General features: G+C 41.5%; 1 protein-coding gene across 2 annotated transcripts; it reads right to left on the bottom strand.

The window, feature by feature from the left end:
* Window positions 1–28,931: 28,931 nt before the first annotated feature.
* Window positions 28,932–67,203, bottom strand: GALC (galactosylceramidase). Of its 2 annotated transcripts, none has more exons than XM_036429726.2 (17): window positions 66,846–67,203; window positions 60,663–60,731; window positions 60,331–60,394; window positions 59,018–59,131; window positions 57,060–57,199; window positions 54,643–54,681; window positions 53,084–53,214; window positions 50,404–50,559; window positions 47,213–47,337; window positions 46,456–46,583; window positions 44,655–44,744; window positions 43,017–43,103; window positions 40,460–40,610; window positions 38,017–38,197; window positions 34,757–34,920; window positions 33,253–33,329; window positions 28,932–29,660 (listed from the first exon to the last, which is right to left on the bottom strand). In XM_036429726.2, the coding sequence occupies exons 1-17, from the start codon at window positions 67,038–67,040 to the stop codon at window positions 29,514–29,516; spliced, it is 2,058 nt and encodes a 685-aa protein (XP_036285619.1). In that variant the 5' UTR covers window positions 67,041–67,203; the 3' UTR covers window positions 28,932–29,513. The 2 variants fall into 2 exon arrangements, with proteins under 2 accessions (XP_036285619.1, XP_036285639.1); XM_036429746.1 differs by lacking the exon at window positions 66,846–67,203 and adding an exon at window positions 59,393–59,553 and having other exon boundaries at window positions 60,663–60,732.
* Between the last annotated feature and the right edge of the window lie 4,886 nt (window positions 67,204–72,089).

Raw genomic sequence — 72,089 nt, 5'->3', positions numbered from 1 at the left:
CCCCCTCAACTTTGAAGTCAATAAAAAATATTAACTTTTTTTTAAAAAGACCATGCAAGGTAATATTTAGCTCTTCCAGCCACTGCTTCCAGCTCTGGGTCATGAGAGTGACAATTTAGGATAGCTCTGCTCCCTTACATGGTGGTGGCCTACACCCCACAGCCAGCCTGTGGGCATGACAGGAAACTGCTTCAGTGTGTGGGGGTGGGGCTTTATTCCTCTCCCCCACCCCCCGCAGAAACACTACCACCTCATCTGAGCTGGTCAGAACTTGCACTTTTTCACCTCCTTCTGCAAGTCTTGCTTGTGGTTTTGCATCTCATCTTGGACTGTAGCCTCTACTAACCTAATGCACAGCTGAAATCAGGGAGGGCAGACCTGCCTTTTGATGCATCTTCACAATAAAGTAGTAACAATGGTGACAGCAGCAGCCAATACGGACCACTGACTGAGATGTGCCGGGCATTGCGCTGAGTGCTTTGTGGGGGTCCTCTTATTGACTCCACAGCACAACCCTGTGAGGAACCTGCAGTGCTCCACTTATCTGGCAAATGAAGAAACTGAGGCTCAGAGAGGGTCTGTGGCGTGGCTGGGATCACGGAGTTCATAGGAGCAATGCTGGGAGTAAAAGGCATGTGGGACAAAAAAGCAGGTCGGTCTGGCCCTGGCTGGTGTGGCTCAATTGGTTGGGTGTTGTCCCATGCACCGAAAGGTTGCCAGTTGGATTCCTGGTAAGGGCATATGCCTGAGTTAGAGACTCAAGCCCTGACAGGGGGCATGCCAAAAGCAACCCATCACCAATATGTCACTCTCTCATCTCCCTCTCCCTCTCCCTCTCCCTCTCCCTCTCCCTCTCCCTCTCCCTCTCCCTCTCCCTCTCCCTCTCCCTCTCCCTCTCCCTCTCCCTCTCCCTCTCCCTCTCCCTCTCCCTCTCCCTCTCTCTCTCTCTCTCTCTCTTCCCCTCTGCCTTTCTCTAAAAACCAATAAAAAATATTGTTAAAAAGCAGGTCAGTCTGATTCAGAGGCCAGTGCTGCCACCTCTGTTCCCACTCTAGAATGCCATGCAACCATCACATCAGTCATTTATTTTACTGTCTGTGAGAAAGCCTTTTGTAAAACTCTCAAGTATTCTTCAATTATTTATAGTGTTATTGTAGTTGTAAAAAACAATAACTTTTATTATTTCATTCTATTGGTATGGCTTTAGGCTGCTTCCATAAGATACATTAAACACTCCAGAAAGATTTAAGCTGAGGCTGGGGATTGGGAGGTGATAGAGTGTTGCAGTGGCCATTAAAATGTCTTAAACATTAAGGTACCTAAAAATGGAATATTTAACTGTGTTAAGATGGCCAAATTAAATTGGCTGTTTTCCCAAGCATGGTCCCTGGTAATTGCCATTCGATTGAATAGCGAACCAAAGGGACTGAAATGCAGGCATTAGAAATGATGGTCAAGCCCCCTCCCCCACGCCACCCCCCCCCCCCGCCCCCCGCCCCCTGTTAGGTCCATGTAGCTTTACCGATCGCTCAGAAAACAGAATACCAGGGAGCTTTGTTTTGGATTTCTACAAACATCAGAAACATTTGCAAAGGTTTCCCCGCTATTTAAAAAGAGTTCAAAGAAACCCTTTTCATTAAAACATGATGGATGAAAAAGGATAATAATATTAGTAGCTAGCAGGTGCCGAATGAGCTGCCGATCTGGGCCAGGCATGGGCCAGAGCGCTTCACCAGGACCCCTTCCTTCAACCATCTCAACACATCTCTGAAATAAAAACATGGTTAGAGCATCAGCCCACACACCAAGGGTCTCAGGTTTGATTCTTGGTCAAGGGCAAGTACCTAGATTGTAGGTTTGATCCCCCCATCCTGGTCAGAGCATGTGTAGGAGGAAACTGAACAACATGTCTCTCTCATATCAATGTCTCTCTCTCTCTCTCTCTCTCTCTCTCTCTCTCTCTCTCTCTCTCTCTCTCTCTCTCTTTCTCTCTCTCCCTCCTACTCTTTCTAAAAAAATCAACAAGAAAAAAGTATCCTAAGGTGAGGATTAACAACAACAACAAAACCTACACAAGAATTCTCAAGATAGATCAAAGGCTTAGGAGAGTCACTGTGGTAGGCAGAATACCCCTCCCCGGCAAAGATGTCCAGATCCTAATCCCTGGAGCCTGTGAGTATGTTACTTCACATGGCCACAAGACTTTGCAGATGGGATGGAGTTCAGGATCTTGACGTGGGGAAATGATACTAAATTATCCAGGTGAAAATCCCAATGATCCTTAAAACCACAAAGGAACCAACAGGGCACTTGAAAAATGGGAGAGGGAGGCAGAAGTTCAAAGTCAAATTCAAAGTGAGATTTGAAGATATTCCATTGCTGGCTTTGAAAACGAAAGAGGGAGCCACCAGCAGAGGAATGCAGGCAGTGTCAGTGCTGGAAAAGGGGACAAACATGCTCTCCAGGAACCTACCCCCCCCCCCCCCCACCGGATCACAGTCCTGCTGACACCTTGATCTCAGCCCTGGAGGGCCCATTTTGAACTCTGGACCTCTAGAACTACCTAGAAAACAGTAAATTTGTATTGTTTTAATCCATTAGCTGCAATAGGAAGCTAATACAGCCACCTCTCATTTGTAAATGGCGGAGGCTGGATTTGAACTCTGGTGTGCCTGACTCCAAATTTTATCCCCATGCTTTCTCACTGTCACTGGATGAGTTGTGCCCCCTTACCCCCAAAAAATATAATGTTGAAGTCATCATCCCCGGTGTCTGTAAATGTGACCTTCATTGGAAATAAGGGCTTTGCAGATGATCGAGTTAAGATGAAGTCATTGGGGTGGGCTCTAATCCAATGTGATTGGTGTCCTTATAAAAGGGAGAAATTCAGACCCAGACATGTGCAGACAGGAGATGGTGTGAAGAGACACAGGGAGAAGACAGCCATCCACACGCCAAGGAAGCCGTGAGGCTACCAGGAGTGAGGAGAGATGCCTGGAGCAGATCCCCGGGGCCAGACATGGTCTGGCCAATGACTTGATTTTGGACTTCTGGCCTACAGAACTGTGAGGCAGTAAAACTGGGCTGTGCTGAGCCTCCCCGTTCATGGCGCTTGGTTTGGAAACCCCAGGAAACTAGTACACGGAAGGCATCCATATTATATAAAAACTGCTGTTTGAAATTTTAACCCTGCTATTTGGCTTCTGTAAATGCTTGCTTGCTTGATTGCTTGCTTGCTTAAATGATAAGGAAAATAAGACAACTCCCATTTCATAGAGACCATTAAACCTTCCCTAGACGAAGTTATCAGTGCTGGCACCAGGCCAAGCTTTTGGTTGCGATCTCAAGGCCCCAGCACATAGGTGCTCTTTAAGAACTTGCTAAGGGGGCCGAAAACACCCCATATTTGGGAGACTAAGAAGGTAAAAACATATAAATATGGAAAATAACTGCATGTTGGGACCCAGAATTTGAGAGACATTTTTCTCTGGACCCTCGCGTAATAACTAACTCCATCTCTCTAAGTATTGCTTGGTTCTTCTCCGGTTTTCTGTAACACACCCACAATGAGAGGCAGCGCATGGCACTGGAGTCTGCAGTCTTAGGTAGACCCGTTCCCCACATCTAACATTAAGAGAGCTATTAATAACATCATTACCTTACACACACATGTGAGCTTTTATTTTATAGGCCATTTTCACCATGAGTAAATATTAACTTATTTCAGCACCATGATCATGTAAGCTGAGCGAGGATTGGGTCTCCAAGTAGGCTCCACAGTAGGAGTGTAGACACAGAGCATGGATGCACAGCGTGGACACAGTGGTTTCTGACACCAGCCTTAGCCTGACTATGGCCAAATCCCACCCCTGCTACTGACTCAGGAAAGTTACCAAACGTCTGTGTGCCTCGGGTTCCTCATCTGCCTATCAGGTATAATAATAATAGTTCCTGCCTCATACAGTTCTTAAGATGGTTAAATGAGGTAATCCATGTGAAGTTCTTCACCCAGCCCATTGTAAGCCCCAAGAAAAGCCTGCTGCAGAGAGGAAAACTGAAGCTCAGGGAGCTAGTGGCTTCCCCAAGCACATATGCTCCCAAGACACAAAACCAGGACTAGAATCCAAGTCTCCTAAGTACGAAAGCAGAACAATGTTCACCATCATATCCTGCCTTTCTGTTGCCTTTCGTTTTCATTATTCTTTGGGTTTAAATCAACCTGAACCTTTTTGTCCTTTAAACAGTTAAATGCCTCATCCCATGTCCACCCCACTCAGTCAATAAAGATCACAGTTTCGATGAAACACAAAGTCTTCTTATCTAAATTCTTTGAGGAGACCCTCTCACCCAAGAAGTTAAGTCATCTGGCTGCCCAAAAGCAAAGGAGTTCTCTCAAGACAATGCCGTCACCAGGAAAATCACCCAAGACATAAAGAGAAGGAAGACACAGCCGCTCCCAGCATGCCACCCAACTGCTGGCCCCTGAGCCTGCCATGGTTTCCTCCTGGGTGCCCTTTGCTTAGTCATGTGGACCCTGGTACCTTATGAGTTCTCCCGGGGTTTGCCAATAAACTCAGGGCCCTTCAGGTTAAAGACCTGCCTTGGGAACCTCACTTCTTTCTCACTGTATTTTCTGCATTTATCTACCCAGTTCAGAAAGTGGTTCCCCTTCAGATTAGGGGATGCAGAATGAAAAGCCCATCAGGATTTAACGACCCTATTTCAGCATCTTACTGCTTAGAGGAACTTGGCTTTTTCAGCACGTTTGCAATTGTGCAAACTGGGAGCAGATCAAAAAGGTAGGGCGAGAGGTGTGTTTTGTTTTTTTAACTGCCACAAACCACACATCAGAGTTAAACTATTGGTAGGAGAAGGGAGAAAGGATCAGGAGCCAGAAGTGAGCAGGACTGGAGAATATTAAAAAAAAAAAAAAAAAAAAAAAAAAAAGACAATCTCTCAGTCCTAGAAAACACAATTAACTGAATTTCACCAGGCCTTCCATAAAAAAAAAAAAAATGCACACAGACTCAATATTAGGCATAAAACCCAAAAGTGGGTTGTGATTCCTAAACCAGAGAAAACGTTTCATTAGGCTGAAGGAGTTTACGTTCCCGGTGGGAAAATTGCTTCTTCCTCACACCACTCCGTGGTTTCGAGCAGAAACTCAATGGGAAAGTCAATCATCAAAATCACTTAGCAAATGTCAAAAGGTGCCGCCACTTTCTAAATATATTGGTTTCTTTATGAAAAATCCAACGTCCTGGAAACCCTGGCACCTTCCCTTGGTCCTAATGTGCGTCCTGCCTTCTTTTTGCTGTTCTCACTTTTTGTCGTTTTGTTTCCCTGTCCACCTGCTTGTTTGTATTGTTGCTGGAAACAGAAAGCCCCTTAAGGAGGCTATGGGCAACAGCTTTTCCCGGGACATTGCAATATTGTCTACCAGCCACTGCACAGGCAGGACCTCCCTGGCCCAGACTCCGACTCAGCGTTGCTCTCAAGTGCCACTCACCACTGCTGGGCAGGCCTTTTCCAGGCTCATCCATCACATGAGGTGTCAACTTTTCACATGGAATCTCTGAAAAGGGATGCTTACTTTAATTTCTTAAACTATATTTTTCTGGATTTCAGAGAGGAATGGGGAGAGAGAGAGAAATAGAAACATCAATGATGACAGAGAATCATTGATCGCCTGCCTCCTGCATGCCCCCTACTGGAGACCAAGCCCACACCCGGGGGTATATACCCTTGACCGGAATCGAACAGGGGACCCTTCAGTCCGCAGGCCAATGCTCTATCCACTGAGCCAAGCCAGTGAGGGCCTATTGCTTACTTCATACTCTGCCCAGTAACCCAGCTGGTTCAGTGCATGGTCCTGTCCACCACACACTGACAAAGCATGCTCTCCCCGTCCATCACTTACTAAACCTAGGTGGGGCAGAGGCTCACAGATACAGAAGGACCGCAGGAGCAGAATTTGAAGGTCAGACACACACACACACACACACACACACACACACACACAGTCGAAGCAGTTGCTTGTAGAATCATCAGAAACCTCAAGTCATAAATTATTGACCTGGGCTTCTAGTATCAGGGCTTCTAGTAAACAGCAGACATGGTAAAACAGCAAGTGACCCTGTACCTCTGATGTCGAGTTAACATGTTTTGTCGTCCTACTTCTGAATTCTCTTGTCGCTAGCTGGCTACCGCATTTTCGGGCATGGGGTTGTTAAATACACATATGAAATATTTTAATGCACCTTCTCAACTATGAGACGCTTTAAAAAGGAAAGGATTGTTTTGCCTAGCACAATGACATTCGATTCCTTGACCAGTCTCTGTGTGTGTTCATTTATTCAGCTAACTGAACCAACCAGGCTGTCTGCCTACTTCTAGCTGACTTTGTGTTGGCCATGTGGGTGTATGTGTCCTACAGGTGACAGATGGTGACAACAGCAGACAGCTGCAGCATGGCCCCGCTCCCCAAAGAACACGTCTGGCATGGCGCTGCTCCTAATAATCCTTCCATTTGGAAAGTCACCTCTGATACCTTCCTGATGGCGCAGCTACTTCCAAAAGAACTTTTCATCATCCACAGAATAAATATCTAAGCCTTAAAAGGACCTGTGAGCAAGAATTCACTTTGTGCTAAGGTGTGTGCTTTACGCATGTGTCCTGGTACAGTCCATGAGCCTGGGATCCTCCAGGACAGTCTTGTCCTGCGTTGCCAACAGCTCACACACAGCCTGGCAGGCAGGATGGACGTAATGATTTAACATATTGCATCAAGATATATCAAGAATCAGTTGCAGGCCATATTAAATCATGGTAGAAAAAGGAGCAGCCCTAGCCAGTTTGACTCAGTGGATAGAGTGTTGGCCTGTAGACTCAAGGGCCCTGGTTTGATTCCATCAAAGGCATATGCCTGGTTTGCAGGCTCGATCCCCGGGGTGTGTGTGTATGTGTGTGAGGGGGGGAGAGGGGGGGGCGGGGATTGAGGTAATTCAGGAGGCAGCCAATCAATGATTCTCTTTTATTATTGATGTTTCTATCTCCCTTTCCCTTCCTCTCTGAAATCAATAAAAATATTTTTTTAAAGAAAAAGGAGAAAATGACTACATCATACAACTGAGTGAAAATACAACGGGCAATTAGCAGGATCGCAGCTGTGTGGCGAATGCTGCAGACTAGAACCATTTCATAAATAAACACCCCTGCCCTGTGAAGAATGTGGTTTTAGCCAGGCAAAGCGGAAATTAGCCAGGAAAGGTGGTGATTTCCAGCCAAGGACTTGTAGCCATAACATTAAACCTGATTAACTCACACGTGGTACAGGATAAGTAATGATGGTAAGAATTAGAGTAAGAATGCTGCTGTGATAGTTTACATAATGATAGTAGGAATTATATATTATCTATATATGTTCTATGATTTAGAATGCTTTAACAGCATATTCATATCCATAAAACCTTTTGAGTTCCAACTCGGTTCAGTGTTTTAAAAAAATCCTGTTTTGTGCCAAACCAACCAAAATGATACTTTTACCGTGATCATGCTGCCATCTAGCGGATATCCGTGGGAACTGAAGTTCTGCCTCCTGGAAATTGCCAAGAAAGGATTAGAATTCTAAGGATCGCATCAGACATGTATTATTCTTTCTTAGGAGAGTAATTTTTGGAATTCCTCTATGGGCTTTTCTGTGGGTAAAATGGAGTATTTTTACTGTCCCTTTCCCCTGCCTTAGTAGAAAAATACTTTCACACGTGTCAGTCACGCAGTGAGCCAGAATAAAAAATCTCTATCTCTTTGTCTAAAAGTGAGAAAATTCGCACAAGAGAAAGTGTGTCCCTCTGGAGAGGAGCCATCAGACTGGCAACTTCCTGTCTTCGTTCAGCTCCGTGGTGTGTCTCTGAGAAACTAGACCTCAGACAAACAATGACAGGTGCTTGTATTGCTGTTGCTGTCCTGACAGCCATTAACCCTGTTGTGTGACACACGGGCGATAGGGAAGGGGACAAGCCCTCTGACATGCGTCACTGCAGAACTGAGGTCGCACCAAGGAAGAGAAAGGAAGTGAGTAATGGGGTGGAGTTGGGCTACTTTCTCCGCTCAGGGGCCTGAATGAGCCTGTTTCTCCCCCTCTAGTGAGCAGTGGCATGAGATGATGTTTAGAAACCTCCTCCCTTGCGAGCACATTCAGGTATATCTATGTTGTGAGTCTAACCACCCCATAAGCCAGGCCAGGACCAGGTCAAGATTACAGACATCAAGCAATCACAGGATTTTCCTGTCTCAACCCTCCTCGGGGACCTCCTGCCCTCACTGTGATCTGGAACGACTGTGGAGAGAAGATTTGCTTCTCTCCGCTCAGTGGATAGAATTGACACGAGGGATTCACAATTGTAACTGAGCCCTCATTCCCTACAGTGCATGGGTCTCAATGGAGGGTGCATGTTGGAACATCTGGGGAGCCTTCGCCCAGGTTTAATTGGTACAAGGTGCGTCTAGGCCCCGAGGTGCTCTTAAAGCTCTCCAGTGGACTTTCATTTGTGAACCACTGCTCTAGAGGAAATAAAACCTGGAGAGAAAATGAGTCTTTCTGGGAAAGGGCAGGAGGCCAAGGCTCCCATACCAGTCACCTGGCCCCTCCTGCTCTCTCACCTTGAGAACCATGGCCACTCTGGCTTCAGGATGACCCAAACCCCACTGCTGGGGTCCTGCATGCATACTCATGCCCCTCAGTAACTCATTCTCTGCCAAAGGAGGCTCAGTCAAAGCTGAGGGACTATTAAGTCCTCCTGGCTCCAGGCTTTTCGAGTACTATAGGTTTTTTAAAGAGAAAGGGGTAGGGGGAGACCAGCTATTCCAATTCCTTGATTTGACAGGCAAAGATGCAGACGAAGACAGATCCAGTGCTGAAGACAGGTTATCAGCCCTCAGCCCAGGCCAGACTCCTGGCTCCCACATTTAAGTACATGATTCCACAATTCCTCATACTGCCCATCATGGTCATCACTTTATACCTACGTTGAGATTTCAGGCGATTGTAGGTACATTGGACCTGGACTTGACCCTGGCTCAGCCAGTTCCTGCACCATGGAAAGTCCTCTAGTTCAGGGTTGGTCAAGTCACACCTCAAGCCACTCAGTCCTCCTTCCATGATGCCTTAGCTGCCCTCTGGATTATTATTGGACCAATCTGGATTATTTTTTTTTTTATAAAGCAACTCATTTGCCAGTTCTTCTTAGAAACCTACTTTAGAGAACCCTTCATTTTTGTCACCCCCGAATTCCTAAAGCATCTTATGTCCCAAGCCAAAATGAAATACATAGTCTGACAGCAGAGCAGATTTTGGAAAGTTGGGATAAATTGGGGAGATGCAGAAGCTTTGGTTTTCTCAAGTGGCTTCACATGCATGATGGTTTATATGTGTCTTTGTCATGTTCATTGAAAAAAATGTGTAAACTTCAAAGTACAAAGAAGAAAATAAAAACCCTCTTCTGACCTCCCAAAAAGAATTACCATTTTTATTTTTATATTTTTCCTTCCTTTATTTTCAGCTGCTTTTATGAGTGCTTTTTTATTTTCTTTGCAAACCTGGAACATAATATAAATACTATTTTATATGTTGCCTTTTAAAAACTTATATAAGTACTTTTCCCTGTCACTAATACTCCTGCAAGCATGGTTTGGTTTTTTTAAGGTTTTGATTCCACTGTACAGGTATGTGTAGTTTCTTTATCTATTCTACTATCATTGATCACTTAAATAATTTATAATCTTTCACTGTTATAAAGAGCCATGTAATAAACATCCTCACATACATATTTGCACCTATAGCTATATTTTTAAACATTATATAAAGATTATATAAGTATATAAGTATATATAATCTTTATAAATATATTACATAATATATTGTTTTACATATTACGTATTATACATGAAATAACATCTACACTAATAAAAGAGTAAGATTCAAATTGACTATACCTTTGTGACACCCACAGCCAATCAGGAGTGAGTATGAAAATTAACCTAACAAAGATGTTGGGTTAATTTGCATATGCAGGTGTTCCACATTGCCCCAGCTGCTCCAGGCCTCTGGGCAGCATGGGAAGGTGGAAAGGTAGCTCTAGACTGGAGCAAAAAGGCGGCTCTGGCCAGAGCAAAGGCCTGGGGAAGGAAGGCTCATTCTTGCATGAATCTTCATGCATAAGGCCTCTAGTAATATATAAAAATATACATACAGTAATATTATACTGCAATATATGCATATTTGCCAACATGGTAAGTCAAAAAGTGCTTTTTTTGTTATTTATTTTTTATAGTTTATTTCAGAGAGGAAGGAAGAGGGATAGATAGAAACATCAATAATGAGAGATTATCATTGATCAACTGCTTCCTGCATGCCCCCTAATGGGGATGGAACCCAAAACAGGCATCAAACTGTGACCTCCTGGTTCATAGGTTGACGCTCAAACACTGAGCCACACCCGCTGGGCCTGTTTATTATTTTAATTAATCTATACATTTTCACAGTATTGCATGTGAGCTGGGTGATGCAAGTCCCTGACAGTAATCATGAAAACAGTGGTGGGCCTGGCCACTGCTTGGGAATGCACCTGGGACAGCTGCCCTTACCAGGAAGTGCTGACAAGTCTGTCCTCCATGGATCTGCAGGGTGTCAGAAAACAGCTTTACCTGCACCAGGCACTGCTGTGTTCTTAGGTGACACACTCAAAGGGGTGCTGCAAGGACACAGTCACTGTAGCTGAGCCATTGGCAGCCCCCTCACAGCCTGTCCCATGGTGTTCCAATTATTCAGCAGCAAGGCAAGCTGCTGCCCTAACTGTTATGCAGAACCTGCCAAAGGCTGTTAGCAGGACCCCCAGAGGCACCCAGGTGGGCGCCTTTTAGGGTTCCGCTGCTCTCGGGTCAGGGACCTGGGCCACTTACGCCAGCTCTCTATGCCTCGGTTTTGCCATCTGTTTATCTGGGCCTTACAGACTTTATACGGTAAATAGTACTTTACAGGATTAAATGAGTTCACAGTTAGAAAGCAGCAGACGCACAGGCTGACTCTGAAATGCTGACTCCCCATCTCCCCGCAGAAAGGGATTTCTCTGCCATCTCCAGTCCTTCCCTTCCCTGTTGAATGGAGCAGGCCAATCAGAAGGCAGCCTCGAGGTCCCCTGCTTTTCTCCAAGCCTGAGGCAGCCTTTGGTGTGTCCTCTCTTTTGAGATGCTCCAGCCTTACCCCCATGCTGCTGGTTGCATGTGGAGCCCTGCCCCTCCATGCTCAAATGCTTCAACTATAAAACCCCCTGCCAGCCCTGGGCAGAATGACCCATCTCTTCCAGCTCTCAAACTCTAGAATCCCTTGACTCCTTCTACAAAAGATATTTATCTCTGCAATGAATGAGAAGCAAGAGGAGGAGGAGGAGGAGGAGGAGGAGGAGGAGGAGGAAGAGGAGGAGGAAGAAGAGGAGGAAGAGGAGAGGAGGAGGAGGAGGAGGAGGAGGAGGAAGAGGAGGAGAAGGAAGAGGAGGAGAGGAGAGGAAGAGGAGGAGAAGGAAGAGGAGAAGGAGGAGGAGGAAGAGGAGGAGGAGGAGGAAGAAGAGGAGGAGGAAGAAGAGGAGGAAGAGGAGGAGGAGGAGGAGGAGGAGGAGGAGGAGGAAGAGGAGGAGAGGAAGAGGAGGAGGAGGAGGAGGAAGAGAAGGAGAAGGAGGAGGAGGAGGAGGAAGAGGAGGAGGAGGAGGAAGAGGAGGAGGAGGAAGAGAAGAAGAAGAAGAAGAAGAAGAAGAAGAAGAAGAAGAAGAAGAAGAAGAAGAAGAAGAAGAAGAAGAAGAAGAAGAAGAAGAAGAAGAAGAAGAAGAAGAAGAAGAAATCAACATGACTAAAAACAGAAACTTAAATCCACAGCCTCAATTGAATGGTACATCGCTGCTAAAATGACAATCCTGGAAACCAGGTAAAAATATCTACAGTTCATTTTGGGATGACGTAGACTACAGTGCAATGCTATAAACCCGACTGCAGGATGTCAGATGGCGCCTGCACCTGGGCAAGGGAATCCATAGAGACGGAAGCCATCCTTTTGTGGGATATAAAGATGATGAATAAACAATTTTTAAATTTTAAAAACTTCCTTTTCATTGTGATAATGTGTACTTACCACAAATAAAATTTAGCCTAACTGGCAGGAGGAGCAGAACTTATTTTAAATTTCCATCTCAAATGGCTGAGATAAATAGAACGTATGACTCTAAAAGTAATAATGTTGCATTAAGTGCTACAGGCATGTTGCAATAACAGCAATCATTTATGTAGTACTCAGCACCTTCCAGGCTGGAGCTGAGTACTTCTGCCTGCACTAGCTCATTTAACCTGAGTGACAGCACTCACACGGGCTTAACTAACCTAGGTTTATAGGTAAGGAGCCAGCAGCCCAAAGAAGGGAAGGGAAGTGGTGTGCCCAAGTTCAGAGAGCAAGGGCAGAGATCTATTTGGTCCTCAGAACCCAAAGTGTGAGTTTTTCCCTTAGGTTTTAAAACTCATTTCTAACACAGCTAAGCACTGAGGAGCATTAGTAACATAAAAGTTTGGTAAAGTTTTCTGCCTCGTTCTGCAGTGCAAGCATGCCCAAATACTTCATTTGGGTAATTTATATGAGTAGAAAGTGCTTAAAAGCAGATTACGCTTTTCACTTGTCCTATCTCTAAAATGCATTTAATGGGCTACAGGTAAACTAGGCGATATTTATTAAAACGGACTTTTATAGCATCCTAAAAAGCTGTGATGGCTTCGCTGTGAATTTTAAATCTGCACTGCCTTTACTTTCCCTCTGAAGATACAATTTATGGGACTCCTTGCTAATATATTTCTCTGATTAGCATTTGATGACCGGAGTTCAGAGCGGCTGAGACATCGGAACAGTGCTGTATGCTATCACAGAATAGGGAAGGGGAGGGCGGATCCCTCCAGAGGGGACAGGTGAGTTTGCACATGAATCCTGCAGAGCCATTCAAGACTTTGGAGGGACACCGCACTCACGTTTTATCATCTGGATATGAAGTAGCCTGCACGAAAATCAAATTCATCTTATACATCTGGGGCCCTAAAGTTCCAGGTAAACCAAGTTGCTTTTAGGGAATTATCCTTTTAAGGCCCCCAGTAGAAGTTGACAGGGCCTTACATCCCAAGCCAATAGTGTCATCTTCTACAATTAGGTTTAAAGTGCTTTCTATGGAAGAGTAAATGGGAAATTGTCGAAAGATGACAACTAGAGAGGGATAGAAAGCTAGAGGAACAATCCAGAATATTGACTTGGTTGGGAATAGAGGGTAGTTATGGTCGGATTGTAAGTTAACCTCAGGAGTTATTTTACCAACAGTCAATGAAACCCCACAGCACTCTAAGAACGAACATATCACGAGCATCATCACACCCCTATAATCTAGACAAAATCAACTGCAGCTCGCATTTCATGTCAACCACCCACAGGATTTCTGAGAAACTATGCCTTTCTGCCACCTCTCATTCAGAGACCTGCTTCTGTTGAATTTGCTTAATTTCTAGATTCTCCCCTCAACCAATCCCTGCTCTGCACCGTGGCAGCCCTTGTGGGGAATGTCAGTTCCTCCCACCTGCACAAACCACTCTGTCTCTCACATACACGTTTACCTACGTGATCCACATATACACACACATCCAGGCATGTGCACACACACAAGCACACCACTTAGAAGAGGCGTACATTTGTGTGCTCAACACACTTGAGTAAAGATTTCGGCAATCTGGGAGAGTTGGCATGATTACTTGACCAACTCTCAGACACTTATACTGAGCCCTTGTCACCTCAGGGCATAAAATTCCTTTGAGCTCCTTAGCAACAGGGGCACTGTGATGCTTGCTTCCGTGAGTCAACCTGACCGGGTCATAGGTGCCCAGACATCAAGTTAAACATTATTTTGAGGTGTATCTGTGAGTGGATTTTCCAAAGAGGTCAGTATTTGAATTGGTGGACTCAGTAAAGCAGGCAGCATCACCCAGTCTGAGGGCCTGAATTGAAATAAAAGGGGAGGAAGGTTGAATTCACTCAACCTGGCAGTTTGAGCTGAGACAGTGACCTTTTGTTTGCTGCTCCTGGCCCTCAGGCCTTCAGGTCTGGACTGGAATACCCATCCTGCAGACAGCAGATCATGAGATTTCTCTGCTTCCATAATTATGGGAGCCAACTCTTTATAATAAATCTCTTTCCACGTGTACATGTGTATATATATATATATATATATATATATATATATATATATATATATACACACACACACACACACACACACTAGAGGCCCAGTGCACAACATTCATGCACTGTGGGGGGGAAAGGGATGTCTCACAGTCCGGGACCCCTCAGGAAATGTCCACCTGCTGGCTTAGGCCCAATCCTCAGGGAGAAGTCAGAAATCCCTCTCCTAATCCTGGGCTCTTGCAGTTCAGGACCCATCACTCCTTATCACCCACTTGAAGCGGAGGCGAGAGGGGCTCAGCCATGAGGCTTCTGTATGAGTGGCACTCCCTCTATGGGAGTGTACTGACCACCAGGGGACAGCTCCTACATTGAGTGTCTGCCCCCTGGTGGTCAGTGCACATTATAGCGACTGTTCTGCTGTTTGGTCGATTTGCATATTAGAGTCTTATTATATAGGATGTCCAGATTTTATTGATTCTGCTTCCCTGGAGCCCCAATTAGAGAATCAAGGCACACTGCACCCTGGGCCAGCTTCTGGCACCCTCCCCAGGCCCTTCTACTCTTCTCCTTCCCCCCAAGTCATAAGTTCTGAACACAGTACTTTTGAAATTCTTTGAGTTGTCTTGACTCCCTAAATGACTCATCAAGGTACTTTCCTCAAATAGCTCCCTTTCTGGGATATTTCTGGTAGCAGGTGTTAAAATAACATGCTTTCTACCACCGACTTGTTTTGTGACCTGCTGCCTGGTACCCAGCACATTACATAAATATGACATTACAGATTTGGGAAAGTCCCAGAACAAAAAGAATCATTACATAAGTCTAGAACCGTTCCATCGTCTGGGTACACCATTAATCTAAAGGACATATCTGGCCTGACCTTTTTTGGCTTGGGACCCAAACTGTCCAGAGGTCCCCTCAGTTCCCTGGCCCTCAGTTCATTCAGAGACAGCTGGTCATCCATCAATCATAAGATTTGGAGCCTAGAATACAGATATTCAATAATCCAAGAAGAATATTGGGGGGAAGAGCCAAGCGCATGATACTGTGTCAAAACAGTAGCTTGACCAAGACTCTGCTCAGTGGGAACTAAAGAGAGCCATGCCAAGCAGGAGGGAATTTGGGATACTTCAGTAGAGTGGGCATGGAGGAGATAGCTGGAGTGTCACTTCTAAACCTCAGATATCCAAATTGAACCCAGTCGGGGGAAAACAGCACAAAGGCATGAACAGATGTGAGCTCAGAGTGCCAGGTGTCATCTTTGCTGTGACGGAAAAAGGGAAGAGGAAGGAGGGGACCGATTTCCTGGATCCATGGCCTTAAACATGGGGCCAAATCTGGGTCAAAAACACTCAAAAGGATACAACAAAAGCCTGCCGCCTCCATGAGCACCATTTCTGCATTGGTCTTTCTCCTTCTGACAGACTTCTCACACCCTCTCCTTCTGCCAGACTTCTCGCACCCTCTGCCCCTTCTCTCACCTCTCTGTCCACCCTCCTCCTCACCCCAAATTTGCCCTGTACACACACCCTCACCCATTCATGAAAGATCATTCCTTTTGCCTCTGTGTGAAAGCCAGAAGGCTTCCCATTCCTCTCAGGGGGAGCTGCATTTTCACCCTGTGAGAAAAAACCTGTCTTGGCCAGGAAAGTTCATCCTGCCCCAGGGAACAGGGAGAAGGGGGTGGGGTGGTGGATGATGTGACTGTATTTTTGTCGGAAATCTTTCCTCTTCGTTCCCAGAAATCATTTTCTGACTCTGCTGGCTTCCTTTATTTCAGTACAAAGGGAGCCATTTAGCCACGGATTACGAGCAATTTGGGAGGTACAATTTCACCACCAAGTCACAAAGAAAATACAGCTTGTCTGGTGATAACAGGATCAGAAAAGAGTGATGGCTTGGCAGCTCACTGAAAGCTGCAGTGGGGATCACGGAGGGAATGAAACGTGGGGTCCAGAGGAAAGGCAAAGTACTCTCCTGTGGAGCTCCAGCAACCAATCACAGGACAGTCTCAGCCCGCATCCCAGTGGCACCATCCCACTGGGCATTGGGCTTGTCCATGCCCCTCTTCACCCCGAGTCACTTTCCCTTACCTCTCTCCTAAACACTGCCACTCATTCTGTTTCTTCAGCTGAATTCTCTTCTCCCTGGTCTCTGCTCCTTATCTACAAACACCAGAACACTCCAGGGCTCCATTCGTGGGCCTCTCTTCTACATCAATTCTCACTCGCAAGCTGATCTCATCCCCACTGCAAGGACCACATGACGGTGACTCTCAAATTTGTAAAACCAGGTACCTCCCCTCAACTTCAGACTCATACCCAAATGTCTGTTCGATAACTTTACCTGGATGTCTGGTGAACAGCTCGACCTAACGTGTCCCAACAGAACACTTGGACTTTTGTCCCAAACCTGTTCCTCTTCTCTTATTCATCTTAGTAGATGGGAAAGCCATTCTTCCAACCTCTCTAACTATTGTAAAATCTTAGAGTCATCCTTGAACTTTTATATAGACCCTCACCAAAGCCTACTGGTTAGACCTTCCAAATCTACTTAGAATGCAACCACTTCTTACCTCATCATTGCCATCCTAATACTAGTCACCATTCTTGACGTCTGGACCATTGCAATACCCTCCCAAACAGTCTTCAAGTTTCCATCCAGTGTGCTCTTCTGGAACTGGGAGTCAGACCAGACTATTTCCCTATTCATACTGTCCAAGGATTTCCAATCTCACTCATCATAAGTTCCTACATGACTGGTCCCCTGCTGTGCCTCCTGTCTTGTTTTGATTCTTAGCACTTAGTCATACCTGCCATTTCAAATCTCTATTTTATTGTCCAGAACAGGAGTCATCAAACTACAACACCCAGGCCAGCCATCTGTTTTGTAAGTAAAGTTCTATGGGAGACAGCCATCTCTGTTCACTTCTGTCTTGTCTGTGGCTGCTTTCGTGTGGAAATAGCAGGGTTGAGTAGTGTCCAAGAGACCTATGCACCACAAAGCCTAAAATATTGGCTATCTGACCATTTAAAGGGGAAAAAATGTGCTGATCCCTGCTCTAAGAATATAAATTCCTTGGAAACAGGGGCCTTGTTAATCTTCGATCACTATTTGTTAAATAATAAAGTTTCATGACTGGGTTTCTAACAAAGGTATCATGACATCCAAATGAGTGTTGTCCTGAAAAAGACAATAATTGTAATTAGATTACTGAGAATAGATCCAATTGTGTGTGTGTGTGTGTGTGTGTTTGCACACAAATGGCTTCTGCCTCCTAAGAGAGAAATCTTAAAATGACTCTCAGGGAAGACTATATTTTGGGTTAGGAAAACATTTTTTGGCAGATCCCTACCTGTCACTCCTGGGGAAGACCTATGTGCAGTGGAATTGCCCAAAAATGTTAGAGGTGTGTCTGCTCTACTTTTAAAGCCCTAGTATCCAAGAATTCCTGAAATTCCTTATCATCCCATATAATAAAAAGCTAATATGCAAATTGACCAAATGGCAGAACAACTGGTCTCTATGATGCACATTGACCACCAGGGATCTGATGCTCAATGCAGGAGCTGCCCCCTGGTGGTCAGTTTGTTCCCATAGGAAGAGCACCACTCAGCCAGGAGCTGGGCTCACTGATGGTGAGTGCAGTGGTGGTAGTGGGAGCCTCTTCCACCTCCGCAGCAGCGCTAAGGGTGTCCCACTGACAGCTTAGGCCTGCTCCCCTAAGCCGTCAGACAGACATCCCCCAAAAGCTCCTGGGCTGCAAGAGGATGCAGGCTAGGCTGAGGGTTTTCATGCACCAGGCCTCTAACAGATGATAAAGCAAACAGTCCATGACAGTAACCTTTATCTACTTGAAAGGCTGTGTGTTATGGTAAGAGTTACAACTTTCTCAAAATTGATTCTGATCTAGAATCAGAATAAACGAGTGGAAGTTCTAGAAAAGCAGATTTGGGGCTCAAAACAACTGAATGTTAATGATTGTAACTCTCCCACAATGAAGGGGATGAGAGGAACAGATGCCATTCGAGGGTTGGACAGAAGCTTAGCCATCACACATCGGAACAGCAGACATGGGGGTTCCCCTCCCCTCCAGCCTCTCAAGCACTTTCCGAAGGACTCAGAAATTGGCTAGCTCCATTTTGAAGAGGACACCACTCATTTAGATGCCTCATTTCCTGAGTGTTTATTAAACAGCATCTCCAGAGTCCGCAGGTCATCAGGACAGGAAACATCTGCTGTTTATGAAAAGTGTGTATGCACCACACCGTTCATTCGTTGTCTGAACCTGTGATCAGAGGGCTGGAATTCTTGCTCTGGGAATTTGGGGATGAAGGAAAGAGGGATGCTGTCAAAAACATTAAAATGATAAGCTTCTCATTTTTATGCTCCTAATGATAAAGAGAGACACTTTCTTCCCTTTTAAAAAAAAAAACTTTTCGTGTGGTTGCCATGGAGATCTGAGCTGGTGCCTGACTCTTGCTGGGAGACCCCAACTCCCTGCTGTGATCCAGAGTCTTTCCAAGCATGGCTCATACTCCCAGCTTCTCCTTGTGGACTGTGGGACCCTATCTGCAGCCAGGAGTTGTGTTTTATTTAAGTCAAAATCATAGGAGTGAGTTTACACTCTCCTTTTGTTTTTTTAATAACTTTTTTAAAATGCAACATGGCACATTGTAAGCACACATACATACACACAAATATAAGACAGTGCCAATTACATAAAATTACCTGAAATCCCAAAGGGCTTAAATGTAATAAGATTGAACAGACTTTCACTTTTAATGGCCTCTTCTAATATCTTAAACACACTCTGGAAAATTCCATTGTTGCCTCTGCTATTTATGTGTGTGCGCTCACATGTACACTGCTTTTTATGCACAACAGATCATAATGTACTTGATCTTTTAAACCTTCTTTTATCACTTGAAATGTCACGTCACAGTCATGGATCTTGAGCAAACAACATAATAACATTGACTATTCACTGAGCTAAAAAAGGAGGCATCCTATTAACTCAGATAATTCTCATAAGACCCCAGCCAATACATTATTATCTGTTATGATGCCTACATTACGGTTGTTATCTCTATTCTACAAATGGAAAAACAAATTATACTCAAAGATCTCATTGCCAGTAAGAGGTAGAATCAGGATTCAAACTTAGGCACTGTAGTTCCATAGCCTGTGCATAATGCCCTTACTGAGCAATGCCTCTCCTTTTCAAAGGTGGTGGGGTATTTTGTGGTGTAAATGTACCATCACTTATTTCCTCAGTCCCTGTTTTTTAAGCATTTTGATGCTTTGCCGTACTTTGCCAGGAAGAGTGATACTCTGATGCTTGGACAAGCCTCTGGTTAACTTTATGAGCTCCTCTCCTTTCTCAGCAGGCACTCCCAGCAGCAGGGTCCCTGAGTCAGGGACTCTGCTCTGTCCTTTACAAAGGCTTTTTGACTTTGTAGTGAAATGAGGGTGCCTCCTCCCCTCACCTCAGTGCTCTCCTCCGCTCCTGCACAAATTCACTACTTCCTCTGAAAAAGATTTAGCATCATGGAAACAAATTCTGGAGTAAGATTCCAATGTCTCTCATTCATGCCTCCTGAACATCCCCTATTGCGTATGGAGCCCACAACCCTGGCATGTGCCCTGACTGGGATTCAAACCATGATCTCCTGGTTTATCGGTTGATGCTCAACCACTGAGCCACGCCAGCCAGGAAACCTTATCTTGTTTGAGATGACCAGACACTTTCTTCTGAGCCATAAATGGTGTTATGGCATCGAGAGCATGAATGAGAGACATTGGAATCTTACTCCAAAATTTGTTTCCATGATGCTAAATCTTTTTCAGAGGAAGCAGTGAATTTGTGCAGGAGCGGAGGAGAGCACTGAGCTCCAGGAACTGACTGGTTTCTATGCCTCGGGCCCTGCTTTTCCACCTCCAGGGGAGAGAGGGGAAAAAATAAAATAATAAAATAAAATAAAATAAAATAAAATAAAATAAAATAAAATAAAATAAAATAAAATAAATAAAATAAAATAAAATAAAAATTATATATATATATATATATACATATATATTTTTTTTTCCCTGGAGGCATTTCTAATGCCTGAGACCTGTGTTTAGTGGTGAGGATGTGATCCTGTTTCTCATACTCTTATAGAGAGGCAGCCAATCGATGTATCTTTCTCATCATGGATGTTTCTATCTCTTTCCCTCTCCTTTCCTCTCTGAGATCAATAAAAATGTGTTAAAAAAAAAAAAAAAGATAGGGTAGAAACTTTATGAAATAACTACTCTCCACTCAACCTCACCCCACTCTCCACAATACCCAGTTATCTTTGGCCAACCCAACAGGTCAGTTTTTTCCTATTTTATTCTTCCTTTTTTTTTTCTTTTTTTGTAATGCTAAATAACTTATCTTTTGTGCTGGATGATATGTCAGCTAGTTAGACCTTTAAAATTCACCATATTGAACTTAAGGGTAGTCTTTCACGTTCCATATGCTAATCAGCAGCAACCCCCAAACCTCCAGCTTCCCTAGTAATTCAGGATGGAGTCAGACAGACTAATCCATGAGCCAACACTCAGTGTCTGTATCCCTGGGCCCGTTTTCAAGGTTCAGTTTCAAGTATGACCTACCTCATGGGGTTGGTCATGAAGATGGAATGAGATAACTCACGAAAAGCACTTAACGCAGTGTCTGCCACCTCGTAAACACTACATCCATTCATCCAACAGCTATTTATCTGTTGTACTATATGTTATGCATCAAGGACCACGCTAGGCATGATGTAACAGTGGGGCGTCATCAGCCTTGATCCCGGCTTTCATGGAGGCTTACAAACTAATTTTCTGTAGAGGTCGGCTGTTATTTCAAGATGCTAGAAATGGGAATGTCATATTTGCTGCTTAAGAAGAAACTGTGTGAGTGGCTCAGCAAGCATTTGGGCTCGCTGATTCCCAAATGGCAGGGATCTGCACAGTTAAGGAAACAACACAACACTGCAGGGAAACTTGAAATGGCAGAGAGGGGTGTGTGTAGACAGACTGAGATGCTGGCTCCCTGCTCCCAAGAAGCCTTCCCAATGCATTTAACATCTCCTGAAGTCACCTCACTTCTGAGGTTTCAGGCTCTTCCTCTGCCAGACAAAGTCTAAGACCCCGCCGGCTCTCACATGTTACAGTCATCTCCGATACGTGGGTTTTTCATTGTGGGGGTTTTTTTCCCCCTAAAAAGCCATGAGGATCGGATCTACCAGCTTGAATAAAGCAGTACTGAAAGTAGTAACTAAGCAGCCACAGGTTGAGCCTTTAGTGCAGATCACTGGCGTCAACCTGCACAGTCCCCTTCGCCCTTAACAACTTAGCCCCAGTTTTATTTAAAGTATCCAGGAGCCCAGCTACAAGACTGTAGTTCCCAGCCTCTCTGGTGACTCTGGCCAGAATTTTACTAAATTCTACTAAATTTACCAGTTAATGAAACATATGTTGGTCTTTCTATCATATCTTCTTAAAGGGGAAGGAAGGGTCAGGCCCTTTTCCCCCTCATGAACAGCAATAAAAAAAAAAAGGACTATGTGGGAAGTAAAATGCTACTGAACCATGCAAAAGAGGGATTTTCAAGAGCCAATTGTTTAAACAAACTTTTGGCTAACGCATCACCGTGACCCAGGAAGCCATGTGCACTCCCATTAGAGGATTAAATTAATGGTTCTTATATCACTTACACTACTAGGGGGAAAGTCTTCCCAGTTAGACTAATTGTAAGTTTTTCACTCAACAGTCACTCACCAATGTTTATGGTCATTGAAGATTTCCCATGCACTCTTCTATGCTCTCAGAAAAACAGCTCAAAATCCCCATGCTGTAAGTTACATTTTTATTGGAAAATGTAATGCAATGCTCCAAACAGAAGAGTTTATCTGCTTTCACTTGGATAAGGCATCTGTATTAGACAGGGTTCTCCAGAGAAACAGGACCACCAGGATACACAAACAGAGAGAGAGATTTATTTCAAGAAATTGGCTTGTGCAATTGTGGAGGCTTAGCAAGTTCAAATCTGTAGGGCAGGCTGGCAGCTGGAGACCCGTTTAAGACCCAAAGTCAACTTGATGGAGACTTCCCCTTCTTCCAGGAAAGTCAGATTTTCAGTTTTGGGTGGTTTTATTGTTGTTTGTTTGTTTGTTTGTTTAATCATTTAACTGATTGGATGAGACCCACCCACATTTTGAAGGGTAATCTGCTTTACTCAAAGTCTGCTGATTTAAATGTTAACCTCTTAAAAACAAACAAGCAAACAACCTTCACGGAAACATCTAGAATAATGTTTAACCAAATAGCCGGGTACCATAGTCACACTAACACATAAAACTATTCATCACAGTGTCTTAGTTTTATGTGCAAACCTTAATTACTTGCAAAAATAACCAGTGTCTGTGTGAATCGGTCATAGAGGATGTGTGGGAAGAGAGCTCTGGAGGTGTGTGCTTGCCTGAGAAACCGAACTTCAACTCACCCAGCCCTGCAAAATATTCTCAAATCGTTTGGGATTGTTACCCATTACACCGAGGACTGAGCCAAGCAGATGTCTAGTCTCCACAGCAATTGGAACGAGGCAAGAGGGTAGAGACACCTCAAATCCTCCCATGTGTAAACAGCCTGACCCTGTATTCACACAGCATCGCTGAGGAACCTCCAGGGCCAGAAACTGTGCAGGCCCACCTGGGGAGGATGCCACTGTGTCCCTCACACTGCAGAGCTATCCATCAAGATAGGTTCTAGTACTATGTACTTACAGGAAATTGTATCCTCTGCCTGTGTCTATCAGGGCCATCCAGTTGAGTGGCCGACAGTCTGTTTGTTACCAGACACAGCAGTGAATCCATTGCAGCAAAAATCAGAGATCCAAAGTCCAGGTGCTGCCCAAAGCACACGGTACCCCTTGCATATAAAACATTCCAGATGGGCTTAAAAACACTCCCCGCATTGTGTTAAATACATACCACACAACTGAAAAACATTCATCAGTGCAATCTGTTGAACAGATGCAGAAAGCAGTAAACTGTCTTTTCAGTGTAATCTTCAAATCACTTAATTCTATAGTGTTCCCCTCTCCCCATGAAAGTAAAAGCTATAAATATCCTGTTGGAACAAAATCACTTCAAATGTCTTGCTCACCAGTCCCCCATCAACCCTCAAAGTGTTTGCATTTTTCTTAGTTGAGTAATAATTACCAATTCTATGGAACATCAAGTTCAATTTCATTGTAGAAGGAAGGAGAGGAGGAGGAAGGAAGAAGTTGGAAAAGGAAGGGGGAGAGAAGGAGAAGGAAAGGAGGAGGGAAAGAGTAGGAGAGGGGGGAGCAATAAGGAGGAGGGGATGGAGAAAGATGAGATGAAGGGAGAGGAGGGAAAGGAGGAAGAGAAGGAGATAGAGGAAGGAGAAGAATGTGTTTTAGAACAGCTTCAACTTATCCATGAGCTTTAATTAAGCAAAAACACCATGTTCAGAATATAATGAAATTAGAATGCTTCTGACATACAAGGAAAACCAGGCTTTCTTTCAAGTGAAAGTAACATATTAACAAGACAAAAGGAAACTGTTAGGAAGAATCCACCTCTGAGCAAACACTATAGAACACTGGTTTCTAAATCTTACCTCCTGATTCCAGTCTAACTCATCGCAATGTTTTGACATGATACTTTAAAATATTACTAGCAGTGCTGTGTGATAGACAGTCCTTTCTAAGCAGGTCACAAATAATGGAAGAATGGAATCTAGACATGTCTATGTTACTTAAGGTGAAGTAAAATACCACTTGCAAAGTGATTTCACTTGATGAAGCCATATTTCACTAGAGTTAAAATGTACAAGGCATCGTATGATCCTTTCCGGTATGGGAAACAAGAGCGGGGGCAAACCACATTGACTTAGAAAGCAATTACCTCTTCACTAAGCAAGATTTGAATTAAATAAAGAAACATGAGTTTACAAGTCACGGAATTTCAGTGAGAGTTAGAAGGTACCTTGGTGACCATCCTAGGTACTTGGCTTTACAGAGGCAGCAGCTCAAGGGATTCAGCCAAAGTCAGACAGATAAGCAGCAGAGTGGGCATTCAACCCAGACACAAGGACTCAAGTGCAATACCCTTGCCAGGGAGCCTCTCCAGGTGTTACTATTCAATGTGTGCTGCAGCCTGAATGTCTGTGTCCCTCCAAATTCTCATGAGGAAATCCTAATGCTCAATGTGATGTGTTAAGATGTGGGACCCGAGGAAGGGTGGGGCCCTCATGAATGGGATTCGTGCCTTTATAAAAGAGGCTCCAGAGAGCTCCCTAGCACCTTCCTCCAGGTGAGGACACAGTGAGGAGTTCCTGATGTTTATAAGCTGCCCAGGCTATGGCATTGTGTTACAGTATACTGAACGGACAAAGACAGTGTGTGAAGTAACACTGGCAATTTACAGTGTTGTTGTTTTTTTTTTTATCTAGAAGTTTGGTTTGACAGCTTCAATAAGAACTATTCATGGTTACCCGTAGCCATATACCTCTAATGCTAACATCACACTTAATGGTAAAAGACATTTTGTCCCTAAGATCAGGAATAGGTTGAGGACTCTATTCTAATCACTTCGTCCCTATATTGTACTAGAAGTCCCAATCAGTGCAAGAAAGCAGCACCAGAAATAAAGCAGGCATACAGGAAAGGAAAAAAGTAAAACTATCTGAATCCACAGATGACATTATTTGGTATGTAGAAATCTTAAAAGAATTTATCTCCCCCAAAGGCTAGTAAAACTAATAAGTGAATTTAGCAAGGCAGTAGGATTGTGGGTTAACATAAGAAAAGCAAATATATTTTGATTTATGAACAACAAATAATTAAAAATGAAATTTAAAACAGCATTTAAATAGCATTAAACTGTATACTAAAAGCTACATAAATTGCTGAAATTATGGAAAGCCAAAAATTGTGGAAATGTAAGAAGCTCATAGATTAAAGGGTCAATATTATTAAGGCAACCACTCTCCTTAAAATGATCCGTAATTTCATTGTAATCCAATCAAAATTCCAGAAAGCTCTTTGCAGAAACATATAAGGTGAGTCTAAGATTTATATGAAAATGTGAAAGGACCTAGGTTAGCCAAAACAATTGTGAAGAACAGAGTAAGATAATTTAAACTGACTCTAGAACTACAGTAATAAGACAGTGTGGTATTTGCCTAAAGATATACAGATCAACAGAACTGAATGAGAGTTTATTTCTGGATATATACATTTGCAGTCAATGGGCTTTTAAAAAAAAAATATATATATATATATATATATATATATGTATATATATATATATATATATATATATATATATATATATATATATATATATATATTGATTTTTATAGAGAGTAAGGGAGAAGGATAGAGAGTTAGAAACATAGTTGAGAGAGAAATATCCATCAGCTGCCTCCTGCATACCCTCTACTGAAAATGTGCCCTCAACCTAGATACATGCCCTTGACTAGAATAGAACTTGGGACCCTTCAGTCTGCAGGCCAATGTTCTATCCACTGAGCCAAACCATTTAGGGCAGTCAATGGACTTTTGACAAAGAATGGTCTTTTCAATAAACAATGCCAGAAAAATTGAATATCCATAAAGGAAAACATGAACTTCAAACTTCTCATTATATATAAAATTAAAGCAAAATGGATCACAGACCTGAATGTAAAAGCTAAAAAATATAACACTTCTAAAAGAAATCAAAAGGAAAAAAATCCCTGTACACTTACGATATACAAAGATTTCTTACAACTCAAAAAGCACCTGTCATAAAAGTAAGAAGTGCTAAATTGGACTTTTAAATTAAAATTTTGCATTCTTGAAAAGATATGGACTTAGAATAAAACAATTCATAAAATATATACCTGATATATTTTTTTAAAAGAAAAGAAACTCGCATCTAGAATATATAAAAAGCTCTTATGACTCAACTAGAGGCCCAGTGCATGAGATTCATGCACAGGCAGGTTGACTGGGCCTGGCTGGCAATCAGGGCCAATCAGGGCCTTCTGGCTCTGGGCCCTCCCTTCCCCAGCTGCCTACTGCTGGCCAGAGCCTTCCTTCATTCTGCACCACCCCCTGGTGGTCAGCGCACATCATAGCAAGTGATCAGTCTCCCAGTCAAACTCCTGCAGTGACAATTTGCATATTAGGCTTTTATATACATAGACTAGAGGCCTGGTGCATGAAATTCATGAACAGGAGGGGGGTGTCCCTCAGCCCAACCTGTACCCTCTCCAATCTGGGATCTCTCAGAGGATGTCTGTCTACCTCTCACAATCTGAGACCACTGGCTCCTATCCACTCACCTGCCTGCTTGCCTGATCACCCCTAACTGCTCCCCTACCAGCCTGATTGCCCTTAACCACCTCTGTCTCACCCTACACCGGGGACCTAGGATTCCCTCCCTCTGGCCAGCTGCAGGCACCCAGGATCCAGGCTGGCTTCATCCAGGCCGACCGCAGACATAGGGGACCGTAGGCAGGCAGCTTCACCCAGACTGCAGCCACAAGTGCCCGGGACCATGGGGTGGGTGACTTGTCCCTCTCCCAGGCTGCAGGTGCAGACGCTGGCACCCGGGACTATGGGGCAGGCGGCTTGTCCCTCTCCTGGGCTGCAGCCTGGCTGGTCCCCATTCCTCTCTTATGAGCTCATTTGTGCCTGGCTGGTCCCCATTCCTCTCTCAAAAGCTCATTTGTGCCTGGCTGGTCCCCATTCCTCTCTCCCCAGAGTTGAGTGTCTGAGCTGTGATGGTATGATGGTGTGAGGGCATGATGGCCATTTGCATATTAGTTCTTTATTATATAAGATAAGACATACAACTCATTTTTTTAAGTGAGCAAAAGATTTGAATTGAGATTTCACAAAATAAAATATATGAATGTCAAATAAGCCCTTGAAAAGATGTTCAACATCAAATATACCTACTACATACTCACAAGAGAGGGTTAAAATTATAAAGAACAAGAATGTAGAGCAACTGAACCTCTCAAACATTGCACTTGGGAGTGTGAAATTATGCCATCATTTAGGAAAACAACTTGCCTATTTGTCATAAAATTAAAAGTACACTTCCCAAAAGATCCAGCAATTTCACTCCTTGTTATTTACCCAGAAGAAATGAAAACACAAGTCCACATGAAGACTTGTCCACAAATGCTCATAACAGCTTCATTTGTAATACCAAAAACTGGGAGGACAATCTGTGGTCTAGCCATACAATGGCATTTTCTTTCAAATAAGGAGCAAACCACTGATATACCTAGCAAGATAATCAAATCTCAAAACATTATGCTGAATGAAATAAATCCTTCACAAAGTAGTACACAGCATCTGGTGCCACTTTCTAATGTGTTTAGGAACAAAGTAAATGTATCAGTAGTGGCAGACGTCAGATCGATGGGTTCCTGAGATGGGGTGAGAGAGGAAGTACTGCACAGATGTACAAGGGAGCTTTCTGGAGTGATGGAAATGTTTGATATTTTGTTTGGGGTGTTAATTACATGAATGTATCCTTTAATCAAGACTCGTTGAATTGTATACTTAAAATAATAACATTTTGTTGTATGTAAGTTATACTTAAGTTAATTTTTAAAAAATATGTAGGGACTGAACTGGAAATCACTTAGACATGGTTTAAATTTAAACTTTTTCTCTGTAATCTGATTTATTCTAATATTTTGTTTCCTGAGTTTAATAGTAATACAAAATTTCATATCAGTTTAGCCTATATTAAAACGATTATAAATTTCAAAATTGAAGAATTGGTTCATTGAAGCTTTAAACTTTCCAAAGAATTGCAGAATTTACTTTATCCACATAAAATGACTGAGTTGTTTCTAGGACGTACACTAATTCTTAAATATAAACTATACTGCATGAGAAATACGCTCACCCATACTTAACTATAAATGCACTGGTAGTATAATAACATAAATGCATCTAACCACACAAAATATTAGATCCAATTCAATGCATTAGCAATTAGTTAAGTGGCCCCCTTCTGTATACAAGCAGATAAAAAAATTCATTCATTGACTCTTTCAGTCTCTTCCCAGTGACTCATGAGAAGACAGACCAGGAAAAGCACATGAAATGATTCTCAAGAAAATTTCCTTCAATTTCATCTGTAGACCCACGTACAGCATTGGCTGTAGGGTATTTTCTTCCTCCTTCCAGCCCACCTGGGAAATGTTATAATGGAGAGTTATAAGATTATATGACTAAAAGTGAATCTGAAAGAATTTTTTAAAATATATTTTTTATTCATTTTTTACAGAGAGGAAGAGAGATGGATAGAGAGAAACATCGATGAGAGAGAATCATCAATCAGCTGCCTCTTGCACACCCCCTACTGGGGATGTGCCTGCAACCAAGGTACATGCCCTTGATCAGAATCAAACCTGGGACCTTTCAGTTAAGTGACCCCCTTCTGTATACAAGCAGATAAAAAAATTCATTCATTGACTCTTTCAATCTCTTCCCAGTGACTCATGAGAAGACAGACCTTTCAGTCTGCAGGCCGATGCTCTATCCACTGAGCCAAACTGGTTTTGGCTGAAAGAATTTTTTTAAATGCAGATAACCCAATTAATCTATTACTTATTATTGCAGAAATGGCTTTAGAGGTAGTTTATTAGTGAGACAATTTTCAAATCATTCCATTCATCATATCTATAATTTAAAACCATCATCATAAAAAAGAAAAATAAAAAGTACTTTTCAGAATAGCACATTGAAGTGCTCTTCAAAAAGCAGCATTTCTAGTTTTCTTTAGTTTAAGACAAAGACATCAGTTCACTTAGACACACATCAGCATTAATAAATACATTTCTGTGTTAATCAAGTTATTATCACCTGCATGATCACTTCCAAATAAGATGACAAGGGCGTTCTCAGCATTGACACCAAGTGTCAAGGTCTGGACCACCCAAAGCCCTCCTAGGGGTGGAACCAATGTACCATCTGAAAAGTAAGGTACACACCAGGTGATGTTAAAGATTCGCCTGTTTTTCCCCTTGGAACTGGTTCAAAAAAAATCTTCCACATGATCCAATAAAAACATAGTTCTTCCTCATTTACTCTTCATTATTTTTAGCTTCCAAAGGCTTATATATTAATCCATAAAAAAACTGGCTCTGAACCAAACCAAAAAGAAAGAAAAAAAAATCCAGAGTGTTCTACAGTGCTCTGTGAATATCAGGGTGTGGCGTCCACGTGAAAGTTGTCAAACTGTGCAAAATCAAAGGAGTGAGTTCCAATCGCGGCCCAGCCATTCTTGGGGAAATTCACTGGGACCTCTGACCACAGAAGCTTGCCATTCAACGTGCCGGAGGAGACATGACCCTGGGGGCAAGAAAGGCGACCCTTGAAGACATATGAAAATGACTGTCCGAAGTCCGTTTCTTAATACCCTGTGGCCCACCCACTTAGTGGCGCAAACACCCTCCTCACTTAAGACTAACTGCGGGAAAACAATTCCATGGGTTGGAACAAAAGTTTGAAATATAGGAACAATGTTCTCTGAGGAAATTCGTATCTACCTATGTAAATAGTTTCCAAGGCACAAGGAATATCACAATATTTCTTTGGACTCCACCAAAATGTTGTAAAACCCACAGAGATCTGAAGCTTTTCATAACATTATAAAATCTTAGACAAGAGCCCACTGATATAAAAGAAAACACATTTGTTTTTTACAAGTGGTTGTAGGTGCATGGATCATGAGCATACATGACTGATGGAACCAAAATGTCCATATTTGTAAGTCCTTTCTGTCCCAGGGTACAGAATATAACTTCAAAGTCATAGGAAGAGCCCACCCTTAGTTATAAAACTAGCCACCATCCGTGATGACTGCCAGGGGCAGTAAGAAGGGAAGTTCCATAGAAATGACTTATTGGTCACTGACAGAGAAAGATAAAGTAACATCCTCTTCAAGTGGCTGCCATTCCTACTTAGCTAAGGGCCTGGCACACAGTGAGTAAATGCTAGCCGGTGCTCATTATAATTATTATAGTACATTTATGAGCATATATTCACAGCATGCAATTACAGCTAAACATTTCAAACTAGCTAATTTCAAAGGATGAAGAGCTAAAGACCCAAAGCATGAAGCCGAGAACTAAAATTAAATCTGTTTTTAAGTCTATAATGCAATAGACTTCAATTTAGCTTTTTCGTTTTACAGATGGAAACACTCACTGAAGATTAAAAACCAAAGTCAAGATTTACCAGCAGAGCTAGGAATTGAATCCTAGTTGTTCACACACATCCCTGTTACTACACACATGCACATCCACCTCAGCTCTAGAATTACTCATTAAACAGCTCCTGCCACTTAGGGGATGGTGAATATTAACACAGACCAAAAGGATTCACATACTCAAGTCATATTAAGCACAAAACCTATCTAACAGTACCTCCTCTCCTCGCTGCCCCCCCCCCCCCCACCCTGCTCCCCAAGGCATCAGCCAACCTGGCTGAGCTGCTCCTCATACAGGCCCTCCCAGTGGCACCCTTAGATCAAACATTGCCCACTCTAAGAGGTCTTGCCTGACCTCTCTGTTGAGAAAATCCAATCAGATAAGCTACTGTATCTCGTTATTCCATTTTGTTATTCATAATTTTATTTATTGATTTCTCTACAAGTTCACTGCCTTAAGAACAAGAGTCAGGCACCTGTTTTTATAAATAAAACGAGAGTCCCAGTGCATGAGATTCATGCACCCGGTAGAGGTGGTACCTCAGCGCCCTCTCAAAGTCTGGGAGCTCTTGGGGAATGTCCAACTGCCATGGAGGCAGGACAGACTCCCACCACCGTCACTGCACTTGCCACCATGAGCCCAGCTTCTGGCTGAGTGATGTTCTCCCTGTGAGAGTGCACTGACCACCAGGGTGCAGCTCCTGCATTGAGCGTCTGCCCTCTGGTGGTTAGTGCACATCATAGTGACCAGTTGTTCCACCATTCAGCCAATTTGCATATTAGCCTTTTAATATATATATATATAAAGGCTAATATGCAAAGTGTTTCCTCGGGAGTTCGACTAGAAGTTCAATCGCTTGCTAGGCCAGGTCTAGGGACCCTACTCAAGCATGAATTTCATGCACTGGGTCTCTGGTATAGGATAATAGGCAAACAGAGTAATATAAAGAACAGAGAAATGTTCAGAAACAAGCCTACATGCACATGATGATTTATTACATCAAAAATGCAGCCTTCAATTCATGGGCAAAAGGACAGTCTATATAATAAATGATGATAGCTATTCATTTGCTTAAAAAGATGATATCAGGCTCTTTACCTTATAATTCACAAATAAATTCCAGATGGATTAAAGACTTAAACATAGAACACACCCAAACTTTATTTAGTTTGGGCGCAGGGAGAAAACCTCCTAACCTAAAGAAAAGGGACACCTTCTTAAACAAAATAAAGAAAACAAAATAAAACAAAGAAAGAAAACATGAAATATTTGATAATACCAAAATTTTACATTTCTATTCATGAAATATACCATAAGCAAAATTAAAATACAAATCATGAGAACAAGAAAACAGGAGAAAATATCTTTAACACATACAACAGACAATAGGTTACTATCCAGAATATATAATAACCTCATATAGGTACATCAGGAAAAGACAACACAGTAGGAAAAACAGGAAAGTATACAATGAATAACTTCAGAGAAAATAAAATACAAATGACCAATAAATATAAAATATACAACTGCCCTAATTATCAATGAAATATAAATTATATTTATTAGTTTGAAAAAAAATCTTTAAAACTTGATAATATCAAATATTATAAATGCTATAAAATTGATACAGTTTGGCTAGCAAGAGGGAAGTATCTGTTGAAATTTAAAATGCAATTCCACCTCTAAATATCTGCCTAACCAAATAAAAGAACATGTGTACCCTAAGAGGCATGTAAAAGATTTCTCCCCCTATCTGCAAAAAAGGCATCCTTTACTGTCTCAGTTCCCTGAACAAGAAAAGAACTGGAAACAAAGTTATGCCCATCAAGTATGTATAGTTAAGTAAATTATGATGGTCCATACATAGTGATACTTCCTGAAAATTTAGTATTGTAATTTTGGTGATTGGGTAAGGGAAGAGAACAAGTCCAAAAAGTTCTCTCAATTCCATTTTCTAATCTCTATTATAACGTGAGCAAAGTTATGCCAGGACTATCTTGGCAGAGAGAAGCATGTTTTTACAGAAGAATTTCTCCATAGAGCATCCCTTAGAAGCATGTCAATCAACAATTCATGATCAATCAGTGATTCTGACAAATATTCTTAGAGGCCCATGGAACTGCAATGAACCTGGTATCTTCTCTGACAAATATATTCATGGAAACCAACTTCGAAAATATTGTGCTTACAGTTAAAAACCTAATTATAGCCGAAACCTGTTTGGCTCAGTGGATAGAGCATCAGCCTGCGGACTGAAAGGTTCTGGGTTCGATTCCGGTCAAAGGCATGTACCTTGGTTGCGGGCATATCCCTGGTAGGGGGTGTGCAAGAGGCAGCTGATCGATGTTTCTGACTTTCTATCCCTCTCCCTTCCTCTCTGTAAAAAAGTCAATAAAATATATTTTAAAAATTATATTCAACATCAAAAATAAAGTTATGGGACTTTGCTTAAACCTATAAGCTCCAATTATAATCTTCATTCAAACAAACTTGAAAAAACAGTTCAATTATTGGGTGATATAGTCAATAGCTGATGGCTCTCCTCTGGGTTTACCACAACACATAAAATTATTTCAGGGAGTTGTGGTTTGCTGATAACATGCCAGACTTTCTGCCTATTTCCATTATTTATCAACACCACCCTCCCCCTCCCCCATCTATTCACAGAAAATGCTAGAAAGGGACTAGAGAAGAACATCTTACCTCTAGGCATGCTGATCAGCAGTACTTACCTTAATAGTTAAAGTGAGTGTATACCATTCTTGTGCTGTAACCTCAACTTGCCCTACAGCATATATGAGCCATCCAGCTGCAACACAAAAAAGTTATCTAAATCACAGAACCACGTAACTCAGTGGGGACTCACAGGTGGCTTTAGTATGTAATAGAGTTGACCTTAATAAACATCTACATTTCCAGATCTACAAATAACTTAAAACAAAACATCTTTCATTTGAGCATGCATTCAACAAGCACATATTGAGATCCTACTCTGGACCACATACTATCTGCAAAATCATCAGAGAACCAGAGAAATAAACTCACAAACCAACTATCATATAACACATTAGCTTCTATAGTTCCAGGGTACACTTTTACCTGATTGGACTAAATATGAAGGACAGGAGGAGGATTAAAAGACTACCATAAGATTTCTAGCTGGTGTAACTGATTACATGGTAACAGCATTCGCTGAGAATCAGAGAGAGAAAATAATGAGTTAATTTGGGCTGTTATTACACTATGTTTGAGTGCCTGAGAAAAAACCCAGGATGAGACCAAGGGGATAGTTTAAAACACAGAGCAGTAGGGACTAAAGACTCAGATTTAAATTCTTAGTTCCTATTCTGCTGATAACTCGTTGTGAGACCTGGGGCAAATCAATTAACCTCTCTGGCTCTTGGATTGGAAAATGTAAGGTACCTTCTAGATCAGTCACGCTATGCTTATGCAATTTCTACTCTCATGTCCTTATTACCCATTTCCTGTTTCATTTTTATTTTACTTATGGAGCCTTTAGAAAGAGATGGAGAGCAGCAAACTATAGAATTTTTTATTAATGCAAGAGAAAAAGCAGGAGACTAAGAACCAAGCAGAGCTACCACCACAAAGTCTAGTTTCAACAGAGAAGTATCCAAAATCAAAGGGAACTGGATGGAATTCAACTTGAACCTGGTCTAAGCACCTATCCTATCTAATAAAAGGGTAATATGCGAATTAACCATCATTCTGTCACAAAGATGGCAGCTCCCATAGCCATAAGATGGTGGCACCCAGTCCTCTCAGCCCCACTGGAGTCCCCCAGTTGCCATGGTGACAAGGCAAGGGTACCGTGACCGGCCAAAGATGGGCCTCTGGGCTGTGGAGAGTTACTGGCACACTAGCCCCACAGAGAGTTACTGGCACATAGATTTGTGTGCAGGGCTACTAGTTCTGGACAAAACACTATTCTACATAAAACAAGGGCTGCTAAGATGAATGAGAAAAGTCACACTGTTTTCAATGTATTAACTAGATTAGGAAATAGGATTACTCTATTTTAAGCATACCATTTCCTCTCCTTGTATTTCCACAGGCACAGTGGCCACTCCTGGCTTTTACTTACATGTTTCCTGAGCACTCTCTACCCTCACCCCCATCTACTCAAATCCCACCCTTACTGCCAGCTCAACTCTAATATACAAGAAAGCTTCGTACAAGTTGCCTCTCTCTCATGCTATAGAATAAGACACTTACCCAGATCACCTGTAACTCTGTAGGTTCCATTTGCGAAAATCCAGAAGAAAATCCCTCTGGCACTTCTAATCAAGATGCCACCTTTATTTACTCTTCCGGCAATGAACACACCTCCCTTCCTAGGGGTCTCTATGTAAACATCACACGTGATGGTCATATTGGACCTGCAAAAGGAAACTGTTGGTTAGGCTTTCCATTGTGCCATCCGAGCATAGCAGGATGATGGGTCACTGCACAGCCACATGCTTCCAAACTTCTAATAAAGGTGAGTACGTGATCAGCTTTGGCTGTGCTTGTAGCAAGAATGGGCTTTGAGAGTCTTCATTGATGATGGTTTTAAATTTTACAAGACTACAGTTAACTCCTTTCATTGCTTCTTTTAAATAATTACCGGATGACAATATTTACTGTTTTTAAGTTTCTTAAGACTATATTTCTTCTCTCTATAATAGTGTCTCATCCATCCTAAGAATAAGTAACATTAAAAGAAGCAATTTTTCTAGGAATTCATAAAAGGCAATCTCCCAACAATTGTTTATTACATTCCCATCAGCAAAGACAAGCAGTGAAAGCAATGGCAGGGGCTTCTGGGAAAACATCAATGACTTGAGGGATAAGTTTTATACTTAACACTAACAAGACTTAAAAACTCCAGACAAAAGATATAAAATTATTTCTCTGCAAAGACAGAGCCAACTCAATGTGGACCATAGTTGGGGTTTTCAACCTGAGTAACACTGAGACCAGCAGGAGGGCCTGTTAACCTGAGCAGCAGGTGGAGGGTGGGCCCCTTGGATTCTAACAGATTCCCAGGTAATGCTGATGCTGCTGGTCCGGGGATTCCAAATTGAGAACCCTTTTCTCCTGCAGAACTTCTCTGTTTATACAGAAACAGTAAAGCTCCGACTCTGAGGTGAATAATGGACAGTAGATTCAGCCAACTAGGAGCCATCAGGGCTAGGACTTGACTCTCCTCCAGTCAATGCTACTAGATACAATACCTTAGGCAGCGACCGAGCCACCTCAAACCAACATGATCTCTGAAAACAATTCACCTTGCACTTGAAATATAACTGCAAACAAGAAAGAAAGCCTGACCATAGCCAAGTAAAAAATAGCCAAGAAAGCAAGCAATCTACCTAAAATAAAAATTAAGAATGCCCCAAAATACATTGGAAATGGGGTAAACTGGATCTAGGCTTTTACATAATTTTTTTATCAGTAGAATTTGCACAGTAGAATTTTACTATGTAAATGAAAATATAAAAAAGCAGCATCTACAACAGGTATCCAACAATAAGGAAATCACATTTACTCCTCTAATCAGAGCTGGGCTACTTTAGGGGAAAATTAAATGCTAAGTAAGTAATGCCAGTCTCTCAGGTATGTCCTCCCATAGAAATCAATACATCCCTACCTCTTTTCTGGTTCCTTAGAGTTCGAATGTGCTACAAATACTGTCTGCATCATAAATTATTTGATTTACAGTGAAAGAAGATTGAAATTTTTTTTTCTTTCTTTTATGTCCTGTCCCATTGCAGAATAAGTGATTCCTGCATCAGAACTTACAGGCAATGTTACAGATAATGAATGAAGTAGAGTAACAGTGTGGTGCGCTCGTCCATAGCCATAGTCTCTCAGTGGTGCTGAGAGAACAAAACCCAGCCCACATATGAAGCAAATTTGATCAAAGGGATGTAGAGTTTGGATGTGTGCAGCCAAAAGGTAACTTTGGGAGGTTCTTTTGTGTGTGTTTCTAGAGAATTTTCTAAATTAATTTTTAGAGAGAGGAAAAGAGCGAAAGTGAGTAAAAGATGGACTGGCTGTCTCCTGCACACCCCATATGGGGATAGAGTTCACAACCAGGCATGTGCCCTGACCAGGAATCCCAACAGGACAATGCCCAACCAACTGAGCCACTCCAGATAGAGGGCAAAGGTAACTTTGTGATTGTCTTCAGATCCCAAACAGACCTTACTAAGAAAATGGAAAATCATAAGTTGCTCTGGGGAAGTCTACCTAAATTACTGTGCTGGTACGTAACTACTTATAAGTATGACAGAGGAAATTCTACTGAAAACACAGACCTAAGAACTGGCAGCACACATTGAGAGCTAATTCACACACACACACACACACACACACACACACACACAAAAAAAAAAAAAAAAAAAAAAAAAAAAAAAAAAAAAAACTACAGAGAAAGCTCACTAATGAGGCTGTGAGGTGTGGTCCAAAGAGCATGGGCTACAGAACCAGAGAGATCTGGTCTCTTACTTGGTTCTGCAATTTACCAGGGTAGGATCATGGGCAAATCTCAACCGGAAGCCTGATTCCCAATCTATAAGCTGGGAGGATGAGGCCTCTGCCATAGATGGTTGCAGAGACTTACACCAGTGTTTAGTATTACCTCTGTAAGGGTCCCAGAAACTATGGATAGCTGACAGAGCTGGGGACTAGAATTGTGATTTTTAACAGAAAAGAGGCAATACAGAAGGGATAAGGTTTTCTGCAGCATTCCACAGATAAACAATTCAAGGTTCTTTTCAGAACTATATTCCCCACCTTGTCTGATTTCCAAACTGCAGATAGGCTATTTGATAGGCGTAGCTTGTATCACTAAATTTGGAACAGTTTCATAGTGGAATTATACCAGCTAAAAAGAAAAATAGAAGAAAAAAAAACACACACCGAAAACTGATATAATAACCAGTACATTAGAATTCCCTAACTGACTTAACGGGGAAGAGGAATTTTGGTTTTGTCATTATATTTTAAGTGAAAAACAAATACAACTTGTCTCTTTAACAAATGCCTAAAGAATTGAATTCGCTATCCAACTAAAAGCTAATTTTCACTAGTGCCATCTACAGTCACAGGCTAGAATATTGTAATTCTAGTATAAACCCAGCAGGTGGCACCACCAGATCAAAAAAAAAAACAAACCAAAAACAGCCACTCAAATTATATAGTGTAAATAAATGCTAAATTACGATTGGTCCAAAAGTCCTCAATTTTTATATTAAAATCTTCTGTTACTGGAATAAGTACTACTAAACTGAGCAAATTAGAGGGAAGGAAACTGACACCAAACAATTTGCTACTTTGGGGTCACCATAATATTCAGTAACTATCACACACCTATTAGGTGCCTGGACAAGACAGGAGGACGGTGGACAAGTCTTTGTTTCAGAATGTACTCAAAGGCACGACAGGGTTACTGCAGTCAGATCTACTTCAAGAACGCCAGCATCACGTACCACTTGTAATCCCCGATGATGCTGATGGTGCTGGCGGCGTCCGCAGCCCACGTAATGGGCCGCTGGTTGAGAACTTGGCGCAGCGTGAAGCGGTGCTCTCCGGGGTCTTCCATATTCATAAAGTATTCGAACACGCCCGTCTGGTCAGCAAAATTTGGGGCTTCACTGAAAAACGGGTATTCTGTTCAGAATATAATAAATTCTCTGTTTAATATCAAATCCTCACAGAACATTTTCTCTCGGAGATCTTACGGCGCATTTTAAAACACTGCTGAAAAGTTCTAAACAAGGAAATGAAACTTACAACCAGTCAAGAGGTTAGGATTTAGGTTAATAATGAGATTTTGATTTTACGCTGTCATTATTTAATGTCCATAAGATCGGTTGTGACATACAGACTTTACATATTTAACCTGTGCACCTGCTGAAGGGGAAAGACCATGAATCCTGGAGGAAGGCAGACCTGGGTTCAAGTTCTAGTCTGGCCCTGGGCAAAGTGCTCCACTTTCCTGCCTCCCAGTTTCCTCATTTCGAAGTGGGAGGAGGACCGAGAACAAATACATGAAAGAACGTATATAAAGTGCAGACATAAGCCAGCCCTGACCAGGATGCAACAAGAGACAGTTTTGTTATTTCTAATATCTGTCAGACAAAGCTCTAAGTCACTGCTCACTGTCATCAGCTGAGAGACATTAGAAAAGGCTCCAAACACAGGATTTAGAAATCACAAATTTTCTATTTCTAAAATGGAAAAAAAAAAATCCGTGTTGAGCCTAAACTATCAATCTCTTCTTAGTTTTATTAAATTATAATCTTACCATGTTGAAGGCACTAGATAAGCAATTTTTAGTCATAATATCTTACGGCAATTTCTCACTTCCTGATTTTCCAAGTGTTTTCACATTTGCCACATCATTTGAGACATTAAGAACCCTATGAAGTAGTTCTGAGGCCTGGCCTCTGGTGTTTAATTTCTTTTTCAGTGTATTTTAGATTGGAAGGATGAGGATTGCCTTTCATCTGCAGGTCACAGAATAAACGGTCAGAGTGCCCACAGGCCGTGTCCCATGCTGACCCCTCCTGACCAAACGCAAGGAGGGTTAGTTACTGCTGCAGACAGAGGACTGCGCCCGACGCTAAGATACTGGAGGCCATTTCAGGGACTTGAAAACAGCACCACGCTCTGCTGTGGAGGGAGGGTCACTGTTGCCTGGTTTATCCTAATGATTGAGAGGACTCAGTACACAGTGCAAATGGCCTTGTACTCCTGTCAACCAGGGATTGCTTCCTGGGAAGAAGCTGAGACCCTGGCAGGGACCACTGGGCAGGGGTGGAGGAGTCTGGGAGTCCGATCTGAGGTGGTGGGGCAGGCCCGCAGCAAGAGGAATCTGGGTCTCTCTCCCAAAGCCAATCTTCCTCCCTACTTCTCCCCTCCAGCCGTGGGTCCTAGGAGCAGAGAACCTGACCCTGCCTGTGAGATCCATGATGCTATGCCCACACACCTACTAGTCACCAAGTCTTGTCAATTACTGAGGGCTCTAGGAATACAATGACTAAATTACCAACAGTTTTCCTACATTTGCAAGATTTCCTAAATTTCCTAATAATCAAAAGCTTTCTAAACAGCAGCAGGACAAATCTTCCCAGGAGCCCAGGAGAGGACACACATAAAGACCCTGGGCACACTAGAGGGTGGACAAAGAGCTGGGCACAGTAGAGCAACTGCCCACAAACACTATGGGAGGAGAGATGTGAATGTGCCTTAAATTCTACACAAAGGACGATGGCTTTCACAAAATCTAGGCAAGGGGCAGTAGCAGTGTAACAAATCTTAAGTTTCACCAAAAACTAGTTATAACTCTTTCATCCTGACAATGACCTCAAGGCTTTTGCTGGCATTGAAAAATAAAGGGTCTTCAAATAGAGATTTACCCTGAAGTAACATCCTATATAATAAAGAGGTAATATGCAAATTAAACCTCGTGCCCTCACAAGATGGCTGCCTATGACCAGGCCAGCAGAGTGGTTTGTGAGGGACAACCAAAGGACTGAACAAGCAGGCTGCATGGGGAGACCAGGCCAGCAGGGGGGTTAGTGAGGGATGACCAAACAACTGAACAGCAGGCTGCATGAGGTGACCAGGCCGATGGGAGGCGGGGAGGGGGACCCATTAGAAGCAATCAGGCAGGCAGACAGGTGAACTATTAAGATATTAAGAGCGAGCAGTCCAGCATTGTGAGAGGGATGTCCCAAGGGGTCCCAGATTGGAGAAGGTGCAGGCTGGGCTGAGGGGATGTGCACGGACCTCTAGTAAAAGATAAGAGACTTGGAGCTAAGTGAATGCACTTTTACAGTGCTCCATCACACACTGGTTTCACAGGTAAAATCTCTCCATGCCTGATAAAAATGGGAACCAAGCTAAAGTTGTAGTGAAGGAACTCACCAACGTTGAAGTCATCCTTGTAGATGGGTGGGAAGGGCTGGGACTTGGGAGGTGGCGGGTAGCTGCCTTTGCTGCCGGTGGTGAGAGTGGTGAGTGTAAATAGCTCATCCTCTTGCAGCTCCACTGTGAAGCTGCTGCTGCTGTCGAGGAGCTAAGAAGAAAATGTGGTGTCAAGGCCAGGGCTTTGGCTTGTCTTATTTGGGCAAAATGGCTTTTTAAAACAAAGGCTCAAAGATAAGCCAAACTCATTTCTGTTAGAACTTCCTAACCACTTATAAAGGGTACAGCCTAGATCAAGGCCCTCCAAAAAAAATTATAAGTTATTTTGAAGAGTTTGTAAGATTATTCTTCATAGAAAGCACTTTTTAAAGACTTTCACTACATCGAAGGAAGGAGGACTAGATGATCCCAAAATCTACTTCTATTAGCGCATTATTTTCCATTAGACTGTAAGTTCCTTAAAACTGTACAGGGGTACGCAAAAGTAGGCTCACAGTTACTTATATGGAAAATAATATAAAAATTAATAATAATATAAGAACAAATTTTTGCAAACTAACAACTTTAAACTGATTTTTGCCCACCCTTGTACATGTGTGTTTTAAATATTACATCATTGTCTATAATAAAAATAGTATAATTAACACTTTATATGTGTTTATGTCTATATATGTTTATGTTCAGGGTGGGGCAAAAGTGGGTTTACAGTTGGGTGTATGGAAAATAATATAGTAATTAATAAATAAAATACAAGAATAAGTTGTTTCACATATTGCCAACTGTAAGCCTAGTTTTGTCCAACCCTGTACATATTCAAAACACATAACTAAGAGATCTGCTTATTTACTATTTCATTCTGCTAATTTTTTACTAAGGTAAAAAAAATCCATAAAATCTCACTGGTGACTCAGGTGTTAGTCACAGAAAACCTTTTACTGTTCAGAAGAAGAAAAAGTTCAACTCATTCTATGTTCAATATATATTTCAATTAGCAAGTTAGATTTATAACACATTTATGATCTTAGCAAATTAATCTCTTTAAGTCACAATATCCTCATCTATAAAATGAGACAAAACTATGCATACTTCCTAGGGCTTCTGTCAGGACTGAAAGGGATAATATTTCCACAGTGCTCCTAGCCCAGAGTGTGACCTATGAAAACACTTCCTCTGTCTTACCTGTTGTGTGCCAAAAGCAGTCTAGTGTACAATTAATGTAGGCACTTGATGTATGCCTATTCTATGAAATTTGAGCAGTTTTCTTCCTACTTTGAACTAAAGGGGGTTCTATTCTATCTTTGCTTTAATAATAAATTGCTGGTCAGATCTACGAAATATCTAACACCATATTCTGGCTCGGAAATAGCCCCAAGTGATATTATTTTTCCTATGGGGAAAATCAATTTTATTATGCTAGTTCTAGCAATTGTTGTACAAATAAAACAGACTGTTATTTTTTTTCTTTCCAGATTTAATATTAATGCATGTTCAATCATTGAGAGTGGCTAGTGGGTTCACAGGATATAAATAATTACCAGATTTGCATCAATTAGGGGCAATAATGTGCCTGCTTAGGCCAATCCATCCTCTGAAATATTTTCTGAGAAACCACCATGCACTCCGCACTGCAGCAGGCTCTTGGATAAAAAGCTAAAGAAGGCAGGGCCTCAGTTCTCAAGGCGGCCAGTGCGGTGGGAAAGTGTTTAACTGGACAAGCACATATTCCCAGGTGGAGAAGAGCTAAGGCTGGTGGGAAAAGCACTGAGGAAGTGACCTTGAGCTGAGTCTTGAAGGATGACAAAGACATGTGGTGAGACATTCTAGGAGGAAGAAAAGGCATGTGCCAAGTCACAAAAGTAGTTAAACTGGCATGTTATGCTCTGGAAAATGCAAAAGCACTTTAATCTGTGAGGCCAGTGTTATAGGACACGCATCTCGAGGTCATATGGAGTGCCAGGGGCTACACTAAGAGATGTGATCTTACAGGAAAAAAATCACTGAGGCACTTTGAGCAAGAGATGAAAAAAATCCGATCTGCATTTTAGACACATCACTCTGGTAGCAGTGTGACGGGGGTCTGAAGAGAGTCAGATTAGCGGCAGGGGAAACAGGAGGTGGTTTCCAAAATCTGGGAGCAAGATATGAGGAATGGAATCAAGCAGTAGCAGTAGGAATGAGGAATGGGTAAGAGAGGCGTGCGGATGAGAATCCACCATGCTCGATCGCTGGTGGTATATAAAGTGTGAGAACATAGAGAGTAGGAAAGACCGGTTCAAATGAGACTCAACTTTCTGACTGGGGCAACCCAAGAAAAAGATGGTGGTATCATTCTCTAAGACAAACCAAACACCTACAGAAACAAGCAGATCTATAAAACACAAACTGCTTTGAAGATGATCTCTATTTTATTAAAAAAAAAAAAAAAAAAAAAAAAAAAAAACTATTACGCTTCAGCCATAAAGTCAATTATAAAATTAAAAATTCTTAATTCATTAATCAAATTTGTTCCCTTAAACTGTTGCAATGCTCAATACATAGGAATTTGTTTTAATACTACCCAGAGAGAATCCAGTTGTTTAAAGAGAAACCTCTCAGATGACTTCCCAAGCTTGCTGTACCACACCTGCAGCTCTGGTATTTCACTCTGAGGAGAGAGCACACAGGAAGCACAGCTGAGTGGCTGGTCGTACCCTTCTGAGGATTTCTGAAATCAGTGCCAGCAAGAGCGAACCCGTGGCCATGTGCACTTTTCTTCTATCCACCAAAAGGCCCGCCTCTCAGATTTAAATGGTAACATTTTGAAAGTAGAAAAGCATTATTCAAGCAAATATTTTATTTACTATAAAATATTTCCCTATAAACTTTTGCCAAATGTTCAATTATTTTAGTGCCTTGGCTTCAAAAATACTCATTATTGTACTTTTGTGGAAAGCTTTTTAAGAATATTCTGGTATTGCCAAGCTCATGTGGCTCAATGGTTGAACCTTGACCTATGAATCAGGAGGTCACGGTTTGATTCCCAGTCAGGGTACATGCCCAGGTTGCAGGCTTGGTTTCCAGCAGGGGGCGGGCAGAAGGCAGCTGATCAATGATTCACTCTCATCATTGCTGCTTCTGTCTCCCTCTCCCTCTCTCTTCCTCCCTGAAATCAATTTTTAAAAATATTTTTTTAAAGAATGTCCTAGTATTAAAAAACCACCTTTATGTGATTAGTGGTTAGAAAGGGTGCTGCATTTTCTGTATTCAAATATAACAATAGGTAGAAATAGCTAGAGTCTGGTCTCTCTTGCTTTTATGTACAGAGTTCTATATAGATCAGTGCTTGAAAGGTCCCCTACCTGATGCTCCTACTAATAAGAATGACTTTTCTGCAGGTCACTTTTGTTAAATGCTCTTCAAGGCCACAGAGCTCTCTCTTCTAGCAGCTCCTGGAGTGATAGACTAAAACCAGTCAGCAGCTAGAAGACATGGCATTCATCCACACACATAAAAACTTTTTTTTTTAACTTTTAGTAAACTTTATGGTAAACAACAACAAAAAACAACAACATTATTTTATAATAATTTTCCTTACCCATAAGAACATGGGAGCCGAAACCGGTGTGGCTCAATGGATAGAGCGTCAGCCTGCAGACTGAAAGGTCCTGGGTTCGATTCCGGTCAAGGGCGTGTACCTTGATTGTGGGCTCATCCCCGGTGGAGGGTGTGCAGGAGGCAGCTGATCGATGATTCTCTCTCATCGATGTTTCTAGCTCTCTATCCCTCTCTCTTCTTCTCTGTGTAAAATCAATAAAATATATATTTTTAAAAAAAAAACATGGGAGGCAACCAGTGACTTTTAAAAAAATGTATTTTATTGATTTTTTTACAGAGAGGAAGGGAGAGGGATAGAGAGTTAGAAATATCGATCAGCTGCCTTCTGCACACCCCCCACTGAGGATGTGCCCACAACCAAGGTACATGCCCTTGACTGGAATTAAACCTGGGACCTTTCAGTCCGCAGGCCGATGCTCTACCCACTGAACCAAACCTGTTTCGGCAAGTGACTTTTTTATAAAAATTGTTTCTTTAAGACTCTAATAAGACAACATCTTGTTTTCTAACTATAACATATGATTTCATTTAAAAACTGATAGACTATGATAAAATATATACATTCTCAAAACCAAAATAAAAGCCCCACATCTTTACTTACAAAAGAACCCTGAAGAAAGAAGGTAGCAACTTGGTGTGACACGTTGAAATAAGGAAGCAGTGGCCGTATACACTTAGAATGTTTATGGCTCTGAGGAGAAAGAAAATCACATAAATTACCCAAATTATGCACAAGTCATTAGGAAAAAATATTAAACATTTAATTCCCCAATAGTAAGAGAAACTGTACATATTAGGTGACAACTATGAGTTTATTGTAAAATTTTAAAGACTTTTTTCTAATATAACCTTTATTATGTGTCCATTGCGTATCACTAGGCAAAGTAAAACTCACTGGCATTTTGACTGAACCAAACTTTGAATTCATAGATAAATTCCAGTCATATTATAGCACCCACATTAAATTTTTTATGGTGCAAATATTTTCCAAGTAAAATACATCAAGAAAACAAATCCTTGAGATGTTTTTGTGTTTTATTCTGAGTGAAAGCAACAAGACAAAAAACAGTAAATACTGAATGATTCCACTGAGACAAAACTTCAGAAAATGCAAACTATTCTTCAGTGATATAAAGCAATGAATTCACAATGTACGGGGAGTAACAGGACAGAGGTACTACTTATACAAGGACATGAATCCTCTTGGGTGGGTGATGGATACACATTCACTACCTTGGTTGTAATGATGGTTTATTGGGCTATACATGTTAAACCTTGTGATCCCACGCAAACACATACATAATTTCTCAAGGTTTAACATGTATAAGCCCAATAAACCACAAAATATGCCACTTTGTTATAAAGATTACACTAAGTTGAAGATAGTTGAGGCTCTACAAATGAAGGAAAACAAAAGGAAGATTAAAAGTAGCACATTTTGGGAAATAAGGCTGCCATAAACCTCTTCAGGGTGCATCTACCCCAGAACGGAGGAATGGGAATAAAAACCCACCCCAAATCTCTAGGGGAGTTTTATGGCCCTGAAGGAGATGGAAAGACTGCTCATATCAGTCTAGTTAAACACTATCACAACTTTCTCATCTGCTGTTAGCTCTCCTAAAAACCCACATCTTTCCCAAAAGTCATTTATTTCCCCAAATGTTCCCTTTCTCCTTCCTCCATTACTCACTGAGCGAGGTGTATAAACTCAAATCCTAACCACCTGTTGAGTGGTTCACAGTGAGTTCTTCCCATGTGTATGTGCATTGCATGCACAAATAAATTCTGTTTTCTTTTCTCGGGCTATTCTGTCTTTTGTCGGTTTAATTTGTGGAGCCTCAGCTATTGATCCTGAAAGGGTATAGGGAAAAGTTCCTTCCTCCACTACATACTGCTTATCTTAGATAATAAAAACATAATATGCTAATTAGACTGAACAGCCGAACTACCTTCTGGACATCATTCTACACAAAGCCTAGGCAGTGGGGGGCCAAGGCAGAGGCAGATAGGGGCGATCAGGCAGGCAAGTGAGCAGATAGGGGTGATGAGGCAAACAGGCGAGTGGTTAGGGGTGATCAGGAGGCAGACAAGTGGTTAGGTGTGATCACGCAGGCAGGCAGAGTGGTTAGGGGCGGTCAGGTGAGCGGCAGGTGAGCAGTTAGAAGCCAGCAGTCAGGATTGCAACAGGGATGTCTGACTTCTGGATCAGGCCTAAACTGGCAGTCGAACATCTCCCGAGGGGTCCCAGATTGCAAGAGGGTGCAGGTAAGGCTGAGGGACACTCCCACCCACATGAATTTTATGAAACAGGGCTCTAGTTGTATATATAATCTTCAAAAGCTGATTAAAAAAAAAAAGTGATTTAATCCTAACCCCCCCCCCTTGAAAAAACAAAGAATTACCATTGTTTCAATGATGATGGTGAGGTTACCTAAGCCATCAGTCAGAGCTACATAGCTTCCTCCTTTCTCTAAATGGCCAACTGTCTTCAGGTAATACCAACCTGGTCGAGTAAACTGAGTAGTATGTGCTACAGAAAAGGATAGAAAGAGCCAAATAAGATAAAAATGGTAATAATGGGGTTGTTTTTTAAAAAGCTGTCTACTAATTTAGTCTGATTAATTCTAACAAGCTATTTTTTTTATTTTGAAAGAAAATACTTGCCAATTCCATGTTCCAACTTTGGAATAATTAGTCCAGTTAAATGGTACAATTGTGAGAGGATTCTTAGAATGACTAGTGAAAATAAATGAACCACACTCTATCAGTTCAAGAATACTGATTGTCTTTTTCCAATAGAAAAATAAGGTTATCCCCTCTCAATCTTTGTTCATCTCTTTTTAACCCACCCTAGTATTACTATAAAAATAAGGTTTAAAAATTTAATAATGCATTACAAAGACTAAGCTTTATGGTTTCAAACAAGTTTATTTCCACAACATATATTTATTGGGCATCTCCAATGCTGGCCCTGAAAATGTACTGAGCAATACTCTACAGCCTGACCCCACATGCAAAAAAATCAAGTTCAACATTTAAGGAGTTAAAAGAGCCAGGAGAATTAGGGGGAAGTTTCCGCCTCCCGTGACAGCCCCCTCTAAGAACGTTCTGCTTTGCCCTTAGAGAGGACTTGAGGGAGTGAGAGGTAGGGAACCATACCTGATATCCAAATAGGAGCTTCCACCATGTAGTGCCCACTCCAGGGCTCCTGGGCAGTCATCAGCCCGCTGCGCCCATAGGGCAACTGCTCATAGTAACTGGACACCACATTCCAAGCGATTGTTCTAGAAGATTGGTTTGATAAAAGAGAAACACCAAAACAGCTTGTGATGAAAATGTAAATGACTAGAATCCAACACAGTAAAAAGATGTACACATAACTTAAATAAATACTAGAGGCCAAGTGCATGAAATGCGTGCACAGGTAGGGTCCCTAGGCCTGGCCAGTGATCAGGGCCAATCTGGGTCTTCCGGCTGCTGGCCAGGGCCTCCCTTCACAGCTGCCAGCTGTCAACCAGGGCCTTCCTTCATTCTTCGCCACCCCCTGGTGGTCAGCACATGTTATAGCGAGCGATAGAACTCCTGGTCTCCCGGTCAAACTACCAAGAGGACACTTTGCACATTAGCCATATATATATATATATATATATATATATATATATATATATATATATATATATATATATATATATATATATAAAATACTGAAAAATGGCCATCCAAAGCAAGAAAATATGTTTACTAACTTCCTTCAAATTCTGAAAAATCCAATATTGGATGTATCTAAATATCGTTAATAGTGACTCACACAATTTAAAAAAATTTAGATTAATCCAACGTGTACAGTTTTACTAAGCTATGGTGTAACCAGAACATGGACCATGCCCTACCAGTACCATAAATAAAGGCTTTATTCATACTTGCTTTCCTTGTGACAAGCAGCCTTCCCAGTGCCCTAGTTTCATAATATAATTTTATAAACTGCAAAGTTTTAAAATTGAGAACTCTGGCAGTCTGACTACCTGGGTTCAAATCACGGTTTCACCACTTAACCTCTCTGGCCCTCAGTTTCCTTGTCTGTAAAATGGGGATAAGAACTACACCTCACTCATGTGATTGCTATAGGAATTGAATGTGTGAAGAGGACAGAACAAGGCCTGAGCTGTAGCACTGCTATGATGCTGCTTCATCTACATCTACAAGTACTAATTGGGTCAGTTTGCTAGTCTGCATTGTGGTGCATTCTTTTAGAGAGGGTGCTGACCCCTAATATTGTGGTTATCAGGAAAATCCAAGGACAAAAGGGAAGCTCTGAACCTTGTTACTGCTGGGTTCCGGAAAGAAAGGAAGAAAGGAAGGAAGGAAGGAAGGAAGGAAGCAAGCAAGCAAGCAAGCAAGCTAGCTTACCAACAAAATTGTATTTTTCTTAGCAAGTCCTCACCTATAATAAAATGATAGACTGACATTCTTAGAAAGTCAAAATAGTTCTAATTCTGCCAACGCAAAGTAGAAATAATAGTCCCAATTTTCAAAAAGTGCTTACTACCAGTGAAAATGTTAAGAGCTCTCAAGACTTTACCCGTGGATTACAAGATGCATGGTATCTCCTCTGGATAGTGCCAGAAATACAAATAAACTTAAACTACCTGGAGAGAACTTTGTAATATACACAAATGTCTTGACAATCTATACACCTCTGATGCAGACACTGACTCCATTTCCAAGAACACACCCTGAGGAAATAATCACTGCATTCTATGAAGACATCCACATACAATTAATCATTTCAGTGTGTACTCAGCTGTTAATGAAAACAGAAACAACTTCCATTTCTAGGAAGAGGAGAATATTCATGAGGTATAGTATGTTTTCTGCTTCAGTGTTTCCCAAAGCTGCATGCCATCAGAATCACCCGGGGGCGCTGACTAGACCACCAGAATCTCAAGAGTCTTCCCTGGAGATTAAGGTACAGCAGGTTTGGGCAGCTGCCAAAGAATCAGGTGCTTCCTGAGACAAGGCAAGTTGGTAGATTCCACTTTATGTAAAAGAACATATATAAACATTTAAAGTGCTGAAGTCAAATATGAGGGAAAGTTCATAATGCTTTATTAAGTGAAAAGTAACTTATTTCCTGAACATTATGTACTATAAATGTATTAAAATTTTGTATTAAGCTTTTACATATATAATGTAAGTGGGAAGACACATTCCAAAATTTTTAAGAACAGTTACCTCTGGATGGCAAAAAGATGAGTGATTTTTGTTTCCTACTTTGTATTTATATGCAGTCACTCAATTCGCTGCCTTGAGCATGCCTGACTCCTAATACCAATTTAAGTCCTTAGAACCAAACTCTCCATGAGAAGCATCTTTTCTTTCAAAAATAGAAGAAAAAAGAACAAAGAAGGCTGTCAGAATGTCAGCTCTCATTAACATCACAAAAGCATGTATTGGCTTGCTTTTGCTCTATTTATTTTTGTTTTAGAAAGTTAATTTGAACCTAATTACAATTAAAGCTTCTCAAAGCATTTAAAAAACACTTCCCCAAGAAATAAAAAAGAGGGTTCTGTCTTTGGAACCTCTGTTTTGTAAACAGACAGTTACACAAATTAATGAATCTATAAGGAATGAATGGCGCAGACTGGGAGGTGGATAGTCCACAAGCCTAGTCTTGACATAAGAAAAGAGGAAGGAAGGAAACAATTCTAGATTAAAAGAGATTTTAGGGCTTTCTAAGTGCAATGCATGGTGCTTGATTGGCTCTTACATTTTAAAAAAGCTATAAACGACACTTTTTGAGATAATTAGAAAAATCTGGATATAGACTGGGTATTAGAAATACTTTTTTAAATGTTCTTATGCTCTATGTATCAAAATGATAATGTGATCATGTAGGAAAAGGTCCTTTTTCTATAGCCACGATAAAATGTTTATAAAGTGCCATGACATTTGTAATTTTACTTTACAATCATTCTTTAAAAAAAAAAAAAAAATATATATATATATATATATATATATATATATGTGTGTGTGTGTGTGTGTGTGTGTGTGTGTGTGTGTGTGTGTAATAATACACACATTGTTAAAAATCATAGAAATGCATGAATTTTACTTTATATAAATTATATCTCAATAAGCCTGACTTAATTCAATAAAGACTATAATCAAATTCAGAAAAGTAAGTGGATGTAGCTTAAGTACAGACATAGGTATAGATGAAGCTAATAAGGCAAAATGTTTACAATCATCGAATCTAGGTTGTGAGACTATGGAAGCCCATCGTACATTTTTCTACTTATGTGTTAGAACATTTTCAAGGTAAAAAACTTTTAAAATTCTTTATAACTTACGAAGTCATGTAGCCATTGACATAATTCTGATTCAATATGCGACCCCAGCAGCCGGCGCCCATGGCATTGTTCGAAGTGCTAAAATCTTCAGAAGACCAAAGCTTCTTCTTAGTCAACCGTGCATCCTTGGCTGTGTAGGTCCCAGGATAATGAGCTCTAGGAAAGAAAGGGTGGGAGGGGAGGGGAAAAGGTCACTGGCACTTATATCCATTCGTTAAGCAAATAAAAACGCATGCCTTCTTCAGCATGTTCTATTTTAAAACAACGGGCAGCTTCCAGGTGGATCTGATTGTCATCAATATCTGCTTCTCATCTTTGTGTCTCGAGATGTCCTTAGGATAAGATAAATCTATAACCACACACAAAATGGGAAGGAAGATCAAAAATGAGGTTCCACCAAGGTTCTGTTGAGTATTGATTAATGAATGAGACATTTCTGTTTCTGGAAACCATAACATGTATGGAAGCATGTTGCTAGGTGGAGGTAGCAGAGGAGGCCAGAGTCTAGAACAGTGGTCAGTAAACTGCGGCTCGCAAGCCACATGCGGTTCTTTGGCCCCTTGAGTGTTCCAATGCCACTTCTTCAAAATAGGCTTGCCCAGGCCGAAAACCAACTTCTGCGCATGGGCCATGAAGTTTCAATTGCACTGTATGTGTGCGCCCGCACGTGGTATTTTGTGGAAGAGCCCACACTCAAGGGACCAAAGAGCCACATGTGGCTTGCAAGCCTCGGTTTGCCTACCACTGGTCTAGGACACTTCAAGAGATGAATGAGGTGGAGACAGGATTCATACTTCCCAGGGAAGTACAGAGTTTGGGACACTGGAAAGGAAGGAGTAAGAAGGAAGCCAAAAATAAAAGACTGCTGAATCTATTATATAAAGTAGTACTTCCTCCCTTGTTCCCATTCCTAGCAGACAGAGAAAGACAACTTGGCATTTACTCCCAAACACAGACAGAAAAACAATAAAAACCTGCACAGAGTTCCTTGAATGTTTATAACCCCAGAGCAGTGGTGGTCCTCAACCTGGCTTTTGCCTGGCACAGCAGGCAGGGTTTGCTACAGGTATCTGGGGAGTAGAGGCCAAAATGCTGCTAAACATCTTACAAGGCACAGCCCCACCACAAAGAATCACCCAATGAAAATATCAAACATGTAGCCAAAACTGGTTTGGCTCAGTGGATAGAGCGTCGGACTGTGGACTGAGGGGTTCCAGGTTCAATTCCAGTCACGGGCATGTACATTGATTGCGGGCACATCCCCCGTAGGGGGTGTGCAGGAGGCAGCTGGTCGATGTTTCTCTCTCATCAACGTTTCTAGCTCTCTATTCCTCTCCTTTCCTCTCTGTGAAAAATCAATAAAATATATTTTTTTAAAAAAGAAAGAAAACATCAAACATGTGAGGCTGAGCAATCCTGCCCCAGAGTAATGAACCTCTCCCCCATTCTAATATTTCAGAGGAATCGGTCAGTTGAAGTATAAATGTATATTCATTATTCCAAGAGTAAACTATTGTCATAATGATGATGGTGGAAACTAGTGATTACTGACTAAAAACAACTAAGAAATTTCAAATGTAAAATATTGTAGAAATCAGACTGACGGTTAATACAATAATAAGAGAGCGTATGAGCTAAATAACTTTAGGGGCATAATTGTATACTTTTTTAGGCCAACAATTGCTTACAAAAAATATAATAACACAAGTAGATAATAAAGATTGGATTATCTCTTTGTAGTTTGGTGTAGCAGAATCCATTACATTAAAAGAATGACTGAAGTTGTGTTTTAGTTTGTAGTTACTTATTACCATTTAAGTTATGAATCTTTTAAGAGAAAGTCCTTTTAGGGAATTCATTATACCTAATAAAGATGGATTAGGGCACATTTTCAATCTGAAACTTCATTAGGAAAAAGTATTATCTATAACTAGAGGCCCAGCATATGATTAAATCATGCACACGTAGGGTCCCCTAGGCCTAGCCTGCCCTCAGGGCCATGTCCGCTAACCTGTGACACATTGCATGCTCCATGGACACTGCCAGTACCCCACCCTGCCTGCCACGAGAGCCACTGTTCTTTTGGTCATGATGCCATTATGGTGTCACTACCACAGGCCTTTTATGATATAGATAATAAAAGTGTAATATGCTAATTAGACTGGACAGCCAAATAACCTTCCAAATGACCTTCCAGACAAAGCAGGGGCTGCAAGGGCCCGAGGTAGCCACCACAGCTGCAAGGGCCAACTTCTGTGTATGAATTTTGTGCATTGGGCCTCCAGTCTATACATATAAAAAGCATTATTTTTATAATCTGAGAAAGTATCTCCTTTAAAATTATAGAAACAGGTGTTAAATCCCTCATTCAGAAAACAATAGAACTGTTACATTACATTTAAAACCTGCTCATATTAAATGATCTGAGCAAAGAAGGGCAGAACTAATATGATATCTGGGTCTCTTCCAATATCCAGAACCACTGCTAATTCAACAAAATGTAAAGGTTCTTTAGAAATATAATTGTTTAAATGTATGTAATCAGACAAAATGTCTATCATTTCACAGTATGATATAGCCATGGGTTCATACTTATGGAGGCTGAATACCAATAGGAACATGGATATTCATTATATTATTCTGCCTACATTTGTGTACATCAAAGTAAAACATTTCTTACCCTATAACATCAATCACTTCCATGAGCTCCTGGTCGTGCAGCATAGAAGCAGAAATGGGCTCCCAGAGGTTGTCACTCGCTATGATTTTCACTCGCTCGAGACCTTGATAGTTCAACATTTTTCTTAAAACCTTTTGGAGGATAAACAGGACATCGGAAAGGTTACAAAAGAGACTGAAGCTCTTGCATTACCACTAAGGTAGCTAAAGTATCTTCCAAAATCAACATCCTGGACCATAGTGCCAATATTATTTCTCAGTAGAAACGTGACACTCCTATGGAAAATAAAAGCATTATTACCCAGATATATTTGGGAATATAAAAAAAAAATACACCTATGTTAAAATGTTTTAGGGGGATTTCCCTATATACCTTCAAAATTATGTTTAACCATAAAAAAAAAAAATTGGGGTGGGAGGGTGGAAATTTTTTTAAAAATCATAATAGTACTCCCCAGAAATAACCACTATTGTTTTGGCATGCATTCTTAGGACATTTCTTAGGCAGACACAAAATCAAATTGGGATCGCATTAAACATACCATTTGGTAAAATGATTTAAATTGTCATTTTATTTTTAGTATTTTCCTGTGTCCCTAAATATTCTGCCATTAGTGAAAATATTACAGCTCTCAAGATTTAGTAGCATACTAGAAATAACCATAAGAAATACTCCCTTGCTGCCCACAAGTCTTTCACATGCACAGAAAGAACAGGCAATAAAACCTACCTGTAGGATTTATCCACCCAGGAAAATTAAAAATAACAAGCCAAGTGTTAACAGGAAATAAGTCAGCAAAGCACCCAGTGCCAATCTGGTGCTCAGAGGGTCCCGAGACTCGCCTGTCCCTTTCGCCCACCACCCTCGGATCCCAGATGGGATTTTCCAGACACAACTTAAAACCACATCACTGAAAACCCAAGGTCAATCTCAAATACAATGTAAATGGCAAAAAGAAAAGAAACAATAGCCCTGTCGTTTTTATATAAATGGCTTATTTGTATTCTATTAATTTCTACTCTTAAATTAAAACAAACCCAGACTATTTCCAGGGGCCATCTTACCACAGTAGATGGAACATATGTTCACAACCTGAACACCTGTATTCATCTGCCTTTAAAAGGGGCATTTTTAACAAACGGGGAACCAATTCCAATAACATCTTGCTACAAAATAGCAATCAAAAACTAAGTTCTTATATCCTGAGATGTTTTACTACAGATAAAAATGAAGAGAAACAGAAATGAATTCTAAATTGTTTATAATAGCAATTTTTCACACCAAGGTAAGTTGAATTAGAATGCAATGGAATAAAAACAGGCTCATAATAATAAAAAGTATATATAAAGTAAAATTTGGGACTTACAGGAAATTATTTATGCTTTCATCAGGAATACAAATATTAAGATTTTGCTTAAATTTTGTGTCACAAATAGCAAAACAAGTAACTGTGCTGTGCTGTAAAAAAATATATAGTTTTTACTACTAATTTCTATAAAACCATAAAGGAATTATTCACTGATAATTTAAAAATTAAAAGATGTTTAATATGTACAGACCTTGATATAATTGATGTCATATGACCTCTCATTCCAAATCTGCAAAACAAAAGTCAAAAAGTTTGAATTAAAAGTTTTTAAATATCAGAAAATATACATCATCATTAAATGCCATTTCTCTCATCATCTTTCAGATCACCTGAAAAGCCATTTTTTTTCTTACATTATGGAATGCCCTTGTATAGAATTTATAGATATTTTAAGACAATATAATTTTAAAATAAAAATACTATTTTCAAAAATCTTAAAATCAATGTGGGTATTTTCAAAAATGGTTTATACCAGAGATTTCCAAAAACAGAATATGCATTCAATCTTTCAGCAAATATTGACAATGCGATGTGTGCCAGGAACTACGCTGGCACTGAGAAGCACAGCCATGTGCTACATCACAAAAGCAAACTCCTACTAAGGAAGAAAGGAACATACACATATCCCTTAGGTTTCAGATCAGGAAGCACGGGAATTCAGAGCTAAAAGAGAACCTCACGACTTTCATTTTGTGGCTGAGAAACCCATTAGTAACGGAGATGAGCCTATACCCAGGTGCTTTAACTCTTTTTATTCCAGGGATACGGGGAAGAGTTTCTCATCAAAGAAGCTCCTCATCATATCATGGGATTATCAAGAGTCTAAAAAAAAGATGTGAATCACCCATTATTTACCAAAAAGAGCTTCTAAGTGTGACTTTATCATAACAGAATACTATTAGACCCAAACCTACATTTAGTCTCAATATAGGGTAACACTGTAAAATTTAAGAAAGTTTTCATATACAAACTAACTTTCAGTTATAACGTAGAGAAGGATAATAAAAACAAGTTATATCTTTGCTTCTGGCTGACGGCCCCCAGGGCTCATCCTCATGTCCCATACCATCCCTCCGGTGGCACTCCAGTTTGTCCTGTTTCTGAGACTCCTCCTCCCACTGAACCCAAGAGCTTATTACTCCTGTTATCCCTGGAACATAACAGTCACATGTACCTGCACCATAGCAGGAGCTCAATAATTGCTTGCTGATTACATGAAAACTTTCAAATCAGTTTGGCAGATGGCATATTAATAAACAAAAGTGTGTGGAGACACACTGTGTGTGTGTGTGAGGCTCTGTAGGGTACAAGGCAGTCTGAGGTATGCCTCCAGCCTGACAAGAGAGTTACTGGGAAGATAAGATATTGTGCATTACATTTTTATATCCTATATAATAAAAGGATAATATGCAAATTGACCCTTACAGTGGAATAACTGGTTGCTATGATGTGCACTGACCACCAGGGGGCAGATGCTCAATGCAGGAGCTGCCCCTGATGGTCAGTGCACTCCCACAGGGGGAGCTCTGCTCAGCCACAAGCCAGACTGATGGCTGTGAGCACAGTGGTAGTAGCGGGAGCCTCTCCTGCCTCCTCAGCAGAGCTAAGGATGTCTGACTGCGGCTCAGGCAGGTGGACATGCCTGGAGGGCTCCTGGGCTGCCAAAGGAATGTCCAACTGCCAGCTTAGGCCCGATTCCCTAGGAAGCGGCCCTAAGTCAGCCTGTGGACATCCCCTGAGGGGTCCCAGACTGCAAGAGAGCACACACCAGGCTGAGCCTCCCCCCCACCCCCCGAGTGCACGAATTTTCATGTACTTGGCCTCTAGTTATTAAATAACAGTTCAGAACAAGGGTAGGCATATTTTGGCCAGATTGCCAAATCTGGCACACCACTTGTCTTTTCATAGCCTCAGAGCTAAAAATAGTTTTTATAGTTTAAAATAGTTTTTATAGTTTTATAATTACCTACATTATCCTTAATAATACCTTTGACCCACAAAACCTAAAATATTTATTCTTTGGTCCTTCAAGGAAGTTTGCCATCCCCTGGTTTAGACTCACAGAGCAAAATGAGATTAGTCATTAAACAGCACAGTAAACACAGTATTGTTATAAGAACTAGAGAACTAGGAAAAGCTTTGAAGAAGAATTTGAGCTGGAGTGGTACCAAAAACAAACGTTAAAAAAATATTTTAGCCCATCTGGTGTGGCTGAGTGGTTGAGTGTCAACTGATGAACCAGGAGGTCATGGTTTGATTCCTGATGAGGGCACATGTCCGAATTGTGGGCTCAATCCCCAGTAGGTGGCGTGCAGGAAGCAGACAATGATTGATGTTTCTATCTCTCTCCCTCTCCCTTCTTCTCTGAAATCAATAAAAATGTAGTTTAAAAAAATATTTCAGAAAAGGCAAACTCTTAATACATTTTTCAAAAGTGGAAAGAATATGGATGGGCAAAGAAGAAGAATTAAGGGGTTACAGGTAGTTAATTTATGTTATTATCAGACACCAATAAAACAAATAAGTCTCATCAGACAAAATAGTTAACAAAGTACCGCTTTAAAAAATTACAAATAAATGTAAGCATGTTATAAATCTGTTACTAACCCCAATATAATCAATGTCCAAATCATGATAACGCTTGGCACCCATAATCCAGGACACAATATAGTAGGCAGTTAGATGACGGTTTACGTAAGGCCAGTCGAAACGTTTCCCCAGCCATCCAGGGAATGACCACGGCAAGCCTGCAGAGAGGGAGAGTGGGTACAGCAATGCCAGCGTTATTAGAACCAGAGCAAAGGGGACCAAAAGGAACCCTGTAATTCCTTACTGATCCCCAGAGTCAGATTCAATAACTCCAAATGCTCTTTCAAGGAAAACAAATAAAAGCAAACAGCAACAAAAACAAACACCTCTCTCAAAGATACCCACAGAAGGAAATATAACGTACAATTTAACTTAACATCCCTAACACCTACTATAGGGAATGTTTAGTAACCCATTTCTGTTCTCTCAGGTCAAATCAAAGCGTTCTGAAAGGCTTATGTTTAACTACTCCTATGAGGTAATACAAATGCCTCATTCACGGCTAAGGTTACTTAAAATATAAATTATGTAATTAAATTCAGCAAAACTAGTTTGCCCTGATAAATGCCAATGACTCAATAGGGAAGATATAGCTTTGTTAAATGGTGTAGATTAAATAATCCACATTGTTCCTATATGCTAATGGCTGTTTTATGTTTAAAAAAAAAATGGGAAGAGTAGAATTTACAATTCTAAATCTTAACTATGTTACTGATGTATTAAAATAAATTCAACACTTAAGTGCCCTAGCTGTTTATATGTTACCAATCTAGTTCACCACTGAGAAGTTCAAAATCAAAATGACAAAATGTTTATTTTCTAAACTCAGGAGGAACGCCTAAGTGTCTTTACGTAAGAAATGTGACATTAAAATAATGCAGCATTTTAAAACAATGAAATGCCACATACATTCTTCAGGCCCACTGTGTGTCTCTGCTGGGACCTGTTCAACTGCCAGATTTCCTGCATGTAAATGAGCAGTGACCTTGAAAGCAGCCCAATGGCAAATACCACTGAAGTCAATGGTGCTTTGACTGCCCCAAACATTTCTGGAATCTCTTACAAAAGCCCATTTACAAAGCATTCACTCACCCTTCCACTTTTTAATTTAGAAAAACTTATATTTGTCCTTTATATGTTTAAAGTGGTTTTTAAAATCAAGTCTATAGCATAGATCTCATTAATCTCCCTGAACTTAGTCCAAATGTGCAAGCCTGCTTCAAAAATCACGTTCATTTCAAATAATGAAAGTATGCCATCACGGTGTGTACTTGAAATATTTCACAAGTGTGGACACTGCTACAGAGAACAGTGAAATGAATATAGTCCCATGGGAATCATCCAATTTTCCTGCCACTAGAACCTAAGCTTCATGGGGCAGAAGGTGGGGGCTGGATTGCTACAATAGCTATCCCAGTGCCTGGTACAATGACCACCACCCACGGAGGTTCAAAGCAAACAATGAGCCTTTTGTATGCACCCCTTCTGGAAATGGGGTCCACCACAACATGTAACACACAATTTTGCAGAGAGCTGGAAAATACTACTGCGTGTAATATACAATCTTATAACAAGAATTGCCCTTTGACAAATTTTGATGAGACATTTTGTTGTGGAAAGTAGTTTAGCATAAAAAAACAAAAACAAAACAGAATGGAATAGTTCCTGTATCTAATTTTGCCATTTACTAATTACCTGACCTTAAATCAGTGGCATAACCTCTCTATGTCTCTACTGCTTCTTCTGTAAGATGGGGAAAATAATGTCTTACTGCAGGATTATTATAAAGATCAGAGGTAATATATAAGGGCAAAGAAAAAATCATGCCTGGCACATGTTTTGCTATGGGTAGCTTTCTGGTAGTATTAATGACATTATTAGTACTTCAGTATTGATAGGGTCTTTACATACATGATGCTGGTTTTAAAAGTTAAGGGAAAACATTTTGCAAAAGCATGGCAAATTCCACTTCTTACCCATGAGTGTGATATTAGAGTTCCGCTTCTTAGCCTCCTTCATTAACCACCACTCATATCCTCGGAAGTAATTCTCATCCAATGCGTAGTGCATGTGGGAGGGCTCAGTGCCATCTGAGTGGGAGAGAGTAAAGAGAGGCAATTCCATTAATGGTGCATCCTAGGGCCACTTGCCCCGACACACATGCACATTTCACAGAGTATTCCAGCCCCAATCCTGAAATGGGGCAAATAAGAATAATCCTTTATAACTTATGGCTATAACTAATGAAAGCATATTGTTTCATCTTTTGTCATTTTCCTAAGCATCGTAAGCATCTACAAAAATAAAACCACAACCTTCTATTATAAGGAGTTTAAGAGAAGTGTTATTACCTCATATAAATTGCAAATTCCTACAACTACATTCTGCTGGGCTTTTGGTATCTTTGGGGTTTTCAAATTCCAACTTCAAGTTCACATCTCCTGAGCTTCCAGCTTCTCAATCCTGGTTGTGAATCCCAGGGCTCCTAAGGGCCAATTCTCACACTCCATTCCTTTCAACATAAATTAAACACTAATACCACATAGATATACCTGGTTAACAAAAATTACTTCTAAATCACTAACAGGAACTCGAGTGTACAAACAAATCTAAAGTTCATTATATTGAAATTTGACCTAAATATATACAATAATTGTGTGTGTGTGTGTGTGTGTGTGTGTATGTGTATATACATATATATGTGTGTGTGTGTACTGTATATATACATATGTATGTATATAATAATTGAGATAATTGATAATTAAATTCCTTTTTTTCCCATTTTCTTCTTCCTGGAAATTATTGGCCCATAAATTTTTAACTGACTGCAGGTACTACACAAAGCCATCAAAACAGTCACGATGGAGTTTGAAGATTTGGTGGTTACAAAAAATTTTGTTTTGAAAAGAAGAAGAAAAAAAGAGCTATGTATCTGATTACTTATATTTGTACCACCTATTTTATTTAAATCTAATAACACTTTACATTTTATATAATGTTCAAAGCTTTTTTTTAACGACCCTATGCTCTGTCTAGTCAAGTAAATATAGCTCTTAAGAAACTGAGGATTCATGACTAAATACTTCAACTAAATAAACAATCTAAAGTCTAAATGCTGTTTTTGATGGGAAAAAATGCATATTTGATATAATTTTTAAAAAATAAGTAGAGGAAAAAGATGAACATTAAAGAGCTATCTACTAAGCAATAATCAATATCGACAAATGTTGGTATGATTTATATCCTAAGTTTAAGCATAGATTCAAATGTTGGGCAGGGATACTCTTACCTGTTGTCTGCCCATCGCCACCTATTTCCACTTTTAGAATATGCAAAGAGGCACCAAAGTTTGGCTGGAGGAAAAAGTAACAGTATTAATCTGTGGTTCATGGTATGAAGGACAAAACACCACTTCAAGACAATTACTAATCGCTGCCTTTGATTTGGCAGATGAGAAAACCAAAACAAAACATCAAATAAATAGCAACTTATCCCAAAAGGAATTTGCCATTTAAAAAAAACAACAACACTAGAATTATGAAGGTGATCAAATCTATGGGTGAATTTCAGCACTGTTTCTAAAATATCATAGCTACCATTAAATAATGACTTTTTCATTACCTTGAAAAGAAAATCCAATATTTGAGAACGATAGGGCTCTGGGTAATTTATTAGAAGCCGGGAGGTTGCCTAAAAAAAAAAAAAAAAAAAAAAAGTTTCAAAAGTATGAATAAAGCAAATCCAATCGTGAATACTTTTTCATGATGCTTTATGCACTGGTATAGGCAACCTAACTGCATTTGATTCCACATTTACAAACTACATGACCAAGGGCTAATGATTGTAAAGTGGGTTATCTTATCCATTCAGCTGTTCTTAAATTAAAATAAGATGTAAAGGACTTAGCACAATAGCTGGGATGTAGTACACTCTCAGTAAATGATAGGCATTATGCACACAATTGTTTTTAATAATACAGTCGCTGTTCTCAAATAGCTTACAGACTAGCAGAAGCTCCGATATTTAAAGAGGCACTCTGTGAGTGAGTGAACACTATATATGCTCACTAACCTTGCTCTGACCCAAGGTAAAGGATGCTTCCTGCCCTGCATTGTGCCATTAGAATGGTGTGTTTTTGTTGTTTGGGGGATTATTTTGTCCCCCCTGCGCTCCTATCTTTAAGACCGAAAGTGCTCACATAAAACAAATACTACATCATTATACAATTGCAAGGCCATAGTCACACCCAATGCAAAAGCATTAGTCAAAGACAATAAATAGGCAGTCAGGTCCTCTGCCCAATTTTTAATCAGATTGTTTGTTTGCTTGGTGCGAGTTTTAAGAGGGAGGAGGGTAAAGGGGTAAAGGAGGCCAAATATATGGTGAAGGAAGGTGATTTGACTTTGTGTGGTGGATACACAGATCTTGTATCATTGAAATGTACACTTGAACCCTACCTGATCCTATTACCCAATGTCACACCAACACATTTCATTTTAAACCAAAGGCAATAGTCAGTTAAGAGTAGTATAGCCAAATGTGGAAATGCCCCATTAAGCAATAACAAATCATCGAGCCTGGAGCCTGTTTCCAACCAGCACAGGAAGCAGCTGTGGCACAGCAGCTGGCACATAGTAAGCTTTCAATAAATGGCAGGCATTGTATGCCAAACTGGACCACCTTTCTCACTCACAGTCCTTGGCATAACTCCCTCCTCCCTAATCTATTATATGAAGTCAGATATTAACCAAAATTAGTCATGTTCCTGAGGCCATCATCCTAAGTACTTCACATATATCCCATAATGCACATATATCCCATGTAGGTATCACTGTGTCCCCAGAAAAGAAACTAAGGCACAGAGAGGTGAAATGACCTTCCCAAGGCTATCCAGTGAGTAGCAGGGCCCAGAGTGGACCCCTGACAATCTGCTCTGACTCCACATTCTTAACTGCCACACTGCCTTCCCTATCGGGTATGAAGATAAATGAGAACATTCCAGACACTTACTGCCACAGACTGTGTTAGGTACCCGGGACTCCGCAAAGAAGTTTAGAATGGTGTACAAATATTTGTGTTGCAACCATTTTCATTTCATCAGCTTCTAAGATGAGTAAAGTGCTATCCACAGAGACACTATCCAAACAAAACAGATAAAATCTACCCACTCTGAGCTATGAAACAATTCCACTCCTTTTAATAATTTTAAAATGAGTTAAACATAATCAAAGACATCCATTTTCAGCAAGTGTAAACACTGGATTTAATATCAAAAGTACAGATATCAGGACATATGGGTCCTCCTTTTATGATATGCTAGCTATTCTAGGTTTAAAGCACAAAATAAGGAGAAGGGTAGTAGTAAAGAACAAATCAATTAGTCCATTAGCCCACAGTTACCTTGAAATATGAGCCAGTACCTATGAGAGACTTTGCAACATAAGGAAATAGTGTAAAAATCAAGAAAAAAAATGGTTGGGTTAGGGCAGTGGTCGGCAAACTCATTAGTCAACAGAGCCAAATATCAACAGTACAACGATACAATGATTAAAATTTCTTTTGAGAGCCAAATTTTTTAAACTTAAACTATATAGGTAGATACATTGTTATTAGCTTAATTAGGGTACTCCTTTTTTAATTTTATTGATTATGGTATCACATAATTGTCCTCATCCCCCCATTCCCATCCCAAACCCCTCCCCACATATGCCCCCACCCCCTTGTTGTCCATGGCCATTGGCTAGGCCCATAAGCATGCACACAAGTCCTTTGGTTGATCTCTCCCCGTTACCCCCACCTTCCTCTTTGAGATTTTCTACCTGTACACCAGTGTACTTACTGAATTCTCATTTCCTCCAATATCTGACTACAACACTTCAAACTAATGTTTCCAACTTTTCACCCAGCCTTCTGACTTGAATCACGGAGAACTAAAACTGCCCTTTTCCTGAAGCCAAGCAAGCTAAAGTGGGACAACGTGATGTAGACTTCAGAGAAATCACCTCTACTGCATGTTGTGCCTGTTATATTTTGTGGGCCATTAAGAACCGTCACCAGAGACGTTCAAACTTCGAACTAGGAAATCCGTCCGATTGCCACTGCCTGCCCTTCCTCCATGTGAAGACATTTTGAGCCTGATGTCTAGAAAACATCTCAACCACCCTCAGGACTCAGGCTGGGTTTATAGTAGGGTCCAACCAGGAACCATTGCTTTTCTTTTGTTTCCATAGAAATGCCTCTTAATAGCCGGATGCAAATACTTAGACCAGGCAGGCGTCCCTTTGGGAGCCCACCTGCATCGCCACTTCCTGAAATGACACAGAGCCCTTACACTGAACTGACCTATTCTTGGGACTAAGGGTCTGGTTTGGTGAGATATGGAGCAATCTACCGTATTGCAGGAAAGGCCCATACCCACTTACACCAGATGGCCCCAGATGTTAAAATATTTCACAGTATGACCAAAACCACTGAACAGATTCCCAGGGCCTCTAGATCACTGGCCTGGTCTCATGGCAGGACCCTTTCAGCTCGGGACAATGGCCATGGACTGGATTTCACACTACTGCCTGTGTAATTATTATAGGAGTGCTGCTATACCCTATTGAGACATGTACTTTCTGGGTTACAATATGCCCTCCCTCTGACTTTCAGCATATCAAGCTACCCAGGCAGTTAATGTCCTCAGCATGGACTTTGACGCCTCAGCAGCAACGTTGGGTTATCTAGTGAGCCCTTGTTTTTGGTGATGCAAGAGCCTGGCTTAAGCTTTGATTACGGAGGCATTCATTTTAAAGATGGTTGTCTCAAATAAGCACATTGCCAGCCACTCAACTAGATCAAGAGCCAGGTTGGGATGGGACTTTAAAGTTTAAATTCACCATTAGAGTGAGTCTGCAAAACCCTAGGCCCCCACCTTCCACCCCAATAAAAGCAGACACCCCATGCCCACACCCCCGCTCTCTCTTCCTCACCTGCCAGCTCTCTGTGTGGTCCCAGGTATTTGATGAGACGTGGAGCAATCACCCTGTGCTTTCCAGGACGTGTGAGTGCATTGCAATCATAAGAACCAGTCCAGCCACAACGCTGGTTATCGTCAGGTGAAACATAGAACATCCACCCAGCAAGCAAGCATTCAAGGCAAGTCCTGAATTGCATTTGAGGGTGCAAGTACCATCTGATTCAACCCGACAAGCAATCCATACAAGAACTCAGCCTTAAAGTTTTCAAATAAAATTGGCTTCAGCTGTGATCTGGGTTACACAAAAGAAAATCCCACTCCCCTGAAGGTCCACCACCATAAACCCCACAGACTCAAAGCTTACCAAGGATCCAATCAAGACGAGACAAAGGTTACAAAGAACATGGGACAAAATCAAGTACATTTGGTCTGGAGCCAAGAACAAAGATGCTGCTGAAGCAAATTCCCACACCTGGAGGTCACCTGAGAGCATGACCAGGGAGTTAAAGGAAATTATCAGCTGTGCCCACACAATTCTGCACAAGGCCGGAGTGGCCCTCAAGTCTCCCTCACATAAATCTTTCAGCATGCCCACACAATGCCAACTCATGCCAACTGTACCAGCCAAAAGAGGACTAAGGAGACATGGCATTAAATGCAACTGGCATCCTGAATAGGATCCAGGAAGAGAAAAAAAAGAACATTAGGTGACAACTACAGAAACATGAAGGGAAATATGGACTTTCGTTACTATTGGTTGCAATAAATGAACCATACTAATGTGGGATGCTGATAACAGGACTGCTGCAGGTTTTATGAAAATCCTGTATTGTCTTGGCAACTTTTCTGACTACCTAAAACTATTTTTAAAAGTTTTTTTGTTGCTGAAACCAATTTGGCTCAGTGGAAAGAGCTTCAGTCTGCGGACTCAACAGTCCCGGGTTTGATTCCGGTCAAGGGCATGTACATTGGTTGCGGGCACATCTCCGGTGGGGGGTATGCAGGAGGCAGCTGATCGATGTTTCTCTCTCATCGATGTCTCTAACTCTCTATCCCTCTCCCTTCCTCTCTGTGAAAAATCAATAAAATATTTTTTTAAGTTTTTTGTTTGTTTTTTAAATCCATACCCTACTCCAGAGATCCTTGAATCTAAAGAAAGAAAAAGGGGAAGGAGGAAGGGAGGAAAGAGAGAGGGAGGGAGGAAGGAAGGGAGGGAGGGAGAAGGGGAGGGAGGGAGGAGGGGTGGGAGGAACCAGGGAGGAAGGAAGGAAGGAAGGAAGGAAGGAAGGAAGGAAGGAAGGAAGGAAGGAAGGAAGGAAGGAAGGAAGGAAGGAAGGAAGTCTCTCAATACTCATTTCTTAGCATGAGACCTAGCTAGTTTGACTCAGTGGATATAGGTCTCAGGTTCAATTCCAGCCAAGGGCACATACCCGGGTTGTGGCCTCCATCCCCAGTAGGGGGCGTGCAGGAGGCAGCCTATCAATGATTCTCTTTCATCATTTATGTTTCTATCTCTCCCTCTACATTCCTATCTGAAATAAATAAAAAAAATATATTTAAAAAAAACACACACACTTAGCATGAGAATCAACTGGTGTGTTGTTGAAATGCAGATTCTTAGCCCTATTCCAGACTTCAGTCAGAACAGGGGGTGGGAGAGGCCAGCATCTGCAGTTCAACAAGCACCAGGTGATACTATGCACCCCAAGGATGGCCAGCCATTGTCTTGGCTGTTGACCCAATGTTTCCCTCTCCTCACATACAAAAATGAGGTCCAGAGGCACTGACCCTTCTAGTGGGCAACTCACCCCTGTGGGCCTTGACCATCTGTAGGCAACACAGCCCCCCACCAATAAGCAATTCTAGACTATCTGTTGATACTAGCATAGCCTGCCATTTTATTTAACTTGTTAAATGATATTGGACTTTTATTGTTGGCATTACAGATGCCCCCTATCCAACCCCAGCCCCCATCTTTGCTCCCATTTAAAAAAATAAAAAAATAAAATCCCCCAGATAGTTTCAGGCCTCCTAACTTACGAAAGAGGTCTTGAGGCAGCTGTCCTGCCTCCAACAAAAACCTATTTGGACTCAGAGATAGATTGATGGCTGCCAGAGGGGAAGGGTTTTGCAGAGCTGGTGATGAAAAAAGGTGATGGGGTTAATAAGTACCGATTGGTAATTTTAAAACCGGCACGGTATGCAAGGTCAGGCATAGGGAATACAACCGACACTACTGCAATAACTATCTAAGGTGCGGGGTGGGCGCTTGAATTATCAGAGGGAACACTTTGTAACCCATATGAAGGTCTAGCCGCTGTGCCCTGCCCCTGAAACTAACACAAAATAGTGTTTAATGCGAACTGTACTAGAAAAGTAATTCAAAATGAAATAAAAACACTTGCTGGGCACTGGGCCCTCTGAAAGAATCCAGCTGCACCAGCCGCCCAGCGCTTCGGGCTCGCGACCCTCCTCCCCAGACAGAGGCGGCGGCTCCAGGCCTTTCTGCAGGGGCAGTCCTCCCGGAGCGCCAGGCTGGTGCCCACGGGGAGGGTTCGAGTCCCAACCCTGGCACTACCTACACCTGTCACACTTGCTCGGTGGACCTGGAAGCCCATCCATTACACCTAACTGCCTCTATAGGCACATTCTAGACCAGCTAGCGCAGCACCCAGCGCCGCAGCAGGGGCTCCCGCTCCGCAGAGCATCCAAACGCAGGACGGCGCCGCGGGGGGTTGTGGGGCGCCGCGGGGGCTTGTGGGGAGGCGGGACCCGGCGCCCCCTCCCATCCCCGACCTCGCGCACCGCCACTCACGCAGCCCCCCCGCTCGCCGGCCACTCACCCCGCCGCCGCTGATCGCGCCGATGCCATCGAACTCCCGGCCCAGCCCGTCGGAGTCGTCGAGCACGTACGCGCGGCCGAACGCCAGGAGGGCGCCGAGCAGCAGGGGCAGGGCGGCCCGGCTCGCCGAACCCGCGGCGGCCGTCATGCCTTTGGCTCGGCGTTGCCGGGAAGCCTGCAGTAGCCGCTCAGCCATTGTGTGGGTCACAAGACGCCGGCGCTGGGGAGGCGGGTCCGGCCGCCGTCATGATGGGAAAGGGCAGGAGGCCACTGACGCCCGTGCCGCCATCTTGGATGAGGGCAACCGCCGCCTTCGCGGCCGCCGTACTGTTGCGGGAGAGAGCTGAGCTGCCTTTTATGCTGCTCCCGCCTTGCCGGGTTGTGCTCCCTCCGATGCTTCTCCATCCCTGCTTGAGCACTTTGGCGAAGGGAAGTTTGGCCAAGGCTCTACCATGCCCTCCCCCACTCCCCGCATCTCAGGGCGCACCCACCACGTGCCAGTCAGTGACAGCCCCTAAGGCAGCCCCAGTTCAGCTGTCCCCTTGGTGGAGTCCCTTAGCTCTCAGAGCCTGTTTCTTCTCATGAAAGATGAAACAGAAAGAGCAGCCGCACGGGGCATTGCATGCAATACAAGTAAGGTAATGGGCACCCAGTCCATCTTAGCCGAATGGGTTACACACTTGGCAAACAGGTGGCAAGGTTCTCCAGGCCGGTAACTATCTTTTTAGCTTTTAGCTTTGTAGAGGACCTCCCACTGCCAGTTGAAATGGTCCCAGACGGATAACCCTCAATTGGAAGGGGAGTTGTGAATTGTCCTGGGATGTCTGCCACATCCAACGTTGGTCTGAGAGATCTGATTTCCTTGGCATTGGAGCAAATGGAAGAGTCCCTGAGAGGCTGCAAGGGAGGGAGGGCGGGGGTGGGATATAGCTGTGCTGTGCTTGCTCTGTCTCTCTTCTTAAATTACTGTAGGTCTAATCTGGATTCCCAAGAACAGCCCCAACATAATGATAATGGTGCTCTTTCACCCTCAAAAATGTTCTAGTTTTGATGATTAGTTATTTAGTCCCCTTTATAGGGATCACTTCTATTTCTTGTTTTCCTAGTACTGCACCTATGTGAACTCTACCTTCCCTCCTGCCACCATTCTAGGACACAAGTCAATAACTATCCAACTCCCATAGATTTACCTTTCCAAAACTCACTTTCATCCATCTGTTCTAACTGTATTAAGCGTGAGCTGGAGCAACAGTAAATGAAAAGCCAAGGATGACAGATCAAGTCAATGCTAAGTATTCTGTCAACCCAGTGATTTTATAACCATGATATGCATATAACATGTAATAATGTCACTAGAAGGAAAGTACCAACGTGGTAATAGAGGAAAATACCATGTACGTGAAATCAAGAAGTTGAGACTGCAGCATGAGTCATCCTGTAGCGCATCATTGTACCTGGCATTTGGGAGGCACACCACAAATATTTGTGCAATGTGTGAAATCTGCAGAAGAGGAAACCCAAAATATTTAACAGAAAAAGTAGCTTTGCCTCCAGGACAAACCACTGGTTCCTATTAGTTCATACACCAGAGTGATTCCTTACTAGAGAAAAGATTTCTTGTTTCAAATTTATTTTCTGTGCTTTATTATACAAGGAAGTTTCTAATAATAATAATAAAACAAGAATACAAGCTGATAAAGGGAAATCCTTGGACCACTGGGCACAGCATTCAAATTTGCTCAAGACGTGAGAAAATGGAAATAGCAGTTAGACATGTAGGTCTTTTCTCATGATTTGGTAGCTGGCTTCCCTCAGACCAAGCAATCAGAGAGAGGGAGTAAGAGGAAGTCACGAATTTTTCTGACTAAACCATTGTTTCTGCTTTATTCTATTAACTAGGGTGGCACACGAAGTCTAGCCACATCACAGTGACAAATTAGGCTTCACCTTTTGAAAGGAAGAGGGTCAAAGAATTTATGAACATAATTCAAAATTACACACATACCCATGATGAATTTTAGAAAACCACTTATATGATATAGCATTAAATATTGCAGTAACTAATATTGAACTTCTGGAAAGAAATGGGTTTTATAAAATACCATAAAGAGACACTGATGCTGCCACCTTGCTATACTAGCAGTCAGCAGCTGTGCGTAGCTGCAGGTTGCCTCGGACCAAGCCAGAGAGGGTCAGACCTGCATTACCACCATTTGTCCACCATCCAGAACTGAAATATCATTGCTGACATGTACACATAAAGAACTGTTTGACATTGAAATTGGTACTCAAAAAAACTGTTGGCACAGAAAGAAACTCACTACAGACTGATTCATTTGCCTCTCAGCATAACCATTATTGCTTGTCTTATTTCCAGTTCTTATAAGTGTATTTCCAGTATCACATGATCTCACTCATCTAGGGGAAATGATGAACAACCTAAACTGATGAACAAAAACAGACCCAGAGAAAGGGAAGCATCGATCAGACTATCAGACCTCAGAGGGAAGGTAGAGGAGGGTGGGGGTAAGGGTCAACCAAAGGACTTGTATGCATGCATATAAGCCTAACTAGTGGTCACAGACAACAGGGGGGGTGGAAACATGCGTGGGGAGGGGTTTGGGATGGGAATGGGGGGATGAGGACAAATATGTGATTCCTTAATAAAGATTTTTTTTTAAAGTTTACTCAATTGCTGTGTATTTGCAAAGATATTTTAGCATCCTTAAAAAGCATGTGGAGAATGAAGATGCATTATTTTTTATAAAGTTGCAGGTATTCCTGTCACTCTTGGATCTTTATGACAATCTCTACCATGCTCATTCTATGGATTTTGATATTACCCACAGCTCTCAATAACAGAACCTTTACCAACCCTGATGCCACAGAATCCATACCAATCAATCTGTCCCCATTATTCAGCCCCAGCTAACTCAATTTTTGCCAAAAATCTGTATTTCTTCTCTGTCCCATCCTTTAGGTTGAACCTCCTTCAATATTAAAGCATGCTTTGGTTAAACCTAAATTTATGAACCACTTTTTGTCTTTTTTTTATTATTATTATTGACTTCAGAGAGGAAGGAAGAGGGAGATAGAAGTAGGAACATCAATGAAGAGAGGGAATTTATCTGTTGCCTGCACGCCCCACACTGGGGACTGAGCCCACAATCTGGACATATGCCCTGACCAGGAATTGAACCATAACCACCTGGTTCATAGGTTGATGCTCAACCACTGAGCCACGCTGGCCAGGCACTTTGGGGATCTTAAATCTTAAACTATCAGCTGGCTATCCCCACCATAAGCAAACTTGACAGAACAGATGACTTCAAAAATTAATGAGCAGTCTGAACACCCACAATACACCAGAGGAAACCATTTGGAATAGTCTTCTTAACATTTGGTTGTTAAGGGGAATAATAAAGGCATTAACATTATTTATATAATTTAATAAGTGAAATGATAAGGACATTAACATTATATAATTTAATAAATGGAATGATGAGGACATTAACATTATTTATATAAATTTACAAACACCAAGAAATACATATATTCTAAAAAGGTGTTTAGGATATGAAAGATTCCAGCCTTTAGTTTGGTAACACATCTCCATTTTAACTATTACTATATTTAAGCATGTTTTGACTTAACCTTGAAATCAAAAACGTTTACAAGTCTGAAATGAGAAGCTGTATTAACTCAAAAGGTGAAGCCAAATGAGCAAGGGGTACAATGATGCAATAAAGTATCCCAAACAGACAAGAATTTGAACACAAATCATTTCCACCCTTTTCCCTTTGCAGAGGAAGGAAGAGGGAGAGAAACATCAATGATGAGAGAGAATTATTGATTGGCTGCCTCCTGAACACCCCCTTCTGGGGATTGAGCCTGCAACCTGGGCATGTGCCCTGACTGGGAATCAAACCATGACCTCCTAGTTCATAGGTCAGTGCTCAATCCCTGAGCCATGCCAGCTGGGAAATAGCTCTCAATAAGAGGCCGCAGGCCAGGCACTAGAACAGGCTTCCTTGCTTCACAGCTTGCCTTCTCTTGGCATCTCCAAGCCCCACATAAATAGCAGCCATCTGCCCATCATTTTGTAGCTCATGCTGGGTGACTCTAGGCATAGTACGGTCAGTAGCTGACTTTGCACCTTCCAGAGCTAGTGCACAAAGGAAAGATCAAAAGAAATCTCCAGAAAAAGAACTAGATGAAATGGAAACAAGAAAACTACCAGATACAGAGTTCAAAACAATTGTTATAAGGATGCTCAAGGAACTTAAAAGAACTTCAAGAAACTTAGTGAAAACATTAATGACAAAAAAAAAAAGATCAGTCAAAAATGAAGGATACACTAACTGAAATTGAAATTGAAAGCCTATTTGGAAAAAAAAAAAAAATGACAGAAAACTTCCCTTACATGGTGAAAGAAATAGACACACAAGTCCAGGAAGCACAGAAAGTCTCAAATAAGAGGAACCCAAAGAGGCCCACACTAAGACACATCATAATCAAAATGCCACAGGTTAAAGACAAAGAGTGAATCTTAAAAGCAGCAAAAGAAAAGCAGTTTCCTACAAGGAAGTTCCCATAAGACTGTCAGCTGATTTCTCAATAGAAACTTTGTAAGCCAGAAGGGAGTGGCAAGAAATATTCAAAGTGATGAAAAGCAAGCACCCACAATCAAAATTACTCTACCCAGCATAGCTACCATTTAGAACTGAAGGTCAGATAAGAACTATACAGATAAGAAAAAGCCAAAGGAGTTTACCACCAAACCAGAATTACATGAAATGTTAAAGGGTCTTCTTGAAGAAGAAGGAGGAGAAGAATGAGAAGGAGAAGGAGGAGGAGGGGAGGGGAAAGGAAAAGGGAGAGGAAAAGAAGAAATCAAGAATATGAACAATAAAATGGCAATAAATACATATCTAGCAACAATTGCAACTAAAAATCAAAATAAACAAAGATGAAACTAATGAGCAAAATAAACTGATGAATAAATAGAACCAGAGGCATGGAAACATGGAACAAACTGAAGGATCTCCAAGGGAAGGGAGGTGGGAGGAATGGGAAGAGATTAACCAAAGGACTTATATGTGCACATATGAATAACGCATGGACACAGACAATAGGGTGATGGAGGGCCTAGGGTGGGGAAGGAACTGGGTGGAGGCTGGCAATGGGGAGAAATAAGGGGGGAGGGGAATCTATAATACTTTCAACAATAAAGATTTTTTTTAAA

This window comes from Pipistrellus kuhlii, unplaced genomic scaffold (assembly GCF_014108245.1).
Source record: "Pipistrellus kuhlii isolate mPipKuh1 unplaced genomic scaffold, mPipKuh1.p scaffold_m20_p_1, whole genome shotgun sequence".
Classification (NCBI taxonomy): Eukaryota; Metazoa; Chordata; class Mammalia; order Chiroptera; family Vespertilionidae; genus Pipistrellus; species Pipistrellus kuhlii.
This window is presented reverse-complemented; position numbering and strand designations above follow the sequence as displayed.

Excerpts from the sequence above, each read along its gene's own strand:
- GALC (XM_036429726.2), bottom strand. The coding sequence starts at position 67,040 with ATGGCTGAGCGGCTACTGCAGGCTTCCCGGCAACGCCGAGCCAAAGGC. Across the intron at positions 47,338-50,403 it reads GTCAATGGCTACATGACTTC|AACAATCGCTTGGAATGTGG; the intron begins GTAAGTTATAAA and ends CCAATCTTCTAG. Across the intron at positions 40,611-43,016 it reads AACAACTGGATTCTCTCTGG|CTCCTCGACAGCAGCAGCAG; the intron begins GTAGTATTAAAA and ends TTTTCTTCTTAG.